At 33.3% G+C, this 65,743-nt stretch overlaps 3 protein-coding genes across 8 annotated transcripts; 1 reads left to right on the top strand and 2 right to left on the bottom strand.

Annotated features, from left to right (window-relative positions):
• Positions 1-5,961: 5,961 nt before the first annotated feature.
• Positions 5,962-24,364, top strand: LOC120162948 (two-component response regulator-like APRR5). 4 transcript variants are annotated; one of them, XM_039172982.1, is made up of 9 exons: positions 5,962-5,967; positions 20,150-20,291; positions 21,462-21,623; positions 21,747-21,877; positions 21,983-22,138; positions 22,368-22,536; positions 22,622-22,925; positions 23,074-23,848; positions 24,064-24,364. In XM_039172982.1, exons 2-9 carry the CDS (start codon positions 20,204-20,206, stop codon positions 24,193-24,195), a joined length of 1,917 nt encoding a protein of 638 aa, XP_039028913.1. In that variant the 5' UTR covers positions 5,962-5,967; positions 20,150-20,203; the 3' UTR covers positions 24,196-24,364. The 4 variants fall into 4 exon arrangements, with proteins under 4 accessions (XP_039028913.1, XP_039028912.1, XP_039028911.1 ...); XM_039172981.1 differs by having other exon boundaries at positions 20,138-20,291; XM_039172980.1 differs by lacking the exon at positions 5,962-5,967 and having other exon boundaries at positions 20,014-20,291.
• Positions 24,365-25,046: 682 nt separating this feature from the next.
• Positions 25,047-27,560, bottom strand: LOC120163175 (protein TRANSPARENT TESTA GLABRA 1-like). 2 transcript variants are annotated; one of them, XM_039173173.1, is made up of 2 exons: positions 26,467-27,560; positions 25,047-25,258 (listed from the first exon to the last, which is right to left on the bottom strand). In XM_039173173.1, the coding sequence occupies exon 1, from the start codon at positions 27,494-27,496 to the stop codon at positions 26,468-26,470; it is 1,029 nt and encodes a 342-aa protein (XP_039029104.1). In that variant the 5' UTR covers positions 27,497-27,560; the 3' UTR covers positions 25,047-25,258; position 26,467. The 2 variants fall into 2 exon arrangements, with proteins under 2 accessions (XP_039029104.1, XP_039029105.1); XM_039173174.1 differs by lacking the exon at positions 25,047-25,258 and adding an exon at positions 25,414-25,432.
• A 6,681-nt stretch (positions 27,561-34,241) lies between these two features.
• Positions 34,242-38,813, bottom strand: LOC120163000. Of its 2 annotated transcripts, none has more exons than XM_039173034.1 (6): positions 38,638-38,813; positions 38,032-38,554; positions 35,984-37,569; positions 35,735-35,896; positions 35,418-35,595; positions 34,242-35,303 (listed from the first exon to the last, which is right to left on the bottom strand). In XM_039173034.1, exons 2-6 carry the CDS (start codon positions 38,501-38,503, stop codon positions 34,420-34,422), a joined length of 3,282 nt encoding a protein of 1,093 aa, XP_039028965.1. In that variant the 5' UTR covers positions 38,504-38,554; positions 38,638-38,813; the 3' UTR covers positions 34,242-34,419. The 2 variants fall into 2 exon arrangements, with proteins under 2 accessions (XP_039028965.1, XP_039028966.1); XM_039173035.1 differs by having other exon boundaries at positions 38,032-38,520.
• Between the last annotated feature and the right edge of the window lie 26,930 nt (positions 38,814-65,743).

The raw sequence follows: 65,743 nt of genomic DNA, 5'->3' as shown, positions 1-65,743 counted from the left end.
GGTATCTAAAGATTCTCTTAACAACTAGTAAATGTGATTCCTTGGGACATGATAGAAATCTAGCACATAAACAAACACTAAACATAATGTCCGGTCTACTTGCGGTTAGATAGAGCAAAGAGCCAATCATTGACCTATATAGTTTAATATCCACACATTTACCTCTTTCATCTTTGTCAAGCTTTGTTGATGAGCTCATTGGAGTGTCATGAGGTTTCCCATTTTCCAGTCCAAACTTCTTGACCATATCCTTGACATACTTAGCTTGATTGATCAAGATGCCATCTTTTCTTTGCTTGATTTGGAGTCCCAAGAAAAATGAGAGCTCTCCCATCATGCTCATCTCGAATTCACTTTGTATTAGCTTAGAAAATTCCTGGCAAAGAACATCATTAGTAGAACCAAATATTATATCATCAACATAAATTTGAAGTACTAATAAATCTTTACCTTTATGCTTTAAAAACAATGTAGTGTCAACCTTCCCTTTTGAAAAACGTTTTTCAATTAAAAAGTTTGACAGTCTTTCATACAAAGCTCTAGGAGCTTGTTTTAAACCATAAAGCACTTTTGTCAATTTAAGAACATGATTTGGAAATTTTGAATCTTCAAAACTAGGAGGTTGTTCCACATACACTTCTTCTTTTTATAAAACCATTTAAAAATGCACTTTTAACATCCATTTGACATAATTTAAATTCATTGAAGCATGCAAATGCTAATAACATTCTAATTGCTTCCATCCTAGCTACGGGAGCGTATGTTTCATCATAGTCTATGCCCTCTTCTTGAGTATACCCTTGAGCAACAAGTCTAGCCTTATTTCTCACTATATTACCACTTTCATCAAGCTTATTCCTAAATACACATCTAATACCTATAGTAGATTTATTACTAGGCCTTTCAACTAATGTCCATACTCTACTTCTTTCAAATTGATTTAACTCTTCTTGCATAGCCATAATCCAATGTTCATAATTTAATGCTTCTTTGATATTCTTAGGCTCTATGCATGAAATAAATGCAACATAATTACATATATTTCTAAGATAAGATCGAGTTGTTACCCCTTTGGATGGATCACCTATTATTTCACCATCGTTGACATAGTTGTGTTCCCTTGGGTAAGAGACTTCCCTTTCTTCAATGGTTGGATTCTCGAGAGGATCTTGAGTTTCATCATCTTTCGTTTCTTCATTTGATGTTGGTTCTCCAACATCATGTCCAACATCATTTATGTTTATAATACCTACATCATCATTCACACAAGAATCCTTCCTCGGAAGGGGATTATCATTGAAAACAAAATGTATAGACTCTTCTACAACTAAAGTTCTTTTATTAAATACTCGATAAGCTTTATAATTTAAGGAATAACCCAGAAAAATTCGTTTAACACTTTTAGCATCAAATTTGCCAAAATTTTCTTTACCGTTGTTTAAAACAAAACATTTACATCCAAAAGGATGAAAATAGTTTTTTTTTTAAAAAAAAGTTCATATGGAGTTTTCTTCAAAATAGGCCTAATCATTACTCGATTAATAACATAACAAACGGTATTTGTGGCTTTCGCCCAAAAATATTTTGCCAAATTATTTTCACAAAGCATGGTTCTAGCCATTTCTTCTAAAGTTCAATTTTTCCTATCAACAACTCCATTTTGTTGAGGGGTTCTAGGTGCTGAAAAATTATGGCTAATACCACTAGAATTAAAAAATTCAGTAAATCCAAGATTTTCAATTTCAGTTCCATGATCACTCCTAACACTAGTTATAGAGTAACCTTTTTCGTTTTGGATTACTTTTGAAAACGTGATGAATTTTTCTAATGCTTCATCTTTAGTACTTAAGAATAGAACCCAAGTATATCTAGAATAGTCATCTACCAATACAAATACATATTGTTTTCCACCCAAGCTAGTAGTTATAGATGGCCCAAAAAGATCTAAATGGATCAATTGTAATACTTTACTAGTGGATACGTCATTAATGGATTTAAAAGAAACTCGCTTTTGTTTTCCTTTAGCACAAGCATCACAGATTTTATCATTATCAAATTTTAGTTTAGGCAACCCTCGAACTAAATCTCCTTGAATCAATCATTGCAAAACACTCATACTAGCATGTCCTAGTCTCCTATGCCATAACCAATTATCATGCTCATCCTTGGCAACTAGGCATAAATTAGTCATATCAATATAATCTAAATGCACCATGTATATATCCCTATTTTATGACCAACAAGCATAATCAAAATGGATGCAATGTCAATCAATTTTGCAAACATTAATTAAAATAAGACATTGTATTTTTTATTAAATTCATTTTTCAAAAGATTATGCTTTTAACCCATTCACAAATAAAACATTATGCAATGTCGATAATCGAGATTAAGAATTTATGCATAAAGTTTTTAAAAATGTTATGCATTAAAACTTTATAATATTAAAAAAAAGATCTATGCATAAACATTAAGAAAAATTTAAGGTCAAAATTTTGCAAAACCAAAGTTCTTGAAAAATTGATATCAATTGTTAAAGAGATATCAAATACATTTTAAAAAAATTAACCAAAAATTAATATGATGAACTAGAGTTTATAAAACATTACCAAAAGTTACTATATTCATCATACAATATTTTTCAACATACATGAGATAAAACATAATCATTTAGAATTATTCAACATTCTCATGCATGCATAAACTAAATGAGCAACTAAATAAAATAATAACATTAAGTTTAGAGGTTACCCATTCCTTTTTCATATGTGGCTAGAGCATCTTGAATATCATCATCTTCATCACCATTGCTCCCACACACCTACAATAGACATTTAAGTAGATTTTGGTATCCAAATTGCTTTCGATCCTTGAACATTAGTTTCAATGCCTCTTGTTCCTTTTGGAACCCATACTTGTCTAATTTTAAATCGTTTTCCTTTCTTTAAAGGACAAGTATGTTCCTTATGACCATGATAATGACAATATGAACATATTGTCATTATTGAACTAGATGAATTATTTAAAATGATCTCTTTTTCTTTTGTTAAACATTCAAGCTTAACTTTCAAATCGAAATTTTCTTTTTCAATACATTCAAATTTCATTTTTGAAAGCTCTAAATCCTTCTTCAAGATTTCATTTTGATTTTCAAAATCTATTTTCGTTTCTAGAAGAAGTTTGTTTAATTTGAAAATTTCTTTTTCAAAGTTTTCATATTTTATTTTTGAAAGCTCTAACTCCTTTCTCAACATTTCATTTTGATTTTTCAAGTCTGTTTTAGCTTTCAAAAGAAGATCATTTTTAGCAATAAATTTAGAAATCAGATTTTTATATTTGGAGTTCATGGTCTCAAACTCCGAAAATAATTCATCATAGGAATTTTGTAACTCATTAAAAGAACGTAAATTTACCTTATTTGAGTTTGAAGATACCTTTGGCTCTATTAGAGCTAATAGAGACATCACCGAAATTTGCTTTTCTTTCTTGTCTCTATAGATTTCCTCAAGCTTATCTCAAAGCTCCTTGGCGTTTGAACAAGAAGAAATTCTTTTATATATTTATGGATCAATTGCACAATAGAACATGTGCATAGCCTTTGTGTTTTGTTGAGCTTTCTTCCGTTCTTTTTCACTCCACTTCTTTTCCTTCTTCGTAGGAGAGGAATATCCTTTCTCGATTATCATCCAAGCTTCCATATCATGTGCTTGGATAAATATCATCATGAACCTCTTCCAACTATGATAATTTGTTCCATTGAAGTAAGGAGGCACGTCAATTGGTATGGATTCTTCCATGGAGAATGAACCGGAAATGGATGTCATCTTTATCGATTTAACTCTTCCCGAATTGACTCAAGAGGTGGTTAAACCTTTAAATGAGTGAGGCTCTGATGCCAATTGTTGAGTTAATCGATAGATGGAATTGGCCAAGTGGGGGTGAATTGTCAATAAAAATTTTGGTGGAAGCTTTTGCAGAAAATTGAAAATATTTGCACAACGATTTAGAGTAGTTCGACTTTCTCAACCAAAGTCTATGTCCACTACCTTAGCTATCCACACTAAGGATTTTCCAAAAAATCCACTAATTTGTTCTTTCTTTTGAGGACAAAGAGTAACCTTACGACTCCCTCAAGAATTATCCCCAAATTCTTGAGCACATTCTTTTTCAAAGAGAAATACACAAATTTGCAAACTTACAAGGAAAACCTCACAAGGTAGATTGTTTGCACAATTCTAGAACAAAGAAAGAACACTCAAGGATAAATACAATAGAGCACAAATGGTGTTCTTGAAAGCACAATGAATATTGAATCAAAAAAAGGCTTGAAGTGCTCAAACAATGAGTTTGATGCTTTCTCTTTGATTCTCTCTCAATTCTTGTTAATTGTTGTTGATCAATGGCTTCTAAGCTTGTTTAAATACACCTTGAGATGATTCTATCCGTTGTGAACCATTTGTGATGTTAGAGTCTTTGAAGTGTGAAAATCAATTAATAAAATAGCTTGGAGCGTGGGGGGAATCGGTACCCCCTCATAGGGAATCGGTTGCCCCTCATAGGGAATCGGTTCATGCAGTGTAAAATTCAAATATTTTGATCGTTAAACAGGGGAAATCGGTACCCCCTGGGGGGAATATGTACCCTCTGGACATTCTGTTTTCTCTTAGAGCCAAAACATGCATGACCCCCTGGGGGGGAATCGGTACCCTCTGGACATTCTGGTTTTTCTTGAAACCCTTTTAGAAAGAAAATATTTTTGGCTCGATTAAGGCTCAAAATACTTTGTAAAATTTGTTTAAAAAATAGTTTTAGTATAAAACACAATTTTACACTTTAGTAAGGATTAAAATGAACTTTGAAAAACTTTGAGTAATATTTTGATATTCGAATAATTATATCGTATATACTTAGAAAATCTTTTGTAAAATCTTAAAATTCATTTAACTTAATTTGTTATATCGAAACATCAAAATGTTTTCAACAATTTTCTATCATGTCAACCATCATAAGAGTGAATGTTCATAAAACCAGGAGTCCATCATTTTTTGGGCAACTACAACCGAAGAAATAATAACCCCTACTCGAATACATACAATCCTGGATGGCGACAACATCTGAATTTTTTATGGAGTAATCAAGGGACCAACAACAACAAATCAGGCATGAAATTACAATAGGCAACAGCGGAGTAATTAGGAATATCAACATTTTCAGAATCAACATCAGCAGATGCCCTGCCAATACACTAAAGGTACAGGTTATTCCTCTAATACACACTCTAATTCTAACTCCTTGGAAGCTTCACAGCAGGAATTTATGGCCTTGACAAAATATTTCAAGGCTTCAACAAAGACTTTGATACATAAACACCTATCAACGATCAAAAACCAAGGTAATTTGTTGCAAAGTCAAGAAGCTCTTTTGCAAAGCCATAGTTCATTATTGAGAGCATTGGAAAACCAAGTAGGTCAAATCACCACGGTATTACATTCTCACCCACAAAGAAGTCTCCCTATTGATACTAAAGTCATTAAACATCATGGAAATGAACAGTGAAATGTACTTACACTGAGGAGTGGTACAAAGATTAACTAGAATGACAAGTTTGGGGGAAAATAGTTGGAAGATTCTAGCCAAGGCATTATACAACCTGAGGATCGAGCTAAAATAGTGGAAAATGAAGGACTGCTTGAGGGAAAGGACAATGATAAAGATTCAGAAACTCGTCAAACAGATAATGGGAAACTTATAGCCAATGCCAGAGTTTCCTCACCACCTATAGCAGATGACGTGAGACCTCCACCACCATTTCCTCAACGATTGAAGAAACACAATGACGAAATCTAGTTTAAGAAATTCATTGATGTTCTGGATCAGTTGTATATCAATGTATCTCTACTTGAAGTCATCGAGCATATGCCTTCCTATGCTAAGTTTCTAATAGACATTGTCACAAAAAAGAAGAAGGTAGAAAATAATGTCACGACAAGAGAAATCTGCTCTACAGTAAGCAAACTCCCACCAAGGAAAAAAGATCCTAGCAGTTTTGTGATACCATGCTCAATAGTTGACAACTTTGTAGGACGAGCTCTTGTTGACTAAGGGTCAAGCGTAAATTTGATACCAACGTCCATATTTTTAAAACTAGAAATGTGTAACGCTTGCCCAACCACAGTTATCTTATAGTTAGCTGATCGGTCTTATGTTCGTCCTAAGGGAAGAATTGAAGATGTCATTATAAAGGTGGACAAATTTGTATTCCTAGTTGATTTCCTAATATTAGACTGCGAAGCCGATGAAAATGCACCCATCATTCTTGGACGACCCTTTTTGACCACTGGAAAATCTTAATAGATTGCGAGAAGGGAGAGTTCATGATGCGGGTAGGAGATCAAAGCGTCACAATCAATATCTTCAAATCCATGAGATATGTAGACAATTCAAAATAATGCCAATTCATTAGAGACATGGAATCAGTGGAGGAAGAGGAAACAAAAAATCTTGGCCAAGACAAATTTTTACAAATCCAATGTGAAAGGAATACACAGTTTCCTTGGACATGCAGGCTTTTATAAGCGGTTCATAAAGGATTTTTGTTAAATCTCAAAACCTTTGTGTCTTTTGCTTCAACAAAATCAACCATTTGTATTTAATAATAACTATTTAAATTCTTTTACAGATTTGAAGAAAAAACTTTCATCAGCACCAATCGTTGTTCCACCAGACTGGAACGCACCTTTCGAGCTCATGTGCGATGCTAGTGATTATACAGTTGGAGCAGTGCTAGGATAATGATAAAGTAACCTCTTTCTTGTTATCTACTATGCTAGTCGTACTTTTAATTATGCACAAATAAACTATACCATAACTGAAAAAGAACTTCTTGCAATAGTATTTGCATTTGATAAGTTTATGCCATATCTCATAGGAACTAAAGTTATTATGCATACAGATCACTCTGCCATTAAATATTTAATCAATAAAAAAGAGCAAAGCCTAGGCTCATCAGATGGTTATTATTACTACAAGAATTCAATTTAGAGGTAAAGGATAGAAAGGGTACTAAAACCAAGTAGCAGATCATCTGTCTAGATTGGAAAACAAAAATATTTGTCATGACATAAAGGACATCCAGGAGGATTTCCCTGAAGAGAAAATATTATATGTCACGGTTGTGCCGTGGTATGCTGACATAGTCAACTTTCTTGTTAGTGGTATTATACCTCGAGATTTATCTAGTCAAAGTCGAAAAAAATTCAAACATGATGTGTGACATTATTACTGGGATGAACAATTCCTCAAACAATGCAGCGACCAAATAATCAGGAGATGTGTCCCAGAAGAAGAACACAAAGAAATTCTACTTTATTTCCACTCATCACCGTACGGAGGACATTTCGGTGGAATAAGGATAGCAGCGAAGGTTCTTCAATCCGGTTTCTATTGACCCATCTTGTTCAAAGATGAACACGAATTCTACAAGTCGTGTGATAGATGCCAGCGCATAGGGAACATATCAAAGAGATATGAGATGCCATAGCAAAACATTCTGGAGGTTGAATTTTTCGACGTGTGGGGGATAGATTTTGTGGAACCCTTTCCCACATCTTTTGAACCTAAGTATGATTCCAAGACCGTACTGAAATTCTTGCACAATAACATATTCACGCGTTTTGGAACACTGCGAGCTAATATCAGTGATGAAGGCACACACTTTGACAACAAATTAATTACCAAGGCGCTTAAAAGATACGGAGTGCGACATCGAATAGCCATGGCATATCACATCTAGACCAATGGGAAGGTCGAAGTCTCTAATCAGGAAATCAAATAAATCCTTGAGAAAGTGGTCAACCCAAGTCGAAAGGGCTGGTCGCCAAAGCTAGATGAAGTACTATAGGCCTATCGCACAACATTCAAGACACCGCTAGGAATGTCCCCATTCAAACTAGTCTACGGTAAGGAGTGTCATCTGCATGTGGAACTTGAACATAAAGCATATTGGGCCATCAAGAAATTGAACATGGATGCTCAGCTTACTGGAGAAAGAAGACTCTTGGAACTGAACGAAATGGATGAATTCAGAGCTCACACTTAGGAAAATGTCCGCCTATACAAAGAAAAAACAAAACGATGGCATGATAGAAAATTTTTTCCAAGGCAATTTCATTCTGGACAAACAAGTGTTGCTCTTCTATAATTCATGACTCAAATTGTTTCCAGGCAAGCTAAAATCCAGATGGTCAGGACCGTTCATCGTACACCAAGCCCATAGCAATAGAGCAATAGAAATCAAGAATTGCAATGATGGATCCATCTTCAAGGTGAATGGTCAGAGACTAAAGGAATACAAAGGAGCACCAGTCATGCGCGATAAACCGGCGTCAACAAAACACGATGCCCAAGAGTTTGCTTTACTTAAACAATTTTCATTGCCTAGGCAACCAAAATCTGAATTTTGTACATGAATAAATTAAGTTATTTTATGCACTAGTTATTTGTTTTATTTTATTTATATTTTTGTTTCTTTTTGGCATGCAAGGTACATGTGGCAACATGGGGTGAGAACTCACACATGAGAGGAAGAAAAACCCTAATATAAAAGGTTTTGGTGATAATTATGAAGAGGGAAATATATATTTTCCCCATTTTATGTCAAATCAAATATTGTGTCATTAATACCATATTTTCCCCCATCATTTTGACCAATTTGCCCCAAATAAACCACCCATTATCTTCCCTAAAAAACCAACTTACACTCAATCTTCCTCATCGTGTACACAATTTTTTTTCCTTCAAAATTTTCCCTTAAATATTTTCCCCTCAAACGCTGTCGTGAAACACTCTGTACCAGCAAAAATCATGACCAGATCAAAGAAAAATCCACCCCCAGCATCAGGACTTGATCATTTTCAAACTACTGAAGCTGAAGCTCGGTTCAAAAACCTCTAAAAAAGGAAAGTATATTTGGATGATGGTTTTCTTTTTCCAGCATAAAGTGATGAGCCATTTGGACCAGAAGTAATGGGCATGGTTAGCAAGTATAAATGATAGAAGTTTTCTCGGTATCCTAAGGTTGTGGCACCGGCGATGGTTTGTTAATTTTATACCTATCTTGAAGACCCATCTCAACATACTATCTATATGAGAGGGAAACTCATTCGATTTTCCCCATCAACCCTCAACCGCTATTTTAAGTTGGAAAAGGTAGAAGACCAACACAAGAAGTTTATGGCTGAGGCAAACCAAGAAACCTACAGTGGAGTCCTCGAAGACCTCTACTTCGGATGTGCCAAATTTGAAGGTAACGCACTAACGCGTAAACGGGTAGATTACTGAGCTCTTAAACCAATGGTAAAGTTGTGGAATCACTTCCCTCTAAAGGGCAAGCTAATGGAGACCTCCCACAACACGACCGTTTTAATGAAAAGGTTGATGCTGCGGAATTCGATTATTTATGGGCAAGCAATCAATGTGGGAGAAATCTTCTTCAAGAAAATACATGACTGTGCAAAGAAAAACTGAGGTAATCTTTTTTTTCCTAACCTGATAACGACTTTGTACAAGAAGAAAAAAGTCCCTGATAAACTATTCAAGGACTTTATCAAGTCAAATGAAGGAATAACCAAGAAGAAAGTGCCAGAACTCATGAGCTTCGACGATAATGCCCCACATGAGGGCCTGTAAATAGGAGCCAAATCTGTTGCAGCGGCCAGAATGGCAGTCGTGGTTACATATACGCGAGAGACCCGTGAGAGGATCGAGCACCTGGAAAATCACATGGAGATTTTATTTAGCTATGTGAAGGCAAGGGATGTACAACTCAATGCCTTTTTCAAGGAGCTGCTTCCAATCACCAATGAAGATTAACTGCCCTTTCCTATTAAAATTTTAAAATACACTGCAGGCGGCAGTACATTCAATGCCTCGGCACAAAATACTCCCCCAGATTTCCCTGTAGACATCCCTTCACTTGCCACTCATGTCTCGCCAGTACCTAAAGAAGACCACGGAGAAACTGATGAATATCTGGGCTCCTCCTTCTCTTCCTCTGAAAGCACTCAAGAAATTCCACCCGAATTCTTTTCTGAAGATGACTTCATTCAGTCCCCGATTAACCCGTAACCGAGCAAGCAACTAAAAAGTCCCCCGTTCGTCACACAATGCCAGTTCCCAAACCAAATCAAAGCCAGACTCCAGCAACTCTTGGACATCCCACCCACACTGAAGAATAACAAACACCAACACACACCCCGAGAACTAAGCGACGCATTAAGCAAACAACAGGACATGTCCTTCATCCCTCTCCCTCGCAGATTGTATCTGAAGATACGGGATCCAAGAGTACCCCTCCTCCAAAATGACGCAGAACATGCGTCCAGTCAAGCTGCCCCACCACAGTAAGTTTATTTTTATATTTTTCTGTATTTGCATTTGCATTTAGTTACATGCATTGAAGACAATGCATCCCTTAAGTTTGAGGGGAGGTATTGCTTGTTAAAAGCAATTGATGATAATTGGTTAAAAATTTTGGTTGTCATGATATAATATGTTAAGTCTATTGTGTAGAATAGATTGAGGATGCCCGATGATGAAAGCGTAATCTAATTACTTAGGCTAGAATTATTATACAAGACTGTCGAAAGGAGAGAACCGACCTTAGGCTTGATCCTTAGCAAACTGATAAACACAATTGTATGATGTCTCTATTTAAGGTGATTAGTAATTTTTTAGGAAATAACTCTCTGCATGCCGAGACATCAAAGAATTGTAAGGCTAAAGTTGAACTCCTTAGTACTTAAACTTTATAGAATAAAAGGGACACTCCTCTATGTGATGGCATAACCGGAAAACTCCATAAAAATTAAGGGTTGCCTAGGCATATGAGTGAATGAAAGTAGTAACAGGATAACTCTACCCGACTAGCTTGGGGGTGGAAGGTATGCTCCCTTTCACCTAGAGTGTGGAATGGTATGTGTGATGAGCTAACTCCCTATAAAAAATGATGAATAAATAGGAGTGGAAATTGCACTTGACAAATAATTTGATCCCTTGACAAAACAAAAGTACTTACTTGAAGTTTTCTAATTATGTTCATGCATAGACTGATTATAATCAATCACACACGCTAGTAAGGAATCCTGACTCATGAATGTACTTGAATTATATGACAGTCAAGCATGTTGAGGCCAAACTTTTTATTGAGGGCTGAAATTTTAAAACCACATGATTTTCTTAATATTACTTTTCCATGAAAATTTTAATTTTTTCTAACTATTGTCCATTGCTTTAGGACAAGCAATAGTTTAAGTTTGGGGGTGTGATAACTCCATAAAAAAGACTTTATTATAGTCTTTTTACTTAAGTTATTGCTCATCTAAACAAAGTGTTCATAGTATATTATCGCATTTAGTTGCATTTAGGTTATAATTGCATGTGGTGGATAAGTTTTTCCTAGGTAAGATTTATTTTCTTTGACTAATGTTGCTGAGGAGAAAGAGCTTGTGTGGATTGTGTGTGTGCAGGAAATTAACTAAGGAGGAACATTTCAGTCGTGACAATGTATTTCGCAAGGGCCAGTGGAACATAGAAGACAAAGACATTGAGGAGCTGATTTATCTCACCAAGGCAAGGTTTAACTTGTAAGTCTGAAGCGGATATGATGAATTGCTTATGTCACATGCCAATTGTACGACTACCCTCACGTGCAATGAAGCTCTCAAGATTCTGACAACAACCAGTCGCCTTTCCTTTTTTATCTTGGACAAGAAAACACGGGTATTTAGGGAATCTTTAATTATGTGAAACCCTAGGAGATTTCCCTTAATAAATACTCAGTCACAGCCGTCAAAAAAAAGAGAGAGGCAAGGAAGTAAGAAGAGCTTTAACTGAAGTGTGGAGTGAGCAACTGCAGTGCTTTTCCACCGTTCTCCAACCCCACCGTCCTTGGTGTCCTCCATAGCCATGCTTATAGCAGAGCGACGGTCAGGCCTCGAGAGAGGCTGGCCTCCAGGGCAGGCGAGGAACTGGTCAGAAATGTCACGACAGAGCCCCCTGTTTAGGAGTCGTTCTTCCTTTGTTCTTAATTTCTTTACTTTTCTTGGGGTTGTATTAAACGATGATACTTTGGATTATTTTTTGACAACACCATGAACTGCTTTAAATGGTGTTAGTTTTGGTTTTGCCAAGACAATTATTTTATGTTTTATGAATGATGCATTATGATTTTGCTCATGTTTGTTTTATTCATTGTTTAAATATTTTTCCTTGACAGTGTAAGAGCTTTGAGGGATTACTTGGGTCTAGGTGAAACACGTCTTGACATTGCAAGAGCTTCGAGAGATTGTCGTTTGTCTAGACATTGATTCTTAGATTTGAGAGAATTAAGATAGATCTACGTGAACAATGGAATGGATCCGGGATGGTGATGTTCTAACCTGCCTAACTTAGAGATAAGGAGAGGGTTTTAATTACTAAAAGGGATAGACACTAAAGTAGGATAGACAACGATTATAGTTCATGCTGAGTGGTATTGCTACAACAACAGTCTGACAAACCAAAGGTTATAGTTAATGCTGAGTAGTATTGCCATAACAACCGTCTAAGAATACTCAGTAATCCTATCGAGCAACTTAAGCATATCATAACAATTCATTTCAGACTTAGAATAATTTCTTGTCATAGAAAAATACTAACATGAGTGCTCTGTGAAAAGTCTGAATATGTGAGGTTGTTTAGAATATATTTGAATCAACGCTTGTTTTTTATTTCCTTATTTTAATTCGATAGTTTTGCATATTTACTTTGCCTCAACCAAACTTTTCTATAACCATACTTTATAATATTTTCTTGCTTTATCTTGTTTAATCTATTACTAATAGTTTTCTAGTTTGACAGGACTTCAGGAACTAGCTCGTGACAACTAGTTCTAGTTGTAGTGAAACTTAAAAAGGTCTATCAATCCCTGACGAGACGATAACTCATTTATCTTTTATTACTTGATTCGACTCTGTATACTTGCACATATTTACTTTCCTTAGCATATACATATCCAAGCGATCAATAATCTTTACATGAGGTGCTGCCAAGTCAATTGGTTTGTTGTTGTCGACTCAATTTGTTGCCTTCAAACTATTTTCCATTTGCCACGTTGAGCTCCTTCATTTTAACTTTTGCTGCTGCCTTTGTTTTTGGTTTAAGATGTTGCCACTTAATTCTTAACAATTAAGAATTTTATATGCTGCTGTCACATTGTTTATTTCATGAAATTAGCCATGTGATTGTTATGGTCTTTTGCCATCTCAATCCTTTCAAGAAATTTTTTGCTGACATGTAATAATCTAGTTTGATTCTAACAATGTTATTAATTTTTAATGAAAAAAATTAACGTAGAAATTTAAAAAATTAATATAATTATATATTTATTTTTTATTATTTATATATTCTACCAATTTGATTTAATTGTGATTGATTTCATTAACTTCCCGAGCACTTGTTGGAATTGTTAGGAGTAGTTATCTTTTAATTTTTCTATAAATATTAATATCTGTTCAAAGATTTAATTATTTAATATTGAGTATTTATACTCCAACATACATAGTGTTCGAACTCATGACCTCAAAGAATAATAATAATTCCTTAATCGCTCCTGATTATCTTTTAATCTATGAAGTCAAGGGTGATTATTGAAAGGGTAAACTTCACAAATGGTTACTAATGTTTGAGTGAGTTTTCATTTTCCCCATTAAAGTTTCAAAAGTATCAAATTGGTTACTAACATTATCAATTTATAACAAAATTGTTATTCCACCGCCGTCCTATTAAATTGATGATGTGACAACTTTAACAAAAAGTTTAATATTTAGTTTTACTCTTAAACTACCGTTGAAACATCAAATAAGTCATTAAACAATAATTTTATATCTAATGCACCCGACAAATTTCTATTCTTCAGTTTTTTCAAATACCCACCATCACTGTATTCCTCCCCTCCCCGCCTCATCATCTCCCAAACCCAAACGCAGCCCTCTACCACTCTGACAACAACATCGTTCAAGGATAACAAAATAATACTCAATACATATTTTATTGCTGATAAAACACAATAATTACTAGTCGATTTTTGCTAAGAAATGCTCTTATAGGGCTCAAGAGCGCAGATTACTGCAATCATTTGATAATTGGAACGCTGCAAAGAATGCATGCCTTTGGTGTTGAAAATAGGACAGAGCTGTTTATACATTTTTTTGGAAGAAAATTTGAAATTATCTGACATAGAATTTGTTTACAGTGTTTTGAATTTATATGTGCAGTCAGTGTTTAATTGTTGATGGTTTTTCTATGGCAGATCTTCAACATTCTTCAACTTCACATAACCATCAACATCCTGTGCAATTTCAATCACGTAAGAATGTTCACTTTCCTGGTTCATCTTCATCAAACCACCCGTTCTGCAACTGTCGAAGAAGAAGCAACTCACGACAATATCAAGAACAAGAATCATAAAGTACAAATATAAAATTAGATGTTTAAGGACCTATTTGATATTTTAACAATAGTTTAGGGATAAAGCTAAATATTAACATTTTTGTTGACGTTGTCACGTCATCAATTCAACGGAAATGATGTTAAAGCGATCATTTTGTTATAAATCGATAACGCTAGGAATTAATTTATTATTTTTGAAATTTCAGTGAAAAAATAAAAATTTATTCAAACATTAGTGATTATTTGTGTCGTTTACACTTATTGAAATTGAGTGTAATTATCTTTCAACACGTGTTTGGAATTGAAAATATTCATATTGTTTAGTTCATCCGTTGGATCCATGTCCGTCCTAATTGTATTATCGAACATTTGTTATTTGAATTTGATCTTTGATCTTTGATTAGAGTCGAATATATAAGGGAACATTAAACTATTATGTTGTGATCTATTTAGCCAATTCTATAGGTGGTAAACGTGTTGTTCGGATCAGATTATTTAGTTCATGTCTATGGTAAGTCGAGTTGGATTGAGTATCGGGTTAGGTTAATATCATATTGATTGAGCGAGTTAATATCATATTGATTGAGCGAGTCAATATCAGATCGGTTAATTTTAAAGTCAATTCAATATCAGGTCGATTAATTTTAGGTCAAGTCAGATCAGTCATTTTCAGTACGGGTCAACCTTAAATCATTGGGTTAATTCAGGTTGAGTTGAGTATGAGTCGAATCAAATATATACAGAATTATTGATATATCATCGTAAAAGAATGTATATTTTTTTTTGCCAATCTTATCATTTATGTTTACTTTTATTCCAATTCAATCATCATTCAGAGACGATAATTTAACCTGAACTTGACTTATAAGACATGTTAGAGTTTATAACATTTTTCTTATTGATCTATCCCGAAAAATTTATGATGCGACCTAATGAGAGATAAAATTTTAAATTTTGTTATTAATTAAAATTTTAAATTAGATGTTTAATGCTTAATGATAAATATAAAAGTTTGTTTCAATTTTAGAAAATTATATTATCATAAATATATATGTTTTGAAATTATTATAAATATATTTGAATGAATATTATTTTAAATAGTTTTATCATTGATATATTTTAATTATAAATAAAAATAAACATTTTTATATTATAAAAATAAGTTGAATTTAAGTAATTATATATCCGGAGAAATTAAAATGATTTGAAAATTAATTTAATAGTTTTGAAAAATTATTTAATTGGTTCTAAATTAAAATATTAAACTAATAAATCATGATTTAGTTTAGATGGTTTGTAAACCAATTTCATAATTTATATCATTATTTAATAGAATATAAAATGAAATATTAAATTAATAGTTATTATTTAAATGACTTAGAGATTAATTTAATATTTTTTATCATTAATAAACGAAATTTAAAATTGATATTAAATTAATAAAAATGAAAAATTAAATAGAAAATTAAATAAAGTTGTACATAAATTCTAAGACGATAAAGTTATTATGATTTTACGGAATTAGAATATATTATACTAAAATTATTTAATGAAAAAAATAATTTTATCATAATTAATTATTTATTAAAATTAATTTAGATTTATTTGATTTGTACATATTTAATTAGGTATTGAATTTAAAATTTAGATATTTCATGAATAAAAATACTTAAACAAAGTCCAAACTAAATAAATAATTACTATATATATATATATATATATATATATATTAGATTTTATCTTATTATTTTATTATTTATCCATTATTGAAAGATAAATAACAATAAAAATAAATTTTTCATTCACTTTAACTCAATTATCATATTAAAATTGGGTCGTTATTTGGTTCAGATCATATTTGGATAAATTAAATTTTGATTGTTTTTGGTTTAGTTTATTTACGGTTTGGGTTACTTTCATTTCTAGTTACTTTCAATTCATATTCATATCGACCCAACTAAAATTTGAGCCATTTTCGATTCAGTTCAATTTATTCTGATTTTGTATCAAATTTAGGTTATTATATTTGGATCTATATTAAATTTTATATAAAATAAATTGATTCGAATAATTGAGTTTACATCAAATTTATAAGATGTATTGGTTTGTGCTCGCTTGGAAATTCAAATGGATCGGCGAAAGCTAAATCTTGTCCTCATATTATTTATTATTTGAAGTTTGCCCTCATCTCTACTAATCAATGAATAATGTATGTGTATTGTAATAAAATTGTTTTCGTCTTGTCTTGGCTGCTAAGTTAAATTATTTCAGTTAGAGTGGAGATGGAGATATGATCTACTCTACTCTCTAATTACACCAGCTACTAATTCATATGAATTTATTAATATATCAAATTCTTTAATTCAATTAATAAATACACTTTAGGTAAGGATGGACATAGGTCGGATTGGGTCGAGTTTCTGATTGATCCGAAAATTTTATATCCTCCACCTGAAACCCAACCCACCCCAAGTTTAGGGTAACTTCACCCAATCCGAGTTTGACTCAACTCGACTTGAAATAATATAAAATTATTAATTTTATTCAATAAAATAGAGACTTAATTAAAAATAATAATATAAAGAGGAGTATTATTGCAATTATCTCTAAATATATAAGATATAATTATATTATTTTTTGGGTTGAGTCGGGATGGGTCGGATATTTTATACTCTAAACCTAAATTCGAGCCGACTCAAACTTAATTTAAAAAAAACGATCCTATTTGAACCTTTCGAATTCGGTCTCGTGTCCATCCCATTTTTTTAAAATAAAGTAAAAATATACCAAAATTAAATAAGAAATTGTATTGTTTTGTTGGTCTGATAATTATGATTGAAGTAAGATTGATATTTATATATCTTATAAAATTGTTTAATTAAAATAAGAAAACGAGTCGTTCAAAAAAAATAAATAAAATTAGTCGCTGATTCTAATCATGAATCAAATAAATTTTTATTTGATAAATTACGGTCGTATAAATCTTTAAATATTAAAAAAATTAACAAATTTTAATTATATTATTTTAAAATGATGACTCGTTTTATCTATAATTTTTTAAATAAAAATGCATTTAATAAAGATTCATTTAATCATATTTTTGTATAAAAAAATTTATTTTATCTATAATATTTTAATTATATTATGCATGGATTAATTCTCGTTACAGACGCACATATGATTTTAATGACTGCATATGAATACTGTTTAACTATATATTTATGTATTTATTTATATATGCATTGAATTTTATCTATATTTTTAATTTTCTGACTGCCGGAGGTCTTCCACGGAAGCTACTCTCAACCTGGCGTTGGGGGCAACCTACTACCCTACCTCCCCTTACCTCATACATATGGGAATTGGGTTTTGTTGTTGTTGTATATTCAAATAAAAATTTTTAGGTACAATTAGAGGGATCAATTTATATATATCTAATAAAAAATTTAATTTTATGGAAAAGTTTTAAAACTTTAGGAGATAATTAATATGGTTAGTTCAAGTGGTAAGTAGTTTGATATCGTTTAAACAAGTTTCGAGTTTGAATCCTTTATATACAGAAAATTCCCATTAAGAAACTCATTCACCAAAACTAAGTATGTAAAAGGGGTCGGGTCCGAATTAGTTAGGACAAAGTCTTGAAGACCGGAAGGAAAAAACTTTAGGAGATAAGTTATGGGCATTAAGCAAAAATAGATGGAAATGGAATATGCTTCATCACATTCAATGGTGAAGATCTTCTCTTATTTCCTGAAATTTCTCATCCTCCAGAAAATACCGACAATAATTTAAAATATATCTAAAACCAATAAAAATAAGGGAATGTGAATAAACGTGATTTTATTCCAACTAACAATGACAGCCACTTGAGCAAAACGGTAATTACATCTGTAGGTCACTTAATTATAAGTTTAGTAATAAATACGTAATTTCTTTTCTAAAATTGTAAAATAGATCACTCGGTTATAATATTATTATAAAAAAATCATTTAGTTAAAATATTATTACAAACATATCAATTTGTTATTAAAAATGAAACTAACGCCTAATGCGACCCAATATATTAATATTTTTAGTCCCTAAACTTACATGTTCTATTGATTTTATCTTAATTCAAAAAAGTTTAATAAATTTAACAATTCATATATAAAAATTTCATCAATTCAAGATTTTTTACAATACTGTCAAAGCAAACAAGGCCATTGAATCAAAATAATAGTTGGATAATTGTGTTCTGCCATAAAGCAACAATAAATCGTTTTATATTAGGAAAGTAATATAACATTTTTGGGAGAAGAACAGAGAACAAAATGATAAACAAGTTTAAATATGAATGATTGAATGGGTAAATTTATTGAATTGTTTCAAATTAAAATCAAATTGATAAATATGAGTTTGGAGGACTAAATCTATTATAATACCAGGCCACACCACTATTCTTGTCTAATTTTTATTGACCTGTGATTTTTTTTATTAAGTAATGGTAATTACTTGCTTGTAATAATAATATTTTAATAAAATGAACAGTTTGTAACTTTTAGAAGAAAATGGACCTATTTGTTAACAATTCCATAATTAAGTGACCCGGATTGTTGTTTACCCAAAAATATTAGGCTTACCACACTCGCAGGACTAGTATTGGAAAGCCAAACGTATTACAAACGAAGCCCACGTGGCCAATGGGTATAAAGCAGAGCCACTCGCCATTCCCATTCATTGAATAGAAAAAGAGAGTACGAACCACTTGTCCAGTAGCGGAACACAAGAGAAATTAGTAACAGCCATGAAACCTCTAAAATTTTAAAAAATATAATTTAGATCCTTTAATTTTTTAAATAATTTAACATCCTCAATAATTTTAAAATTTCAGATTAAATTTAAAAAAATTAATGTTCTTAATTAAACATCTCTCACAATTTTTAGAAAATTTAATTAAATTTATTAAAATTTTAATTAGACCCTAAATTTATAATTTCAAAAGTATAAATTAAACTCTTCAAAGATTCTAAAAGTTTTAATTTAAACCTCTTAAATTTTTTAAAGTTAGGACCAAGCACGTCGCTGCACATGCCTCAGAAGAGGATTGCTGCCTATACACTAACTTACAGAAAAAACAAGAACCAAAAGCGATCAGTTTGGAATGCCCCACGTGTCGGGTTTCTGTCCAGTAACATAAATCCACAGTTAGAGCATAAAAAATATCTTGATTTTGCAGCTAATAGATTTTTTAGTCATTGGGTCCCACACACAAAAATATCCAAATGCCTTGGCCTTTGAATAATATTTGTTCGGGCGTAGCGTAGAATTAAACGACAGCCCCAAAATCCAACAGATCGGTAAACCTGCTGACATGGCTTCCGTAGGCCACGCTTCTAGATATTTTCTTTGATTTGCAAGGTCAGATATTTTTCGCCCTTTTGATTAAGAGCTCAGCCACTTGCCTTTTAATTGCCGTCCGATCAAAGGGTCTGGTTTTAGATATTTTCTTTTCCTATATAGATTTTTAGCATAAGATGTTCATAGATTTTGCATTTCTAAATTGCTAGCGAAGGTAAATATGGGTGACGTTGTGGTGAGTAGCGAGGAAGTTAGAATTGGGAGTGAGACGGAGAAGGAAAATGAGGAGTTGGATGGGAATTTGGAGTCGGAGAAGGAGGGAGAGAAGCGTGGGAGTTCTGCTTCTGGGGCAGTGGTAAATTGGGGAAGGTTTTTACCCATGCCGGCTTTGAGGGTTTTGTTGGTCGAAGCTGATGATTCAACCAGGCAGATTATCTTTGCTCTTCTCAGAAAATGCAGTTATAGAGGTTAGTTTCCTTTTTTGTTGATTCCCCCAATTACAACTGTTTTCTGGAATTCTCTTTTAAACTCCTGAGATCGTTCGGTTTGAATCAATTTTATGCTTCGAGTTGCTTCAGCTTTGATGGTTACTTTGCAGAAGTTTTGATTTTGTTTGATTCATCAGGGCTGCTGCTTTTAGATTTCAATATACGGAATTCCAGCTAAATCTTCCCCCCCCCCCCATGTTTTCAGTTGCTTCAGCTTACCTTCTCTCGTCTTAATTACATGTTTCTAAGAGCTGAGACTTCCTTAGCTCAAGTAACTTAAATTAAATAACATGCCCTTGTCTCTGTGTGTGTGTTCATGAGAAAAATCTTGTAGATTTTGTTAATTGTTAGTAAAATTTCCTTTGGAGACAGGATCCACCTGCTTAAATTGCTTTCCAAGATTGGGTAAATATAATTATCGCCAAATAATGAAAGCAGGCAAATCAGAACAATGCTCTAGGGTGCTTACATGATGCTTGGATTCTTCAAAGCCTGCCATGTGGGTCTAGATAACTAAAACTATCATAGTTTTGTAAATATTTAGATATGCCAAGAGGCAATTCGCTGGTTCAGAGTCTGTAAACAGGGGATTGAAGGCTCATGGAGCTTGGTAGATTGAGTGTGTTAAAGTGGTATTATCCCACATCAATTGAATCTTAAAATGGGTTTTAGATTGGATGCTGTACAGAGTGGCTGCTTTAGTTAATTAACCCCCAAGTAATTAGGGCCAAGGATAGGGAGAGATCTTATATAGTTGATAGTTCATTAGGGGTATTATGCCTCAATGTAATATGTTTTGCTTATCTAGTAAATCTGTGAGTGTGGAAATCAATTTGCGTTACTTTTATCCTTTTTGGGTTATTTCAAGGCTTTCAGCACACATGCGAAGGTGTCCGCCCAAACTTGTTTTGTATGAAGATTGAATTTATTCCATTTGATGATATCTACAACATATACAAGATCGAAATTATTCCAAACTTTATAACAGTTTATGATTAACATAGTTGTAGATTGTGGTTCAAGTTTTTTTTTTCCTTGGGCCGCAAAATTGCATGTTGGTTCTTGCTTTAAATAAGTAGTTGTTTACAATTTTAACATGCGACAGTTAGGGCTGAAAATAGTTTTCTTTTTCACCTTTCTTTTGATCAGTTGCTGCTGTTTCTGATGGCTTGAAAGCATGGGAGATGCTGAAAGGAAGGCCTCATAGTGTAGATCTCATTTTGACAGAAGTGGATTTACCATCTATATCAGGATTCGCTCTTCTTACACTAATCATGGAGCATGATGTTTGTAAAAACATCCCTGTTATAAGTATGATATGAAAGATTCTATAATATTTTCGATACATTTCTACAGTTGCAATGATTTTCTACTTGGCGTCTACAAAAAAGCAATTTAAATAACTGCTCTTTTTCTTTGGGCATGATTGTGCAGTGATGTCCTCACAAGATTCAGTTAGCACAGTATACAAATGCATGTTGAGAGGGGCTGCTGACTACCTTGTTAAACCGATAAGGAGAAATGAGCTGAGAAATTTATGGCAGCATGTATGGAGAAGACGATCAGTATGCTAACTTCTTTCACTTCATTTCGATCTCTATTTTACAGTTCTTTTGAAAATATGGTTTACATTTTTCCAAATCCTGATATATATCTGTTTTTCAAATCAGTCAGTAGTTGGTGGGAATCCCTCCCTGGATGAGAGTGTTGGACAGAAAAAGGTTGAAGCTAGCTCTGAAAATGATGCTGCATGTAATCATTCCATTGGTTGCTTGGCTGGTGTCCAAACAAATAAGGAACAAACTGAGAAAGGGAGTGATGCCCAGGTCAGTACTCTTCGTCTGTCATATTTGTTTTGTGATTGATCTATGCATTTACTATATAGAAGATTTGCTTGCCCTACACTCGCATACTTTTTATGGATTGGCGACCATTTCTTTGTGTCGACTGGTTATGTTTATTGGGAATTACTAATGCTCATGATCAAAATGAGTTCTCTTCCTGTTTTAAGTTGACTACATGAAGTTTAATATAGACTGCATGTTTGCTGTCTAGCAGAGCTCTTGTACGAAGCCAGATATGGAGGCTGAGAGTACCCACAAGGAAAATATGCAAGAATTCTCACACTTGATGAAGGGAAAATCACCACCAATTGAATTGCAGGAGCATGAAGCTCATGCCAGTTTCAATCAGAACCTGCTCATGCATCAGATGGAAAATGCAGGTAAGACTAAATTTTGAATTTTTGCATTCTGTTCAATATGAAAGCATCTAACGTTCTTTCAATGTGCCATTGAATTTATGAGAAGATGCTGATTCCTGCAAGGATGCCTACACAACAACTGTGCACAAGGATGTTGAACTGGAAAATCAAAGAAGGGATACTAATATCTTGGCTGAGGCTGGTGATGTGCTTGTTGGTTCACCAAGAGAAGCCATTGACTTCATGGGAACATTTAATAAAAATTGGAATTCTTCAATAAATAGCGCTAGAAATTTTGATTCTTCTCCATACTTGGATCTTTCCTTGAGAAGAAGTAATCCTCATGTATCTGAGAATGTTACTCAAGAAAGGCCTACCTTCTGGCATCCTAATGCATCAGCCTTCATGAGGTTGGTTTATGTTATATTTGTTATCATCACCTTCAGAATTTTGCACAAAAAACGTTTTAGAAGAAATGGATTGAATCAGGTTTTGCTTTTTTGTTATATTTGATACTTGCATTTTTATTGCTGATCATACCAATTATCTTTAATGCAGGTACGCTAGCAGAGTATCACAGCCCCTGCATTCAACATTGATGAGTTTCGGTGATCAGAAGAAAGACTCTGAAACTAATTCTGAGAAGATGTTGACCAACGTTATTTCCGAATACAACTCTGATACTCCTAGTCCTACGCTAACTTCTCAAAGAAGTATGATTCCTTTTACTACTGGAGCTACTGCTGAATTGAAGCAAACTGAAGCAGCAGCAGCAGCATGCACACAACAGAGAGTATTCCCTGTCCCAGTACCAGTGAAGGGTATAAGATTGAATAATCCGTGCAATGGTTATAACTCAATTACTCCTCCAATCTATTGTGCACGATCAAGTTCATCCATGCAAAGTCCAAGCTCAGCCAACCAGCAGGAACCTGCATTTTGTGTGAATCTGTTTCGTCATTCCAGTTTTGAAGCCAACTCCTCTGGACAGTTGTATGACCGACTTGCTTCCAATACAAATCAGTCAACCAACCAACCCTTGCACAAGCTGGATTCAATTGAGGATAGAGGGCATATGTCTCCCAACACTGATCAGAGTGCAACTAGCAGTTTCTGTAATGGCTCTTTAAGTCAACTTAATGGTATTGCATATGGAAGCACTGGTGCAAGTAATGGCAATGTTGATCAGGTTGCAATCGGCCGAGCTTCTACAGAGAGCAAGAACGATGAAAGTTTTCCTAGCCCTAGTGGAAATTCATGCCGTTCTATCCAAAGAGAAGCAGCTCTCATGAAGTTCCGCTTGAAGCGAAAGGATAGATGCTATGAGAAAAAGGTAAAATGATTCAGTTGCCATCATTATGTGCTTACATTTTTCCTGTTCAATACTTTGCATAGAAGAAAAAAATATTCTGAGATCCATTAACAAGATACTGATGTTACATTCTAGTGCTAGTTTCCAGTTGCGATGTAACATGTAGAACCATGTGCGGATTACACTTGCATGGTTTGAGCAACCAGCTAACGTTTCATGCTCAATTCTTTTGGCAGGTCCGATATGAGAGCAGAAAGAAACTTGCGGAGCAGCGTCCACGAGTAAAAGGTCAGTTTGTCCGTCAAGTGCAGGCTAATCCTACGCATACAGAAGCTGAGCGTCATCATGGCAATTCATCTGATAGATAGGAATAGTTACAACCCTGTAAACCGAGGAGAGCACGGACTCAAATTATATAGATGGTTTAGCACATAAGCAATGCTTTTTGTATGATAGTAGTTAATGACACAGGTTAGTATGTACTTAAAGGAAACTAATGTTTTGATATTTTATAGTAGAACCCCGAATCCTTCTTTATTGGTTGGTTTGTTCTTTCAACAGACTTGGTGTAAATACTAATATGTGTAATCTCATAGCTCCTCTGAACAACACATTACTGTTTAAGGAGAGTTTGTTTTTGTTAGAGGGTCTCTATCACACCATTAATGGCCTTTGAATTTTATTATTCTTTTCAAAAGTCTGCCTCCGCATGCCAGTGTTTGCCTCGACAAATCAACGGATCATGTAAAAGTCTACATTGTAAAAGAGGAAAATGAATATGTTATTACTTTGATTGTTCGTTGCAGACACGAGAAATACTAACACCGCTTTGACTGCAATAAGGCCAGGCCCCATACTCATATCATACATTATTTTTTTAATGACATTTTTTGTCCTCATTTTCTTTTAAATTAGTCATTTTAATTCTTATACCATTTTTCGTTTTATTATTATTTTTCTTCTTCATATTTAGTAATGAATAATGAATTGACAATAAATTCACTTGATAATTTTTAGCCATCCGCTTGAATTAATTTGATCAAATAGAAGGAATATATATTGATTGTTTTGGATAGGTATTATTTCTCAAGTTTTTACTCGTTTTCTAGTTTGATGTATAGGTTTGTACTAATTCTTTTATGTTATAAGAAACTATTTCAACACTCATGAGTAATATAATAAATAAGCTTTTCTTTGCGTAAATACTTTATGGAACCACGCCTAAGATCAGAGCTTTCTATTAATACAACTTTGTTTTGAACATGCATTGATCATCCAATATGAACCTTCAAGTACTCATTCATGCTATTACAACAAATACCACAGAATACTACTGTTCAATCAGCAACTGATGCGAACCTAAGCTACTCGAGAGTTCCATTTTTATATATAGGATCTGTAGCAGGTCTTCATGATACTTCATTCAAGTGACTTCCATGGAGATATACAACCAAAGAGTGCTTCAATAAACAAATATCAAAGCATATAACTCACGGTCAACCAAGCTAAATGCATCGGACAGAATGAGTAAACCAACCTCAGAAGGGATCTTCACATTGAATCAAAGTGCATCAATCAGAAACAGTAAACCATCCTCACCTAGACCTGAAGGGAGCTTCACATTGAATCAAATTTGCTGTCCAATAAAGTAGAAAATACAAAAACATGTCCCTTTTGCATGTCTTCATTATTCCATAAGCATTTAAACAATGCATGCTCACATTCTACACAAACCATCTAATAAATAATTTTAACACAAGGCATTCTGTTGGTCAATTACCTAGCTCATTAAAGCAATTAAAAATAACTCAAATTGCTGACATACATAACCAAAGGTAAAAGCAGCAAACCATACATATTGACCGTTAGAACTCAACCCTTGGAGTGTTCCTCTCTCAAAGCACATCATTGATTTAGATTTTAGAAGCATGGGCCACCACAATGTTTCTTATCAACATTCCAGAGGAAAGCTTTCTGCTTTGAAGCAGCAATTAGCCAATTACCTAGAAAACTTAAGATTTTCCCTTTTGATCTGGATTAAGAAAACTATTATTTCATCCTCAAAGTAATTGTTACATGATTGGCTTAGTTAATGGCTATCATGTAACAACAAAGACAGTCCTAAGATGCAAAGTGAGATGACCTGCCTTTCAAACCAGATAAAATTGTTTGATTCTGATTAACTTATAAGTTTCAACAAGATGGATTTCACACTTACCATCGATTCTTTCTCGGCCACAAAATATTAAGTTGAATTCCTTAACATGAAATTAAACACAATTTGATGACCTTGACGCTTAGTAAAATTCTTTTCTCAAACTAAATCAAATTCAAGTTATCTAAAAGGGGAAGTTTTTTTCCAGCTGTATTGAATAAAGCATATCAAGCATCAAATATACCAAACTTAAAATTTTTTGCAGGTATTATTCACTATTTGATGAAGAACTAACTAAAGGAATTTCACCAAAGATTGTTGGAGGAACTTTTACTTCATTAAAGGAGCAAAGTAATAACAGAAATGACAGGCTTAAATATAACAAATTCCACAAATTAACTCAAAGAGGAATACAAGCTTTAGCATTCTATGAAGCGAACTATCAGACTTTAATACTTTCAAGCAGGAAAATATGGTCCCAAACCTCAAACTTTGAGAAGCTGCATTTTGTTAGAAAAAGCAATGGCAATCCAATCCGGTTGAGCAGCAGACCACTGCAACTGATTGATTTCTGAGCCAGCAGAGTACACACACAAAGGGTCGATACCATTAGGTCCAGCCACCGTAGGCAACTCCCAAATAAAAGCCTGTGTATCATCCCCAGCAGAACAAATATGCTTAGAACTCTGAGGAGCCCAGGTGATCGCATTGACACTGGCTTGATGGCGCTCCAACTCAGCCACCGGCATCGTGGGTGACCTTATATCCAAAATCACAACTTTGTTGCTATCCATTTGAATAGTAGCCATATACTTCAAATCTTGCTTGTTCCAAGCCAACCTTAATAAAGGGGTGTCGGGTTGAGGACTTTCATAAATAATCGTGGAATGTTCTTTGTCCCTCAAATCGAAAATCCTGACAGACCCATCAGCGGAAACGGACGCAAAAACTCTAGCTTCACCCCATGCAATGTCGTAAACCTCTTTATCATGAGCGATCAATTGGGTCTCGACGACGCCCTTCTCGATGTCCCAAATCGTGCATGTAGTGTCGATGCTGGAGGTCCCGATTCTCTTGGGTTCAACATCGTTCCAATCGAAGGAAGTTAACGGGGCACAAAACTCGCTGGTCTTGCTGTTGTTGAGAACAGAGAGAGGTTCAATGGAAGATTCACGAACTTCCCAGAGACGAAGGTATTCGCCGGAGGAAGCGAGGAGATCGGAAGAAGAGGAGGAGGATTTACGATTGGGTTGGAACATGAGCTTTGTGGGTGGATAAGGGTGGTAGAAGGAAAGGGTCGGGTGGGTTTTGACGGAAAGCGTGTCTGGATCAAAGGCGATTATGTCAACTCTGTTATTGTAGTCTTCGAGGAAACTGCCGAGAGCGATGGATTGATGGTTGAGATTCGTCGGGGAGGGGGTTGAAGATACGGCCATGGCGTAAACCGTGTAGGGTGATTCGTAGGTTACGGAGTTATCGGATCTCAGGTGGGATTCTTGAGTCGAATTCTCCATTTTTCTTCACCTTTGACAAGCTCAAGGAAAATTAGGGAAAGATTTTAGAATTTGCAGGGGAAGCTATTTAACGTGCAGATTGTTTGAGACTTTAAGTGGAATTAACTAAAGTTAAAATTATGTAGCTTTAGAACCGACAGTAACATAATCGGTTAATTACTTGATTTGGTAGTAAATTTTATCAATATATTATTTTATACATTATTTATTTATATTTTCATAATACCGATTAACTTTAATCATTTTCATTGTTAATTAACCTATTACTTTTAAGTAATAGGTTTTAAAATTATAATATATATATATATATATATTTTGTGTGCAGATTGTTTGAGATTTCATGTGGAATTAAAGTATTGAGACCGATATAATAAAGTATTGATACATATATAAAAGTTTATGATATTATCATTATACTGGTATAATTTTACCGTGTAGCTTATAAATTTAACTATTACTTATACAAAGCTATTTATATGTACACTTGAAAAATGCAAAGCAAATGAAATTGTCAAATGGGGTGTCAATGCACTAATTGCTTACTTTTAACCGATACTTGGATCTTTCCATATGTTCCCTTGTATTATGTACTTGAACCTTGCCAAATAGGGATGGCAAACGGGCGGGTCAGGTGCGGATACCCCCTCCCCCATCCCCATACCCACTTAATATTTTTCAATCAACCACCCATGATGGGTAAAAATTTTCAAATCCACACCCGTCCACACGGGTACATTCTCAAATCCATCCTCACACCTACTACCCACTGGAGACGTACCCGGCTAGACCCACCTAATAGCATACTTAAGTTATACATAAGCAACACACATAAAACAAACACGTCCATTAAGAAACATAATAAAATAAACGAAGGATTATCTGAGTTAAGTGTTAATATAGATATTAAAATACATAACACACCATAATAAAAGACATAATTAAAGTCTAGAAACATAAATGACAAACACATAATGTTTTTGTTCTTTGGCACAACATTCTAAAATTTCAGGCAATACTTGTGACATCTGATACTCCAGTATTACAATCATCATTCTAATAAAACACCATAATAAAATACTAGAAACATAAATGGCAAACACTATGTTTTTTAGTAAAACATGAAAGGGCAATTGAATTATACGCATATGATTCAAGGACATTATAAATTTATATTTCCCTATAATATGAGAAAATATCATCGAATTTAACCAAAACAAAAGCTGAGAACAGTTAAGTTTTGTCGAAGCAAACTAAGATGATTTAAGACCTCCTAAAATAGCAGCTCTCCAGAAAGGAGAACATAAATTTAATTTCGGGGACAAGAACAGAAGAAAATTATAAAGCACAAGGAAGACATTAAATCTCTGAACATATGAAAAATTGTTAAGTACAAAAGAAGATTAGTTTCCAAACTTTATGTTTTAGGAAAATGTAAGATGTAACCTTAGCTTCATAAATTTGAAAATTTTAGAAATAAATAAAATAAAATTCATCAAACGTAAAGACCAGGAAACTCAGTAATTAAAGAACGGAAGTTACGAGCAATTTTTAATTTAAAATACTTTTAGCACTTCGAAAAATTAGAAAATTGTAAAATACTCGGTTGATATTTGAATTTGAAAAAGTCAGTTTCAAAGTTAGCATATTTAACCTCCGCAACTTTCCCCCGTAGCCAAACAGAGTACTAGAGAAAGCACGAGTGAAACACTTAATTCTATTCAGTGGCGTTAAAAATGGAGGTTTGAGAAGCAACAAACTGACTTTGTTGGCCTAAAACGTGGGTGCTTAGTGTGACAAGATACTGATTTCCATAACATTAAGAAATTAAGCTTAAAATAAACATTGAGATGAATCTAAAAAATAATTAAAAATCAATACGAGCAAATAAAAATTAAATTCTTAAAATGAAATGCAGAGGAGCTTAAAATTAAATGACTATGGAAATGACTCTTACAAAAATTAAATTTCAAGTAAAAAGGGAAGAAATGTACCTGAATAAGCTCGAGAGTAGAGACCAGAAGTTTGAAAGATCGGCGCAGTAACGAGAGGTTTGAAAGAAAAAAATTTATTCATAAACTTATCCCTAATATTTGGTTAAATTACAAGTTATATGGTATACAATATTAGGATTTATAAATTAGTCTCTAAGATTACACCTAAATTCATAATGGTCCAAAATTTAATGGATATTTAACTGGGCGGGTAGATGTGGGGCGGGCGGATACGGGGCGGGCGGATGCGGGGCGGATAAGGTCTCAAGCCCATTACCTGCCCACTACCCGCGACGGGTACCACTTTCTAAATCCATACCCGCCCACTACCCACTAAAATAATACCCATCCCCGCCCCAAGTGGAGCGGGTGCTGTGCGAAATCCACGAAATTATACCTGTTTGCCATCCCTATTGCCAAACAATCTGTAAAATAGAGTTTCTCGCAAATCGTGGCAGGAATCAATTCTGTAGTTGGGATTATCCAGGTTAACCATGTTGACTGCATAGCCAATAAAGCCCCTTCAGGGTCCATATGTTCAACATCGAATTGCTCTACTAAGGATCGACATAATTCCCTCCGAATTGATCGATCCCTTACTCTGATCAAAGATCCAAACCCCAATTCTTCCAGCACATTAACTTTATTCTTCTCCTTAAGGTGTTCAATTAATGAGTTCACTCTTTTTATGCTGCACTTTGTCGACACCTCCTACATTTTTAAAAATATATAATGTTACTGTTCTTATATATCTTTTATCAAAGTATTTACAAGTTTAATGAATATTTTATTTTTCATGTGCTTTCCTCAAAGCTTTGTATTCTTGTCTATCCATCTTTGACCGTGTCACGTAAGGTTCCTTATCAGTATCAGTCATCGACTTCCATTTCTCCAACACATTATTTTTCACCTAAAATCAAACATAAACGTTTTTAATCAATACATTAACGCTAAATAATACTCAATGTCAATTTCATTTTACGTATCGAACCGATGTGATTACCAGCTTCGTTCATCCTTTGGCATTCGGTCATACTGTCAACATTTAAAATTTGAAATCAATTTAAAGTTTTTAAATACTTTAATCCAATTACCATTTCAACAATAATAACAAAAATATATTGATACTTATTAGAAGTACATATATCCACCCTTTGGTTTCTTTCGATTTACTTCATTGTTCATACTCTCGGACTCAATTTCAAAGTCATATTCGTCAAGAACAATTTGCAAGATCCGTTGACTTCATTTTTTCTTCATATATCAGTTTACGCAAATCAAAATCAAAATCAAATACTGATTACATACACTTTATTAAATATACAAATATTGATAACTAATCTTGTAGTAAAACGGTTTCCTTCAAAAGAATTTAAATGACCACTACTACAAGTATTGATACATTTATACAACCTACAATATAATTTTCTACCTATAATATTATATACATGTATCGGTATTTATTTTCTACCTATAATATTATATAATCGGTCTCAAATCCTTCTTGGCTTCGAAATCCTCAAACTAAACCCAAAAACCTAATCCCTATTTCTTTCAAACGAATAAGAATACTCTATACTACAAGTATCAGTACATTTGTATAACCTACAATATCATTTTCTATCTATAATATTTTATAAAAATATCGATATTTATCATATGCCTAGAATATTACTTTCTACCTGTAATCGGTCTCAAATACTTTTTTACTTCAAAAACCCCAAACACATAAAACCCATATTTCTAATTACTATAACAATAAAAAACTAGGGTTTCAACAACGTACTTTTCGATTCGACTACAACAGCAAACAAACAAACTTCGCTTTAAAAACGTATTCTGAAATGCAACAGCAATTACGCTTTGATTTCGAAAACTACGGTCGTGTTCTATCTATTTTCAGAGGAAATTTAACTATGCCTTTGATATTTTAACCAGATATATTATTTAAATTTAATCGATACAATTACCCAAGTCTCGATACTTTTATGTTCAGTAGCTTCAACATATCCGGTAGCGCTTTACCGGTTTTGTCATAATGAAACCGGTTTTGTCATATTTTTACTTAATATATTGTTATATATCGATACATGTTTATAAAGTATCGATACATGTTTATAAAGTATTGATATTTTATAGGCGCTATTACTGCTTTTCTTTTAAATTCCAAAAGTATCCGTACTTATTTGAATGGTATCGATACCTTCAACATATCCAGTAGTGCTTTACCAGTTTTGTCATATTTTACATGTTATATTGTTATGTATCGATACATTTTTATAATGTATCAATACTTTATAGGCGCTATTATTGCTTTTCTTTTAAATTCTAAATGTATCGATACTTATTTGAATGGTATCAATACCTTCAACATATCTAGTAGCTCTTTACTGGTTTTGTCATATTTTAATCTGATATAATGTTATGTATCGATACATGTTTATAAAGTATCGATACTTTATAGGCGCTATTATTGCTTTCCTTTTAAATTTCAAAAGTATCGATACTTATTTTAATGGTATCGATACATTCAACATATTCGGCAGCGCCTTACCGGTTATGTCATATTTTTACCTGATATATTGTTATGTATCGATACATATTTGAATGGTATCGATACGTACCGACAAGCTAAATTTGTCGGTTGTCAACTTTTTTAATATTTTTTCATGATTTCCACCTACAACATTATTATTACTCAATATTTCCGATAACGCTAAACTGATTTTATTAAGTATCTTATTATGTTTTCGGTAACGCCGTATATTAATCTGACTTTCCTGAATCAACCCGCATGGACTTTGTCTGGTCAAAAAGAAAACATAAGACTTTGTACATTTCTTCTAATTTGGTCAACGTTAGAATTAAAATTTAGTACATTATTCAAACTTAGTTTTAACCAAATTAATAGATCGATTTAAATTGTTTTTTTGGTTCATTGATTAGTCAATTTTTAAACTTTGATTACCGGTTAATGATTTTTTCTAACTTAATGATTTTTTCCAACTTTGATTATCGATTAATTCGATTCAAAATTGTTTAATTAATTGAAAATATCAAATATATTATATATTATTTATATACCACTTAGCATTATGGATGTTCAAACTTCTATTTTAACCAAATTAATAAAATTAATTAATCAACCGAATTAACCAAGAATATTAAATATAATAATATATACTATTTATAAACTTTGGTTAATTCAAAAATCGATCGAATTAATTGAATTTTATTTGATTTGGATAAATTTTTTTGAAAAGTTTTTAATTCGATTAATAAATTTTGGATAATTTGATTTGGTTGTTTCAGTTTGAACACCACTAGGTATACGTTAATGTATCGATTCAATTCCATAAAAAATTGATTGAATTATGAAATTTAGAGTTGTCATAGAGGAAATAATTGTTACGATTAAATTTAGAATTAATTGTGTAAGAGTTCATAAATTATGATTTTTATTCTAAATTAGTCCCTTAATTTTAAAATATTCTATATCACTCCTCAAGCTATAGTTTTATTCTAAATTTGAATATAAAATTCAATATATTCTATATCAATTCTTAAACTATCAGTATCATTATGTTTGGATCATTCTATTAACGCGCCATTAACTCTACTGATTTTTTATGGTTATGAGAATTGAACTTGTGACCTATAAACTCTAATTTATTTTTTAAGGTCTAGAGAATTGAACATGCGACCTTCTATAAAAAGTAATCTATTTTTGAAGGTCCTAGAAAGGTTTTTTAGGTCACAAGGTTAATTCTCAAGACCTTCAAAATTAAATTACTTTTTTAATCGGTACAGTTACGACATATTAATAAAAGGATTAAAATAAAATAATAATAATAATAGTTTAAGGATTGATATAAATTTTTTTAAAGTTTAGGTATAAATTTAAAATAAGGTCATAATTTAAGAATCAATATAAAATATTTTAGAGTTTAAGGGTAATTGAAAATTAGATTCATTTTTTTTGTGATCTTCTATAAAATTATCTCTCAAATTTAAAGGTTATATTTTTGCCTAATGGCATTTTTTTGTCATCTATTTTTCTAAAAAAAGTCATTTTAATTCTTAATTCTTTTCGTTTTTTCCACGAACTTTTATTTTCTATCATATTGAACTAACTTAAGAAAAATCAATGGACCTAGAAGCTAATATTAACTATTTTATTTTATTTTATCAATGTAGAATCATTTTATCTTTTTATATAAAAATATAAAATAAAATATTTAAAACATATAAAATTACAAATTTTTAAAAATATAAAAATTATTTAAATGATTAAAAATGTAAATTATAAAAATAAGAGAAAATCTGAAAATAGTTTTAAAGTTATATTAAAATATTAAAACCATTACTTTTTCTATTAATTTGTTAAATTTAATAAAAAAATATGTTCAATGATAACTCTCAACCATTTGATATTGAATGCTCGTTGTCATTGTTAGTGCTCAAACCCAATATCTCAAGGAATAAAAAAAATTCCTTTACCATCTAGATCACTAGGGTTCGTGCTATAGAGTCACTCTTAAAGAAGTGACATTCAACAAGATTGAGCTTCACATAGTTTAATGAAACAAAAGGAACTATGCTCAAGTTCATGCAGGTCACTGTGCCGCCAAGAAATATGCAGCTTAAGATGTAGAACAACCAGAGACCACACAATAACTCAAAAATAGATTGGCCAGATAGAGAAAACAAGAAACAAAAGTAGAGTTGAAAAGCTTCAAGGAGAGGGTCACACAGATCAAACAAGAGAGACAAACGGTTTATTCGAAATAAGTTTTTAACAGCTTTTAACATGGTTCAGAGCAGTCATGCCTGAGCAACTCACAGTTGGTCTTCCACACACTATATAATTGTTTTACGGGTAAACTAAGATAACATTCACCATAAGATAACAAGCAGGGACCAAATATAAATTCAATTATTCTGACCTGATAGTTCCTCCTTCAATACATGTTCCCAGTCAGAAGAACAGTTGTCAGAGACTTGAGCTCCAAGCCTGGTGCTCCCAGGAGATTGTACCGAGCAATCATACTGGACACATGGATGAAAATCCTTTGTGACTACCTGTTCAGCGTCATGGTTGGCTCCTTGGTTTTGTGAAACTGGTTTTGGATTAACACCTGAAACTCCATCCACTGCTGTGTCTTCATCAATTGATATTTGCCTTCGCTTACCTGCAAATCCAAGATCAACAACCTTCGGCAGAAGTTTTCTTTTCATCTCATTAGAATCCAAGTCATCAATGTCACTACTTTTCAGAATATGGAACCTAGCCATTACAGAGGCTTCAACATCATTTGTGTGGCAGGCCGTTACAGGTACAAGGGAGTCCGGAGATTGCATGCCTGAGGTTAAGCTATATTTTACTTCAGGTGCTAATTCATCAACCTTGTCCAAATCCAAAGAAAGCTTGGAGCTAGTGAGTTCATCCACATCTCTGGTATGAACAGAATTTGAATTGTTAAGCCGCTGTCTTAGTACTTGAAATCTGGCTGCTAAATCATCAACGCTGTTTCCATTGCTGGAGTTTCTGATATGAGAATTTTGATTAGAAGTAGCAAGGATCGGTCCACTCTCAGCTACTGCTGTTAATTTCGCATCAGCGTTCACTTCAACAGAAAATTTGGCAGTTACAGCATCAGCATGGTAGCTTGAGTTTCTGATGGGAGAATCTTGATTAGAAGAAACAGCAGAGATTGATCCACTCTCAGCTACTGCAGTTAATTTATTTGTGTTTATGTCAACCGGAACTTTAGATCCTGATATTTTGTCATCATCTGGCGACTCTTTTGACACATCTAAAGCAAAACAACAGGTATAAACTATGTATCAGATAGATATAATGAAAGGGTTAAGGAATCTTAGCGGAAATTTCTAAAGCTTTTATTGTGAACAGGACGTAGTCCATGAACCTTCTCCAGAATCCAGTTTACATTTTCCTAATTCAACCTTCATGTTATAAAAACGAGCCATGTAATTGACGGAACACAAAGCAGCTTCTGCCTCTAGCCAAAGATTCTTATACAAGTTAACTTGTGGATTTGCCTCTTCCTTTTCATGAAAATTGTCTATAAGAATCTTCTTTATAGCCTGCAAATCATCAACCAAGGGAGATAGAGTGTCATTTTTCTTTGAATTTTCATCTCCTTTTCCTTCTTACCAAAGAAAGAAGTTACGAATGAAGTATTATCTATCACAGTACAGGCACTGAATCAAAATAAGCAAATACCTGGGCCATCTTATCATTTTTTGCTTTTCCGTGTGCGCCAGTCTCAACAGAAACAAATTCAGGAAATTTCACATCTCCATTACCAGAAAGCTTCTCTTTCTCTTGTACATGCTGACTCAGAACATCAATAGCTGCCATCTGGGGCCTTCCCTTACTTGTGCCCTGCGAGAAACACATCCTAGCAGTTCAAATTTCTAACAATTAATCACAAATCAATAGGCAAGACAACATAAAAACAGGTAAGCAAACCTCATCAAGGTCACTAAAAAATGACTTCTTTTCAGTATTTTTTGGCATGCATGTATCAAGATTCTTGATTATTTTTTCAAGGGACTTGATATCTTTGTCCTGTAATTCGCATGTCTCGTTCAAGTACTGATAAAGAAGCAGTTCAGATAGGTTTTGCATAGTAGATAATAGAACACTGATGCTGCTATTTGAAACTGGTTCTTGGCCCAAGCATTTAGAATGATTGGTAGAAATATCTTCTACAGAAGATGGGAAACACGAGAGATCTTTCACAGCATGGCAAGACATATGAGATGAGCCACAGCCTGAGACATCACTTGTCCTCTCATGATAAGCAACACCAGTCTCAGATGTGGGCACATTTTTAGAAGCCAATCTACCTTCTGCAAGACTTTGTTGAATGTTGCAAGATGCTCTCTCAATCATATCCACTGGCTTGTTGAATAACACAAAATCTTTCTTCTGTTCCCTTGCATCTTGAGAGAATTTGATCCCACAGGCAGAACCTGTTTTTTTCTGATTGGATCCCGTTTTCCCGACATCATCAGAATGTTCTTTAAACAACGGGATAGAGAAAGAGGGAAATGTTAGAGAAGAGACTAAATCATGTTCCATATTCCCATGTTCAACAGTGGTTGCAATTTTATTTTGTTTCCCAGAAGGAAGTTTAACCGTGTTAGCAGCATTCGTAGGGATAAAATTAAGTGCTTGACCAGTTGAACCATCCCATACTTCAAGTTTATTTACAGGCTGCACAGAAACAGGCTCAGAAGATTCAAATGGAGAAATATGAGAATACGGAGCTCCTTTCCAACAAGGTGAGTCAACATGAGGGTTGAAATGATCGGAACTTTCCAAAGAATTCTCCATAGCAGTGACTGGTTCAGTATCATTAAGTGCCAAACTGAAATTATTTGGAGTAACACGAGAAGAAGCATCTCCAGATTTTTCTCTGAACAAAAGATCAGAAGCATCCTTAGAGGCCATATTTGAGGTTGAAAGCTTTTCAGACCTTGATGCTGATGATTCCCCAGACAAATAACTATTTCCATCAAGGTGAGAGCTGGGTTGACTGGGGTCAGAGTCATTTTTGCTACCAAAATTTAACAAATAATGATATTCATTCACACTGGAGAGATTGTTTCCAGTCAAAATTGTATCATTTCTATTGATGCCAGAGTCAAAATTTTTGAATGGAACAGCATGGGACACTAAAGGGCAGGCATCAGCAGCTGCTGGTCTAATAACGACCCCAGGGGAAGATTTCAGGACAGGTATATCACTAGGAGCATTACTGAGCTGTCTCACTGGTTTCTCATACGAAGTGCTTAGTGGCACTTGATTGTTCTTGACATTTACAGGATTCAAGGGAGGTACCTGCAAATTGGATTCAGGAGGTGCAGAACTGGGCCCGATAACCGATGTCTTCAAGTAATCCACTGGCATGTACGAGAAATTTTGCCCCAGAACAGGACTATAGTCTAGTGTTTCTATATCAGGAGGTCCGACTTTGCTTTCCCTAACTAGAGAATAGTTATTATGTGTAGTTACTTCACATGTCTTTAGGCTACTGGAAGGATGAGGTCCTGCAATTGGAGACCAGAAAAACAAAGGTTATATATCATACACCTAAAATTCCTTTACGATTATACTCTAGTTCCCCTACCAAATGCAACTCTTCCCATAAAACGAGTTTGACAATCCAAAAGCATGTAAGGATACAAAGATTGATGATGTATTTTCCTACAATAATTGAGATCATAACAAAATTTTAACAGGAATCGAATTTGCAACTCAGTCAAGTGATTGGTACTCTTTTTTCTTCATTTTTGTGTAAGAGAATAAAATGCATCACAGAAATTTGCACGTATGAATCCAGGTGGAGATAAATTGCATGAGTCAGCCACCGAAGATATGATAAGTGATCAAGAGGCTTAAATGATAGACAGTGTCATTTGATCATTGAAATTCTGCACAACACACAGACAAAGACAAACGGAAAACGATGGAAATGAAAGAACCATGTAAACGCAAAGGATAAAACTTACCAAGGCTGATATGATCCGTGTAAATAGTGGGAGGGGCTACACTAGCCTCCTTTGGATAAAAACTCCCACCAAGCTGAGCCGGATTCCTTTTTTCCCAATCCCACCACCCACCACCCCATTGAGCCGTAAGTTCCAGGCCAGACAAGTTGTGTTCATTGAAAGTGGGCGGATGAAGGGTTTGTGAGACATAGGGAGAATAATAGGTTTTGGGTTCAAAAAGATCCGAATTTTTGTTATAGGAAGGTGTGGGAATCGGCTCCAAATCCAACATAGGCAGTTGACCGGGTTGGGGTGAATTAAAACTGAAAGGATTACTGTCAAGCCAATTCAAGGGTTCAGCCACATCAACAAGTGGAGTCACCATAGGCTTAATGATAGATCGATCGACGGTGAAAGGTGGAGCTAAAGCTGATAAATTTGAAGATCCCCCACTTCCATGCGCGTTCCCACCATAAGGCCCAAATCCCATCATCGTTTTTGCCTCGAAACCTCAAAATTTAGACCCAAAAGAAACGATCAACTTCTGCGGGAACAGATAAACAGAGAATAAGAAAAATTAAATAGAACCAAAAGCATCATAACTATGGTCGATTCTATTCATCATACCGAAGGATACAAGAGGCGAAGGAGATGTAAAAACCCAAACTTTTTAGAAGAGAGAATTAAGGGGCATCAGGGATCACCATCATCAACCCTCATCACCGTCACTGTGTTTGGAGAGCTGAGAATTAGGTGCTGCATTCTTGTTTTTGACTATCGACTCTTATCCTTCAATTTCACTTTAATTTTCATCAAGGTCCCTAAGGTTTTCTAAATTGATTGATGGATTTTTTGCCTAATATTATTTATAATCTCTTAATTAAGTTTGGTAAAGTCTAATCAAGTAGCATCAAGTAAATGAAAATTAATACAAAATATTTATAAAAAATTAATACAAAATATTTATAAAAAATTAATACATGTCAATTCACTTAAAAATAAGAGAAAATAACTTCAGTGACCGAAAATGCCTTATAATATACGATTTTAACCAACTTTTTTTAGATTTGCGAAAATGACTAACAAATTCGCAACGCGATCTCGAATTTGCAACGCGAACTCTAATTTCACAATGCGAATCTGTAAATCGCAACGCGAATCTGTAAATCGCAACGTGAATCTGTAAATCGCAACGCGAATCTGTAAATCGCAACACAGAAGTCAAATTCGCAACACAGAAGTCAAATTCGCAATGCAATTTCCAAATTCGCAACACTGAATTTCAAATTCGCAACTCGATTTCTGAATTCGCAACGCTAATTTGGAAAATCGCAACTCAATTTTTGAATTTGCAACACGAATTTTAATTTCGCAACAAGTTTTATTTTCGCAACACAACTGTTTTGGGTATATAACTACGCAGCAACACCTCATAACCTAAATCTCTAAATCGCAACTCATTCCATCTCCACTATCACTCTCTCCTGCGACATCCGTTTCTATATCCAACGACATCCTTCTCCATCTCTAATTTTGTTTTTTTACATAATTTTATTTCTATATAATTTTTCAATGATTTCTCTCCAAATTATCAACTATCAACTTAATAAATGTATGTTCTTCTCTAAGTTAGTGATGATATGTAGTTTATAGCTCATTTGTTTAGTAAATTAATTTACAATTTGTAGAATGAAATCATCTAATGTTGATCATGTTTGGATAGATTTGTGTTTTGGAGGGTCATGGGAGAATGTTCATGGTGTTTTACAATATATGCCTTTACCCATGAATCTTCAACAAAAATTGTCATTAAAAAAGTTAACTTATGAAACTCTAATGTTATGTGTTGCAAAGAAATTGAATTTAGAGCCTCTAAGTGGATTTAGGCAATCTTATCAAAGAAAAGGTAAAGTTTATTTGTTAATCGACAATGAAGATGTTGAACGATTCATTGCTTACATTAGTGTTTCGCAAGAAGATGATGTTACATTGTATGTTGTTAAACCTAGAAGTAGTGAAGTTGGGTCAATAGCGGGTGGTAATCAACTAAGTTCTTCAACCCCAGTTTATGGTGCTCACAATGTACAACGTTGTTATCAACCTCAAAATTTAATGGTTCCGCCATAATTTCATCACCAAGAAAATTTTGTTTCACCACATTTCCAATACCAAACACAATATCAAACATAATCTCAAAACCCACAACTTTTTCCTAATCCAAATCTCAATCCCAATCAACTTTCAACACCAAATTTCGGTTTTCGTATTGACCAGTTAGACGATTATGAGCCAACAGAAAAAATTATGAGTACTAGTTAGTATTCGAAATTTGATCTTGGTCAATACCCGAACCTTGATCTTGGTCAATACTCGAATTTTGATGATGTTTCAGAAGAAGAAATAGACCATGCGTGTAATGATTTTGATATTGGTCAATACCCGGATTTTGATGATGAAACAGCCTCTGCCGAGGAAGATGTTGTTGATAATAATGAGGAGGAAGTTACGACTGTGAATGAACATGTTGAACATCCATTCTATAATTCATATAACCCTGAAGAAGAAAAAGAAGAAGAAGAAGTCCCTGAAGAAAAGAAAAAGAAGAAAATGCCACGGGAGTATAACTGGAATATGCCAGAATTACTTTAGATACTGGAAGAAGAGTTGGTAAAGATAACAGTTGATTGTTACACAAAAGTTATTCGTATCAAGAAAGATGATTGTTTTGATACAAATGAAGACTTGAAGATAGCTTTGTATACGAAATGTGTGAAATATGGTTATCAACTAAAAGTTAACAAATCAAGAAAAGATCGTTTCGAAACAAAGTGTATGATTGACAAAAATTGTACGTGGCGTATGATTGAAAAGAGGATAAAAGATTGCGAAATGTTTCAAGTTAGGACTTTTATTGATAAACATACATGTTCAAGAATCCAAGTTTTTCCTCACCATAGACAGGCAAACAAAAAGGTGTTGGGTGGTTTTCTGGCTGTGTTAATGTTTTTGAATGGCAGGGTATATTGGGGACATGAAATTATGACTGACATGAATGCTCGGTTCAAGATTAGTATCTCATATTCTCAATCTTGGAGAGCTAAATTTTATGCCTTGGAATTGTTGAGGGGGTCTCCAGAAGCATCGTTTGCCCAACTGCTGGCTTATTGTCACAATTTAAAGCTGAAAAATCGTGGCTCGGTAACTCATATCAAAACAGATAGAGATAGATGCTTTGAGTTGCTGTTTATCGCCATTGGTGCTGCGGTTAGTAAATCAATATAATTTTGTTGACTCATTTTTGTTAGTTACATGCATTTCACATTTAAATGATTATATTTCTTGTGTATATTATTTTGTAGATTCGTTCGTTTATTACTTGCATGCGGCCAATTATTATAGTTGATGGAGCACATTTAAAAGGTCGATACCTTGGAGTAAACTTATTAGCAGTAGACATGGTTTATGGGGCATCTTAGGGATTACATAGGTCCTATTAGCAATCTGACAATCATATCCGATAGGGAAAACTCAATTGAAAACACTGTTAGAAGGTGTTTCCCAGATGCTTTCATGGACTTTGTGGTGTTCATTTGTACAGAAATCTAAAATCAAGGTCTGCTGGTATAAAAAATCACAAATGGACATACTGGAAGGCTGTAAAAGCTTATCGGGAAGTGGATTTTAATAAGAATATAAATTGTTTAAGACTTGTTTTGCCTCAATGTGCTCAAACACTAGAAGATGTCGGGTTTGAAAGATGGTCAAAAGTACATCAACTTGGAGCAAGATATGGTTTCATGACGTCTAATAGTGCAGAATCAATCAACGCTCTAAGTCGTCATTCTCGAAAATTACCCATTACTGTGTTAATGGTTCGAGCCTCTATTCAACAATGGTACTACAAGAAAAGAAACCATGCAGGTATTATTTCTTTAAATTCGTAAATTATCATATTTATATATTTTACTAAGTATTATTTATTTAAATTTACAAGAACATTGGAACGTCGTGTTACACCATGGACTGAAAAAAAGATAACGAAACGTGTTGTGAAGTCAACGTCATGGAGAGTTGAACCATGTTCAAACACTTTGTTTGAAGTATTGGATAATAACTTAAATGGGCTTGTTGATCTAAATGCAAAGACGTGTAGTTGTATGAAATGGCAAACATCTGGTTATCCGTGTGGCCATGTTATAAAAGTTGCTCTTCATCTAAACCAAGATGATTCAAGCGCATACGTTATGGATTGCTACACTATAGAAGTATATCGACAGACTTATGCCGAGATTGTCTACCTTATTCCACATCCTTCTGAGTGGGACATACCAGATTACTTACAAACAGTTTTGCCACCAGTCATGGACATCAGACTACCTGGTCGACCAAAAAATCATGATCGTATACCGTCTAAGGGTGAAGAGAAGAGGATATCGACATGTAGTCGGTGTAAGGAAAGTGGTCATACAAGGTTGACCTGTGGATCACCAGTTCCATCACAATCATCTTTTCCTCTACCAAAATATGGATCCTCATCAAAATCTAAAGCTCATATGATGCCAAGCAAAAGGAAATCAAAATCGCAATCAAAATTAAAATATCAATCACAACCAACTTCACATTTTGGGACTTATTAACTTAGGTGATTTTTAAATGCAAATGTTGTATTATGTGTATTTTATGTGTGAATGCATACATTTTCAGTTAGATATTCATTAGTAACTTGAGTTTGAACATTGCTATGATATGTTAAGTTGTTATCACTTATCAGATTGTTGTCTGTTATCTTTTTAAAGCTGTTTTCCTTGAATTCGCAACGCGAAAGTTAAATTCACGTTGCGATTATTGCGAAAGTCAAATTCGCGTTGCGATTGTTGTGAAAAATCAAATTCGAAATGTGAAAGTAAAATTCACAACGCAAAAATCGCAACGCGAAAATCACAACGCGCATTTGACTTTCGAGTTGCGAATTTGACTTTCACGTTGCGAATTTGACTTTCACGTTGTGAAAGTGTACCTTCAACATGTCTTTTTTTAAATTTTCTTTAACAACAAATCAACTTTTACAAATCAATTAAACAAGCAAAAAACAATTCTTATTTACACATCTAAAAAAACAAATTAACAGCTGGTTGTTTATGCACAAATACATCAATTTCACGCAGCTCACTTCAGGATTAACCTGCAGAAACCAAACATTTGCTCAAACAACACTTTCTACACATCTAAAACCAACAAACAACAAATTATCTAGGTACTTAACCAAACATTTTCAAACCAACAATGAGTATATATGTTAACAACACTTGGTCAAACTTACCAATTTGTGTTGTTTATGCACACTTTCTGCACGCGAATGCAGGTAGGCAACGTCTCGCATATATCGCTCTAGCCATAAAATACCGAAACCACAACCATACTGCACCTCTGTCTCTATCTATGGGAGGTAGAAACTGTTTACTTCCTATCGGAAAACGTTCCAAGCACATGCATACGAGAGGACCACAATCCCCTCTGGCTCCCTCCATTTGTTGTGGCGCTGTCTCGTTTCTGATCATTGTAACTTTGAACTTTTTTGGCTTCTTGTTTCCAGAATTAGTCTAATAATCAATCGCATCCAAGTATTTAGCCAAATGAGCTCTCCATCCCTTACAAATAATATCTCTTAGATCAGACAATGATATATAATTCAACATGCTGTCATATACTATCGTCTTCAGGGATGGGAGCTAAAGCTCGACGAGAAGCCAATGACGATGTTCCATAACAGGGATAAACATCTGCGATCATAAATAATAATTCAATTGCGCACATCAAATAAAATTTATGATCACCTTTAAAATATTCAAAAATAAATACTAACCTTATCGACCTCCCACCACATAGGATAAAGTTTAGCTTTTTCATTACCCAACACATATGAAGCGTCTCTCTGATCCTTCAAGTGAGCTACGTGAAAAGACGAAGGCATAATAGTCCATCGTGTATTTTTTATTATTTTCTTCAATTTCCTTATTATCAGAAGACGTGACACCCATGCATCAATATGTTGTTTTATAAAAAAATACATATATTAGTGAATTTAATAAATTTTTTAAAAAAAATAATCAAAATGCAATATAAAAAGAATATAAGACTTACCCCCATTCGAAATAGCCATTGTCTTCAACCCCTAATAACACACCCCACCAAGACTGATTAAGAAACAAATGCATATCATCGTCGAGTTTGTATATGTCAGCGTAACACCCTTGGCTCCGCTCATGTAGATAAAAATCAACTGCGGTCTTAGCCCAAAGGGTATTATCTTTAATTGTGTCCGGTAATGTTCTTCTCTCCACTTCAGATACTGGAATGGTACTGATCAGTAACTGATACAAAAGCCAACTCGAATCCATCATATCGGGCACGTGAGGGGGTTTATCAATATGTCGACATAATATGCCATGTGAATCGGGCTCTTGAACGGTGGGGGCCTCTTGAACGATGAGAGGGGCCTCTTGAACGGTGGGAGGGGCCTCTTAAAAGATAGGGGAGGCCTCTTGAATGATGACAGGTGAATCGGGCTTCTTCTCACTGAGTCTTGGAAGTATTGGGGGTGAAAGGAGACATAATGACACGTGCACGACGTTTGATGCGTGAACCCCGTTGTGCAAGAAAAACCCGACGTAAAGTATCTACCTTATCGGGCCATTAAAAATAAATTAATACATAAATAAGTAAATAAACAAATAAATAATGCCAAAAAAGGTTATTTGCATTTTTAGTATAATATTAAACAAACTTACCTCATTGCGTAAAGTATGAACCTTATTCTACAACGATGCAATAATCTCACGTAGAGCGGCTAAACTCATCACGTAAAGTATATACCTCACCACGTAAAGCACCATTGTCATCGCGTAAAACCTCTACCTCACCACGTAAAGACCGTACCTCATCATACCATGCACCATTTTCGTCACGTAAAGTACCGACCTCCTTACTTAAAGCACTGACCTCATCACGTAACTCCCATAACTCATCATGTGGAGGTGGAGAACAGAGAGATAAATGTCGTGGCTTCTTTTTCGGTCGCCTATCATGAGATGATGGTGGAGAAGAGACTTGATGAAGTGATGGAATAGGTGATGGCTCTCGTTATGGAGGTGTATAATCAGGTGATGGCTCTGGGTGTGGAGCTGTAGAATCGGCTCGATTAGGTGATGGATCTCGAAGTGGGGGGTGCTCATCATCCGTGCCATCAAAAAAATGCTTACTAGCTTGCCACCAATCAGTAGCAAGCTCAGTCTCTGTGGGTGTCAGCCTCTGTAATGGATAGTTGGCCTCCTAACAATATAAAAGCTCAAACAAAGTTAAACGTCTACTAGTAATAACTTGTTTATATATGGTAGTATTTGTGTTAACTTACATCATTCATCATCGTATATGGTAGTAACTCTTCCCAATTCAACAGCCGGATCTTTCTCCAGGAAATAGCCCTAGGAATATCATTTGAATTTTTGATTGCATATGTTCGTATGCTGGGAAAAGCCTCAAATATCCAAATCTACAAACAATATAATACACAAACATTAGTAATTGTTAAATAATTAATTATAATTTTGGAAACATTATATAGAAATTCTTACCTTAAAGGCCCAAATAAAGCCTGCCAAAGTGTATTTGGAACCATGGCCACGCAAACTTTTTTAGTCCTCAAAGGCAGACGACAACTTTTTCCAGGTAGCTTTCCATAGATATGAACCCCACGGAAACATGTTCCATGCATTTAGGTCCTCTACCAATAATATTAGGTACTCAGAAATAGGTTGTCTGGCCTCTTTGCCTAAAAATCCGACATGCAAAAGTAATAAAAGGCATACTCAGACAACATCGATGTCATCCATCCGAGTAAAACAATCTTTAACAAGTAATCTTTTCAAGTCGTCGACGTGTAAACTGGGCTTCGCCTTTGCCAGCTTAGGAAAAACACAAGATAACCATGATGGGTGGGCGATATGACTAGTGTACTGACCTACTTCATCATGTCTGAAGCGTAGACCAGTGATTAAGCAAAACTCCTCCCGCCCAAAACAAGTATACGCCGGTGGAAAATGAAACCATATCTCTTCATCACCACGTTGTATCCTCTCGGGTAGATCGTTAGTCATGGTCTGAAGAAACAAATGGGTCAACATAGCATCTCCACCTGGATGTTATACTTTCAGCCATGGCCCGGAGCAAGTATCCTCAAACAATTTTCTTTGTACAGGTGTAAGTGTCGACACAATTGTAGTGGTTAGGCTTAATTTATTCCTTAGAGTCAATGAAGCTGAAAAATATTTATAACAAAAACAATAAACATACCAAGTTAGATATACCAAAAACTACAAATTATACACTATAAACAGACATGATATTAAGCAGTGAAAACAAAGCCAAATATGTTTCAAACTAGCACGGTATTCACCCAAGTCATTATTCTATCATAGTTCACAAAATGCATCAGATAACATTCCAGAAGTAAGCACTTATATAAACATTTAAAAGGACAACATATAGGTTTAGTGCAGGTTCAAGGACAACATAAATAGTAGTAGTTTATTCTTGAAACTTAAATTCGCAACACTGTGAAGATAGTATTTGTCTTTGTTTTTTGGTTGAAGTAATGCAATTCATTCAAGTTTCAATTTGCAGAAGAAGAGTAGTTTCTGAAAATGAAAATCGCAACGCGAAAATGAAAATCGCAACGTGAAAATGAAAATCGCAACGCAAAACTAAAATCGCGTTGCCATTTTCATTTTCGTGTTGCGAATTTTAAGTTTAAAAAACTATTCTTCTGCAAATTGAAACTTGAATGAATTGCATTACTTCAACCAAAAGAAAAAACAAAGACAAATACTAACTTCACAGGGTTAAAGACTAAACAGTTTAGCAGTATTGACAGCAACCAAATGAATTTACTAAGCAATCTAAGTGAAATGGTTAATCTATTATTGAAATTACCAGTAAATTTATCATCAATTTAAATATGAAAAATCTAATAATAATACAAAAATTTCAAAATAAAAATAATTTAAAAAACTATGGTTGATTTTCCATTTGTGACCGTGAATGGTTGTGAGGGTGGCTCTGAGAGATGGAGATAGATGGATTTCACCGGAGATGTGGACGAATTTCGTCAGAGATAAGGACGGATGTCGTCGTAGAGAGTGAGAGATGGAGATGGGATTGAGTTTTGATTTAGGGTTTTTATTGAGTTAATCGATTGATGGAATCGGCCAAAGGGAGTGAATTGGCAATTAAAATTTTGTGGAAGCTTTTGCAGAAAATTGAAAGTAATTGCACAATGATTTAGAGTGATTGACTTTATCAACCAAAGTCTACGTCTACTACCTTAGCTATCCACACTAAGGATTTTCCAACAAATTCACTAATTTGTTATTTCTTTTGAGGCCAAAGAGATAACCTTACAACTCCCTCAAGAATATACCCCAATTCTTGAGAACATTATTTTCTCAAAGAGAAGATTACAAATTTGCAAACTCACAAGAAAAACCTCACAAGAAAAATATATTTGCACAATTCTAGAACAAAGAAAGAACACTCAAGAATAAATATAATTGAGCACAATAAGTGTTCTTGAAAGCAAAATGAATATTGAATGAAAAATAGGCTTGAAATGCTCAAACTTGAGGTTTGATGCTTTCTCTTTGATTCTCTCTTGATTATAGTTGCTTGATGTTTCTTGTTATTGATCAGTGGCTTCTAAGCTTGTTTAAATACACCTTGAATCACTTCTGAACGTTCAGGATGATTAGTGGAGTCAATAGAGCTGTTTAAGTGTGAAAACAATTAATTAAAGCAGTTGGGAGCGTCAGTGCATCGATGCATACCCATGGCACATCGGTACATCAGTGTAAAATTCAAATATTTTGACCGTTGGACCCTTAGTGCATCGGTGCACTAAGAGTGCATCGATGCATCAAGTGCATTCGATGTTTCAAAATAGCCAGAGTGCATCGATGCATGGCTGGTGCATCGATGCATCAAATGCATTCGATGTTTTCATAACATCCTTAGTGCATCGGTGCATGGTATGTGCATCGATGCATGAAATGCATTCGATGTTCAATTTAATTCATGGTGCATCGATGCATGAATTGGTGCATCGGTGCATCACTCTGAAAAATTGATTTTAGGCTTGATTTTGGTTCAAAATACTTTGTGAAAATTGTTTAAAAAATATATTAAGTATAAAACACAATTTTACACATTTAGTAAGGTTTGAAATTGATCTTAAAAGACTTGATGTAATAATTTGATATTCGAGTAATTAAATCGAATATACTTTTAGAAAATCATTTGTAAAATCTTAAAATTCATTTAACTTAATTTGTTATATCGAAACATCAAAATGTTTTCAACAATCTCCCCATTTTTGATATAACAAAACTCTTGAGTAATTTTAAGATTTTCTTTGAAAATAAGTTTTGAAATCAATTTTGAAAATTACTCCAAATTACTCCCCCTTACTATAACACTTCTCCTCTTTAAAACTTTTAACACTTAACACTTCTCCCCCTTTTTGTTAAATCAAAAAGACTTAAAATCGATTTAAACAAGGTTTTGAAAAACATAGCCAATTTATTAAATATCTATATATATATAGCTTAAGCTGCTAAGATCACAATCAAAAGAGAGATTAGCCATTAGTTTCATAATCAATATTCATAATAAAATGTGAAATGGTAAATTGGTCATATTTCAACTAAAAAGTAAATGATGCATATATTGTAACAAAACAAAAATATATATGAAATAAAATTTCAAATATCCATCAAACAGTCATCCAACAATCAAAGAAAGACAATCCAAAATGTTTTAACAATTTAAATTCAAGTTCAACTCAAAAACAATCAAAGAAAGATAAGTCTATTCATCCATTGAATGATCGAGAGGAGGAGGAGGGTAACGATCTCTCATCTCAAGCAAGAGTGCATCCAAACGATCATTCATATCTTGTTGTCGAGCTCTCAAGGTAGAGAGCTGGGATTCAATGAATGTGAAGCGCGAATCCATGGACGCATACCGTAAATCAAATTTCTCAAAAAACGAACGAAAATACGGAGGTATTTGATCTTCTTGTGGAGTTGGTTCCGGTGCAGGCTCGTCATCAGGTATGTGATCATCGATGTCTTGCATAAGTTGTTGAAATTCAGGATCATCGTCATCAGCCGGAGCCGGAGGAGCACAAGAGGAGCTAGGAGCAGTTCGTGAGGAACTAGCTCCCAGAGTTTGCTTGTCGGGTCTAAAAACCCATTGACCGGTTACCTCATCTTGTTTCCAATCCACTTTCTTCAAGGATGTGAGATTGATTTGATTTTGGAGTGGGATAAGATTGTCGAGAGAGATTTCTAGACCAAGTTTGATAAAGAGGTTACTAAGAAGACATCCATAAATCAATGTTTCAACATGTTTTGAAGGAACAATGTTTACGATGTCCACTAGTTGATTGAATATAATGTGGGGAAGATTTATTTTGATTTTATTTTTAATACAATACATCCACCATAAATCCCTAGCACGAAGTGTGGAGTACCTACCTCCGGATGGTCTAAACCACCAAGAGATCATCAAATGTAGAAAACGATCGTGATGAGATTGTAGAGTACTAACACTGGAGTTTGGAACATAGGGATATTCCACATTTTTATTCTCATTATATACACCACTATCATCTAACCCAAATCGGAAAGCTATAGTCTCGGGGTCAATATTAATATATTGGCCTAAAAGATAGGATCTAATGGCTATAGTTTTACATTGAGTTTCATTTTGAATACACACCGCATTGGAATAGAAAATGCAGACCAATTGTTGATAGACGATAGGTTTAAGCTGAAACAATTTATCAAACTTCCAAGCTTTAAGAGTCGGAAGGTATTCGAAGTCAATGTCAACCATGGTTTGAAGTGAAGGAATACGCTCTTCGCGAATTCTATAAGTTTGGAAAGAATTTCTGTACCTAGAGTACAATTCGTCTCTACGATGCTCAGGCATGTTAAAACAAGATCCTAATAGAGATGAAGGTGGAGGAGGAATGGGATTAGGAGGTTGGTTTGAACGAGAACGACTCAATGAAGTTTTAGGGCGTTTAGGATTTGACATTGTTTAAAGAAAATCAGAATAAGGAATATTGCTTGCAATTTGAAACACATGTATGCACAATCAATCCCAAAACTCATATGAGTCCTCAATAATTCAAGGTTCTCTAAACCATATCCTTATGGGCATGTTTTGAAAAACCATTTGAAAACAATATTTGATTATAATATAGTTTTTAAGACAAAAAACAATTAAATAAAAAATATTTCTGATTTTCAAATTTTTATTTTTTTTTAATTTCGAAATTCAAATCAATTTTGAAAAATTGTGCGTTTTTGATGAAATTGGTTGTTAAAACTTGTTTAGAATCAACAATCAATTAATGCCCGATATAATGTACATTTTAGAACTAATTAAAACTAGTTCTAAAATCAAAAATTTGTAAAATAGAGGTTTTTAGAAAAATATCTTGAAAATTTAGATTGAGAGGGATGAGGAGTTGTTTTGCACGATTTAATGATTGAAGCAGGTTTGAAAGTTGAAAAGCTTGAAGATTCCGACGAAAAATCGTTGATTTTGAGCAAGAATGAATATTTTTAGAGTGAGAGGGACGAACGGTTAGAGAGAATAGTTTTTAGGGTTTGAGATAAATGAGAAAAATAAGCCTTAAAAAACCTAAAACCTTACGGATGCATCGATGCATGACCCTGTGCATCGATGCACATTCAAGGCGTGCATCGGTGTAACAACATGATGAATCGATGCACATTCAAAGGGATGCATCGATGCATTGTTAATTACATCGGTGCATGAAACACAAAAAGTCAAAAATCCGTTTTAAATACTCAAAATGCTAAATTAATTAGCTCTTGTGGTATTGGCAACTCATATATTAAAAATTAATCATGTTCAATCAATCAAATTAATATTTATTTGAACATAAAATTAATTTTCATCAAGAATCATAAACTCCCCTAACTAATAGCAAGAATGCAATAAAAAATATTATTTTAAGCATTTTTCATTTATTCTTAAAAGTGTTAAAATTTATTTTTAAACACTAAGTGAAGATAGGTCAGTTAAACCTAGTTCTCTCCTAAGTGTCCAAAAATGTTCCTTGTCTAAAGGTTTTGTAAAGATATCCGCTAATTGATGCAAAGTATCAACAAATTCTAGAACTACATATTCCTTAGCGACATGGTCTCTAATGAAGTGATGTCTTATTTCAATGTTCTTAGTTCTAGAGTGTTGGATGGGATTTTTAGTGAGACAAATAGCACTAGTATTGTCACACTTGATAGGAATGGTACCTACTTCAATTCCATAATCAAAATGTTATTGTTTCATCCATAAAACTTGTGCACAACAACTACCAGCTGAAATGTATTTGGCTTCAGTGGTAGATAATGCAACACAATTTTGTTTATTTGAAAACCAAGAAATCAACATATTTCCAAGGAATTGGCAAGTACTGGAGGTGCTTTTCCTATCTAATTTGTATCCTCGATAATCCACATCAGAAAAAGCATGCAAGCTAAAGCTAGAGTCTCTAGGATACCAAAGTCCTAAACTAGGAGTGTCCTTAAGGTATCTAAAGATTATCTTGACAGCTAGTAAATGTGATTCCTTAGGGCATGATTGAAATCTAGCACATAAGCAAACACTAAACATAATGTCTGGTCTACTTGCAGTTAGATAAAGCAAAGAACCAATCATTGACCTATATAATTTAAAATCCACACATTTACCTTCTTCATCCAAGTCAAGCTTTGTAGAAGAGCTCATTGGAGTGTCATGAGGTTTCCCATTTTCCAGTCTGAACTTCTTGAGCATATCTTTGACATACTTATCTTGATTGATGAAGAAGCCATCTTTCCTTTGCTTGATTTGGAGTCCCAAGAAAAATGAGAGCTCCCCCATCATGCTCATTTCAAATTCGCTTTGCATTAGCTTAGAAAATTCTTGGCAAAGAACATCATTAGTAGAACCAAATATTATATCATCAACATAAATTTGAACTACTAATAAATTTTTACCTTTATGCTTTAAAAACAATGTAGTGTCAACCTTCCCTTTTGAAAAACCTTTTTCAATTAAAAAATTTGACAATATTTCATACCAAGCTCTAGGAGCTTGTTTTAAACCATAAAGTGCTTTTGTCAATTTAAGAACATGATCCAGAAATTTTGAATCTTCAAAACCTGGAGGTTGTTCCACATACACTTATTCTTTTATAAAACCATTTAAAAATGCACTTTTAACATCCATTTGATATAGTTTAAATTCATGAAAACAGACAAATGCTAATAACATTCTAATTGCTTCCATCCTAGCTACGGGAGCGTATGTTTCATCATAGTATATGCCCTCTTCTTGAGTATACCCTTGAGCAACAAGTCTAGCATTATTTATCACTATATTACCACTCTCATCAAGCTTATTCCTAAATACCCATCTATTACCTATAGTAGATTTATTACTAGGCCTTTCAACTAATGTCCATACTTTACTTCTCTCAAATTGATTTAATTCTTCTTGCATAGCCATAATCCAATGTTCATCATTTAATGCTTCTTTAATATTCTTAGGCTCTATGCATGAAATAAATGCAACATAATTACAAATATTTCTAAGAGAAGATCGAGTTGTTACCCCTTTGGATGGATCACCTATAATCTCACCATCCGTGACATAGTTGTACTCTCTTGGATAAGATACTTCCCTTTCTTCAATGGTTGGATTTCTCAAGAGGATCATGAGTTTCCTCATCTTTCGTTTCTACCTTTGATGATGATTCTCCAACGTCATGTCTAACGTCATTTGTATTAATAATACCTACATCATCATTCAAACAAGAATCCTTCCTCGGAAGGAGATTATCATCGAAAATAACATGTATAGATTCTTCTACAACCAAAGTTCTTTTATTAAATACTCGATAAGCTTTAGAATTTAAGGAATAACCCATAAAAATTCCTTCATCACTTTTAGCATCAAATTTGCTAAGGTTTTCTTTACCGTTGTTTAAAACAAAACATTTACATCCAAAAGGATGAAAATAGCTAATGTTAGGCTTTTTATTTTTGAAAATTTCATATGGAGTTTTCTTTAAAATTGGCCTAATCATTACTCGATTTACAACATAACAAGCGGTATTTGTGGCTTCCGCCCAAAAATATTTTGGCAAATTATTTTCACAAAGCATGGTTCTAGCCATTTCTTCTAAAGTTCGATTTTTCCTCTCAACAACTCCATTTTGTTGAGGGGTTCTAGGTGCTGAAAAATTATAGCTAATACCATTAGAATTACAAAACTCATTAAATCCAAGATTTTCAAATTCAGTACCATGATCACTTCTAACACTAGTGATAGAGTAACCTTTTTTGTTTTGTATTACTTTTTGAAAATGTGATGAAATTTTCTAATGCTTCATCTTTAGTACTTAAGAATAGAACCCAAGTATATCTAGAATATTCATTTACCAAGACAAATGCATATTGTTTTCCACCCAAGCTAGTAGTCCTAGTTGGCCCAAAAAGATCTATATGTATCAATTGTAATACTCTACTATTTGACACATCATTAATGGATTTAAAAGAAACTAGATTTTGTTTTCCTTTAGCACAAGCATCACAAATTTTATCATTATCAAATTTAAGCTTAGGCAACCCTCGAACTAAATCACCTTGAATTAGCCGTTGCAAAACACTCATACTAGCATATACTAGTCTCCTATGTCATAACCAACTATCATGTTCATACTTAGCAACTAGGCACAAATTAGTCATATCGATAGAATCTAAATGCACCATGTATATGTTTCCTATTCTATGACCAACAAGCATAACCCGATTAGATGCAATGTCAACGACTTTACAACCATTAATTTCAAACATGACATTGAATCCCTTATCGCATAGTTGACTAATACTCAATAGATTATGCTTTAATTCATTCACATGTAACAAATTTTTAATTTCTATGGAAGAGATATTACCTATAGTACCAATACCTTCAATGTGACCTTTTGAATTATCACCAAAAGTCACTTCTCCTCCATTTTTGGCGTTAAGCTCTATGAATCGGCTTTTGTCTCCGGTCATGTGTCTCGAGCATCCACTATCAAGGTACCATGAATTTGGATTTGTTTCCCGTGCCTTGTAGCAATGCTCCTTTTCCTACAAACATAGATTAATTTCTAATTTTTGGTACCCAAATTCTTTTGGGTCCATATTCATTAGTTTCTAAAATCCTTGTCCCCTTTGGTATCCATTTATAAAGGACATCCTTATCTTTAGTAGTAATGAATTTTTTAGGAACCCATATACTCTTAACAATTTTACCATTCAAGGTTCGTCGAGGACTTCTATGATTGTAGTTTCTAAAACTTTTCTTAACAAAGTTGGATTTTGAATTCTCACCTTTTTCAAAACTTTTTGTTCCAACCTTATTAAAAGAAGTTTTAAGATCATCAATCTTCTTTTGATGATCATCATGAACTTTTGAAAGTAAGTTATGCAAATCAGTATTTTTCTTTTCAAAATCATTAATTTTGATTTGCAATTCTTTGATCTTACTTTCAAGCTCATTGTTGGTCTTGGATATAAGACTATTTTCGTTTTTCAATTTTGAAATATCATTTTTGTATTTTGAAAATAGAGTCTTATAATCCAAAGCCAACCCAATATAATCTTCTAATAGCTCATCATAAGATAATTCATCCAAATCGAATGAGTTAGAGGTTACATTAGAATCTTCCCCGATAGCCATCAATCATAAGTTTGCAACTTCTTGTTCCTCTTCATCGGAACCTTCTTCATCGCTCCATATAGCTATATGAGCCTTGTGCTTCTTTTTTTGGATTTACCCTTTTTCTTCAATTGTGGGCAATCATATTTGACATGCCCATGCTTTTTGCATTCATAGCAAATGATTAAGTCTTTATCATTCGATTCAGTTTTGATGCCTTCATGACGTTTGAATTTTCTTCCTCGGTTGGGCATCATCAACTTTCTGAATCGTTTGGCAAATAATGCCATTTCCTCGTCATCATCATCACCATTTGAATCACTCTTATCTTTTATGGATTTGAGAGCAACTCCAATGTTTTTCTTCTTCTCCTTCTCCTTTGGTGTCTTGTCAATCTTATCGAGGTCCACTTCATCTTCAAGCGTCATTTCATGAGTGAGAAGGGAACCGATTAGTTCTTCAAGAGTTAAGGACGTTAGATCCTTAGACTCGATGATTGCCGTCTTCTTTGATTGCCACGATTTTGGAAGGGAGTAAACTAACTTCCTCACAAGCTTTTCATTTGAAATGATTTCTCCATATGATTTGAGACCATTGACAATCGTTTAAAATCTATCCGTCATAGCTTTGATATCTTTACTTGGTTTCATCCTGAAATTTTCATAGCTATGGGTTAGAATACTAATTTTAGATTTCTTTACCTCATCGGTACCTTCATGAGTGACTTGAAGTTTATCTCATATTTCTTTGGCGGTTGTACAAGATGAAACTCTTCCGTATTCATCTGGTCCAAGAGCACAAAATATGATATGGATGGCTTTGGAGTTGAGCTGGAACATTCTTGTCTCTCATTCACTCCACAATCTTGGATGAGTGAGAGGCTTGATGTATCCTTCTTCTACGGCATTCCATGCTCCCATGTCACTTCCTTGAATGAAGTACATCATCCTATTTTTCCAATAGGCATAGTTATCCCCATTGAAGAAAGGAGGCTTGTTGACGGGCATCGAATCGAGACCGAAGTCGTAATTTGAAGTGGAGGCCATTGATGACTTGATAACCGTTGTAACTGTTTCTGAATCGACTCAAGAGGCAATTAAACCTTCAAATGAGTGAGGCTCTGATATCAATTATTGAGTTAATCGATTGACGGAATCATCCAAGAGGGGGGTGAATTGGCAATTAAAATTTTGTGGAAGCTTTTGCAGAAAATTGAAAGTAATTGCACAACGATTTAGAGTGGTTCGACTTTATCAACCAAAGTCTACGTCCACTACCTTAGCTATCCACACTAATGATTTTCCAACAAATTCACTAATTTGTTCTTTCTTTTGAGGCCAAAGAGATAACCTTACAACTCCCTCAAGAATATACCCCAATTCTTGAGAACACTCTTTTCTCAAAGAGAAGATTACAAATTTGCAAACTCACAAGAAAAACCTCACAAGGCAAATATGTTTGCACAATTCTAGAATAAAGAAAGAACACTCAAGAATAAATACAATTGAGCACAATAAGTGTTCTTGAAAGCAAAATGAATATTGAATGAAAAATAGGCTTGAAATGCTCAAACTTGAGGTTTGATGCTTTCTCTTTGATTCTCTCTTGATTATAGTTGCTTGATGTTTCTTGTTATTGATCAGTGGCTTCTAAACTTGTTTAAATACACATTGAATCACTTCTGAACGTTGGGGATGATTAGTGGAGTCAATAGAGCCGTTTAAGTGTGAAAACAATTAATTAAAGCAGTTGGGAGCGTCAGTGCATCGATGCATACCCATGGTGCATTCGGTGCATCAGTGTAAAATTCAAATATTTTGACCGTTGGACCCTTAGTGCATCGGTGCACTAAGAGTGCATCGATGCATCAAGTGCATTCGATGTTTCAAAATATCCAGAGTGCATCGATGCATGACTGGTGCATCGATGCATCAAATGCATTCGATGTTTTCATAACATCCTTAGTGCAACGGTGCATGGTATGTGCATCGATGCATGAAATGCATTCGATGTTTAATTTAATTCATGGTGCATCGATGCATGGATTGGTGCATCGGTGCATCACTCTGAAAAATTGATTTTAGGCTTGATTTTGGTTCAAAATACTTTGTGAAAATTGTTTCAAAAATATATTAAGTATAAAACACAATTTTACACATTTAGTAAGGTTTGAAATTGATCTTAAAAAACTTCGAGTAATAATTTGATATTCGAGTAATTAAATTGAATATACTTTTAGAAAATCATTTGTAAAATCTTAAAATTCATTTAACTTAATTTGTTATATCGAAACATCAAAATGTTTTCAACAGTTTTAGGTTATGATTTGCGATTATATTGTTTATATTTGTGTTGCGAAATTAATATTGTGTTTCGAATTCGAAAATAAAATTCGCGTTGCGAAAATAAATGTGCTTTGCGAATTTGACTTATGTGTTGCGAATTTGACTTATGTGTTGTGAATTACAAATTCGCGTTGCGATTTACAGATTCGCGTTGCGATTTACAGTTTCGCGTTGCAATTTACATATTCGCGTTGCGAATTTGAAAATCGCGTTGCGAATTTGAAAATCACGTTGCGAATTTGAAAATCGCAACGAGAATTCGGAAAATCGCAATGCGATTTACATATTCGCGTTGCGAATTTGGAAACTGAGTTGCGAAATTGGAGTTCGTGTTGTGAATTCGAGATCGCGTTGCGAATTTGTTGGTCATTTTCGCAAATCCAAAAAAAGTTGGTTAAAATCGTATATTATAAGACATTTTCTTTCACTGAAGTTATTTTCTCTGTATGTTTGAATTTATATTATTTAATAAATAGAAATAAACTATTAAAATGATCACTTTCATTTTACAAATGTTCATTTTTATTCATTAATGTTTTTTAAAAAAATAATATTTTAATCATTTATGTTATTTATTTATAATTTTTATCACTTGTATATTCAAATTATAATATTTGGAACATTAAATGTTGTTCATGATGCGGTACATTAGTAAAAATAGGTTAAAATTTTATTTATTTAATTTTAGATAAAAAACTAAATTAACTCTTAAATTTTAGATAAGATATCAATTTGACTCTTAGAATTATCAAAGTCACATATTGTCGACTATTGTTCACTACCATTGTTAGTAACTATTGGCCGCCATCGATCGCAGTCGCCGCCGACCGTTGGACATCAAAATTATTGAATCAATTTTGGCCTCTTGAATACAAATATAATATTTATTTTAAAACATGTCTTGAATTATACAAATATAACATATAAACCTTGACTTCCTTTAATTTTTTTTTGAATTGTTTGGAGTTTTTACAAGATGGTATATGTTTATAATTTCTATTAACTATTTACAACGCATAGAAACCCTATAGACAAAATTGCTCGAACTAATGACCTTAAGGGAGAATGACATTCTTTTTTAACTAATGAGGTCACTCAATGGGTTTGACTTCCTTTAAAATTAAATCTTCGTTAATATTCTTTTAAAAATAAAGATACTAAAAATCTAAATACATATTAACGATATTAAAACAATATTAATGATATTTTTATTATTTTTATTTAATTTTAAAGGAAGTCAAGGATTCTATTTTGGATTTGTGGAGTTCGTAACATTTTCAATGAAATATATATTAAATTTGTGTTTAAGAGGAAAAAAAAAGAGTGAATTAGAAACTTTGGAGTGCAATAGTCCTCAGTGACCGACTAATACTATGGTGGTGAGTGATGACCGACGACGGAAGACTTATATCAGTTTCATGGGTTGAATTGATATTTTATCTAAATTTCAAGGGTCAAATTGATATTTTATAAAAAAGAGTAAGAGCCAAATTAAAATTAACTCTATTCACTAACGTGCCAAATCATCGAACTAATGAAATTTAACGTTTCAGTGATCAAAATATTATAAATCGATCACAAAAGTATGATCAAAATTGAACACATATGAAACAAAAGTGACCATTTTAATAGTTTACCCATAAACTATTTTAACAATAAACTGTTGGATAAGATAATTAAATAAATAGTTCCTTAAAGTTAACTAAATTAAGTTTATTTTAATTTCAAAAAATAGCTTAAATAAATTATTTTTTAAAAATACAATCAATAGTTTTAGAATTAAGAAATTAATCATTTTTATGAAAACAAGATTTATTTTTCATCAAACAAAATAATTACATTCAATACTATTTTACTAATTTACAAAACATCTTTTTCATATAAATTCATCAGTTTATCAAATAATATTTTATCATAAAAAAATTATAAATGTTTTTAATAAGTTTGCTATAGTCTATACTATTTAGTTATAAGATTAGTATGAGTTTATGTTCTCATATGTTATTAGTTTATTTGGTATCAAATTATCATATTAAAAAGCAGGAGGATATTACCATTCAAACTCATATTCTTTCAAAATCTGTAATAATATTAATGAGAATTGAATTAGTGATTGAAAATAGAAAATAACGGGATTAATTCAAGTGGTAAGTAATAATATCATTTAAGTAGATCTTAAATCGTCGTGTATGTAGAAAATCTTCGCTGAGAAACTCACCCACCAAAACTAAGCGTACGACTCAGATAAGTTCGGATTAGTTAAGACAAAACCTTAGAAACTGGAAGTAAAAAAATAGAAGAAATTAAAAAAATTATTTCAAATACTCAACTGCATCAAGATAATGATCAAACACACGTTACATTGACTTAATCCAATCTTATCCTATATTTTATATATATAAAAAAACTAATATCTTCATTGAATTATTTTCATACTCGGTATGATCTTCAAATTTAGAAGAAAAAAATATAATATGATTTTTTAACCAACGACTTTTGTCGTTGACTGTTACGATGTTAACATGATAGTTTATGATGTTGACTCATTACTTATTATTAACATTATATATATATAAAATATATATATATATATATATATATATTAGTCTAGGGTGATTACAAAAGAATATTTATTCGAAAAACTCTCATTATTTGATAATAAATGCTCAAATACCCTACGCATGTCATGTTCGAACCTAAAACTTTAGAAATAATAATAATTCTTTTAATTAATGAGGTGACTTGATTCGTGCATTATTAACATTATATTGAATCATATAATAATTGATAAATGATATAAATATTACGAATGATAGTATTAAAAAAATTGACATATAATAATTGACAAAAATACAATAGCCGATTTTACAAATGAAGCTAAGTATGTAGCCAATGAGACAACAAAAGTAGTTTGAATAAAAAAAATCACTATTGATTAGGGGAAGTGTATGTCGAAAAATAGATTACCGTAAAACAAAATATTAGTATTAACTGAGAAAAATAATTAAAATAAAATAGATTAAATCATAATTATGTTGTGAATGATCACTATCTTAAAAATAAATTCGTTTTATTGGTGTAATCATTGAAATAAATGCTATCTTATGAGATTAACACAACTATTCAATATTTGTACACCAAGATATCAAAATGGAAATCAATCAATACTGCTCTTCTCGAAAAGCTGAGAATTAAGATTGGAAAGATTTTCATACGATTATAATTCGCCAATCAGAAAATAAAATTTCAAAAAATAAAATGAATAAATTTTATAAAGGATAAGAAGAAGAGAGAAATTTATCTTAATTGTATATATTGAAATAGAAAATCAACCTCTATTTATAAACTCAAAGTGGGGTAAATGTAAGCATACATCGAGCACAAACATAGTGGAAATGATTAGTTATAAATATCTCTAGCTATTGTCTACACTGTATATCAAAATTAAGAATTTAGTTGCTCTACTGTTAAATACGTCAAAACACTCTGAATCACTGTCTAATACTCTAAATTCAATTACACAAAAACTAGAACTATTAAGGATTTTCAAAGCACTCGAAATCTTACTAAATGGAATAAGTTCCGAGCTATCTGAATGTGAAGATGTTTTGAATTGTTTTTAAACTTAGGAACCTTGGTTAAATGGGTATTTATAAAGTTTTTTATTATTATTATAAAAAACCATCCAAAAATAATTTATTGACGAGATTGAAGACACTAGTTTTTTATTTCATTTGTTTTATTTATTATTATTTTGTTTTAATATTATTATTATATTATAATATTTTTATTTTTATTTTTTATTATTATTATTAATTTTATTATATTATAGGCCCAAATTACAAACCATACCGGAGGCCCAATTACAACCCATACTGGCCCAGACCCAACAGACCCAACTTGGTCCAGGCCCAGTTACAAATAGAAACCCTAAACTGATTAGGGTTTCATCTTTTTCAGCTGCCAGCATCAATTTCAGCCGTTGAATCTGTTTTGATCCAACGGTCCACAACTTTCCAGATAAAACCCTAGGGTATCATAACCCTAGGGCCACGTCCCAGCCGCCGCCATTGCTTCTAGAGAGCCACGTCCCAGCCGCCGCCAGATGGTCCAATATCTGCTGCCGACGCTTGCTGCCTCACCGAACTTTCCAGAAGTGCCAGTCGCCCCACACGTCGCAACTATTGGGGTGAGTCACCACATAGCTCGGTGACTCACCGAAAGCCTCCTAAGGGACCGGTCCGACGAAAGCCTCGGTGGTGGCTATAAAAGCCACCACACCTGCAAAATAAAAACAAAAACAAAAGGACCGGAGGGAGATAACCAAAAACAGAGGCAAACAACAGCCACAAAGCAACCAAACGGAGAGCAAAAAAAAAAAAAAAACAGAGACCAACTCACAACAACCAGCAATCAAATCGAGAAGAGAGAATGAATAGTTTTACTTACTGGAGAACCCCAAACGGCGCCTGAGAACCAAAAATACCGAAGGTATTTTCCTTAGATCTAGGAAAATCCATAACTTTTTAGGATAAAAGAAAGGTGAAATCGGGTTTAGGGTACTCAGATTTAGAGTTTGGGAAATTTTGGTATTCTTCGGCCACCAGTGACGGTGGCTGGCGGTGAGGTTGGCGGTGGTACAGGGCTGCCGCTCGGTGACTGGCTTCCCTCCGGTGAGGGAAGCTAGAGAGAAGCGAGAGAGAGTTTAAACTCTCTCCGTTTAGGGTTTTAAATACCCCTCCCCGAACGACGCCGTTTTGGGAGGGGTCTGTTTGTAATTAATTAAAAGTTAAACCCCGTACGCAGTCCAGTAACTTTGTAATTTTTCATTATAGTCACTGAAATCAAATTATGAACTTTTTAATTTGATCTCTTAATGTTATTTCTTTATAATTTAGTCACTGACATAAATATTTTAGACAAATAACCGATTTTGTCCTTTAATTCTAATTAATGTTATTTTAATCCCGAGCATGTTTTAATTTATTTTAATTTGACATTCGAATTTAATATAATTTTATTTTAGTCCATAAATTAATAAATGAGTAAAATAACATGTTTAATCCCTGTAATTTTAAATAATTAATTATGAATTAGGTATTTAATGCTATTAGTTTACAATTTAATCACTAATTTAATTTTTTATTTACAAGTTATATATATAGTTTTAATTTTATTGTTAGTTATATGTTAATATGTTTACTTTTAATTATTATTATTTAATCATAAATATATATATTTATATAATAAATAATATGTATTTTATTTATTAAAATCTTAGTTAATTATTTTTAACTTATTTTAATCCTATTTTAATATTTATTTTCCAATATTAAGAAAGGGCAATCTTAAAATAACTGGATGTCAATTTTCTGATATTTTTAAATAAATAAATATCTTATTTTATAAATTATATATTAATTGTTTTAATTATTTATTTATTTTTTAATATCAAAGGAAAGAGCTGTCTTAAGGCACCTAGAAGTTCTTTTCTGATATTTCTAAATAAATAAATATTTTTATTTATAAATATATATAAATTAATATATATTTTTCATAATTATAATTTTAAAATAATAGGATTATAAATTAAATATATTTTGAATTTTTAATTTCTAATAATAGAGACAATTTATAATTAAAAAAGTACTAATTTTGGGCGTTGTAGGGGTGCTAATCCTTCCCTAAATGTAACCGACCACGAATCCCTTTTTATTATTAAAAAGAACACATTTTTGGTTATAAACGCAGATCAGTTCATCTTTTAACTGATGTTTTCTTAAAACTCTTTTAAAAGATAATTTTTAGGTATTCGACCTACCTAACCCAAAAGGCCGATGGAGACTCCCAAATTATTTTAAAAACCATTTATTCACATCACTTTTTCCCGCCGAGTAAAAATTTCGTACCCGGACGAAAACCGGTTACGACAGCTTGGCGACTCCGTTGGGGATCCAGTCAAACTTTAAAATTAATTATAAATTGTCTCTATCAATTAGAAATTAAAAATTCATATTTATTTAATTTTTAATTCTTTTATTTCAAAATTTTTATTACTTATTATTTTCATAATATTTATTATATTTTTTATTTATTATTTTATTTTAAAATATTAAATTTCATTATTTATTTATCAGAGGTTTGAACCTTTCTTCTCACACACAACACTTGCATTGCATAACATAAGCTTTTTAATCAAGGTTGTCCCTTTTAAGTGGGAGTGAAAGCGATGTCTTCGTGAGAATTTATTCTCCGTGTTAGACCTAGCAAGTAGCTTTCGGGGTTCATATGCTCTATGTCTTCGTGAGAATTTATTCTCCGTGTTAGGCATAAAGAAATGATCTCCTCGAATTGAACTCGGTCCATTTTAGTCTGTGATGGACTAAGATTAAGGGTTAGCAGCCGAAGGGGGCACTAACAAGGACAATTCGGGTACCTTTATTCTTAGATCTAAAACCCTACATATAATGAACCCTAGAAATTCTCCTGATTTAAGACAGTACTAAACCTCTGTCTGTAAGTGTACACAAAGGAGAAATAAGCTTTAACTTTTAATTTATTATTTTCCTCTCTGAATAAATGCATGCGAACTAGAAATCATGCAGTTAGGTTAATTTTTCCAAACAAAGCATGAAACTAGAAAGCATGAGGTTAAGATTTATACCTTGATAGATAGATTTTTTTCCATTAGTTGGTACTAACTATTCTTTTTTTTTTTTCTTTTTTTTTCATGTATGTTTATTGCTCTAATCTATCCATATTGATTTCTTTGTTTGCATTGCATGATCATGGCATAATCAAAAGGTGTTTACTGGAAAGACTGTTCATCAAATTGGAAAGAAATCGTAAATGGACAAAAAGTTTTATGATCAAACAAAATATGATGCGGTCAATGAAAGACATTCTGAAGAAACTACGAGGATCGAGGGAAGTTTTTTACATAGAGAACCGGTTACATTAATACCAAAAGTGTTACACAAAGATCCTACCAGATTGTTACCAAAAGCAGTCTATGGTAAGAACAACAGTCAGGGAATTCATAGTAGTGGAGGTTTTTATGAGGCTCAGGCATGTTATTTGAAGGACTTGAACGACCAAAACAAGAAATTAAGCATAGAAATGAAAACCATGCATGAAGATTTTCAGAAGATCAGTCAAGCCTTTCAAAATGCTGGCCTAGGAAGCACCCCAGAAGAGTGGATCACAGGGGTCACCAAGCTGAAAAAGAACTACAACATATATGAAGATCTTGTTCAAGAACTTCTTGGACAGAAAGGTTCTCTTACAAGGGAAAATGAGCAACTCCGAGAAATGACATAGAAGATGAAAGAGAATGTCATGGAAGAAGTTGCAGTCCAGACAAATAATATGGTTTTTAAGTGATAGATTTAGCTGATTTTACAAGGAGATGAAGCAGACTGAAGACTCAACTTTTTTGAGCATGAATGGAAACTAACTGGGCTTTGGAGAAGTTAGGAGTGAAAGATATCCTTATATGTACAATTTTGTTTGATGTACCGAAACTTTTGTGTTCAATGAAATCTGTTCTAAGATGATCACTCTTGAGTAACACCTTTTCATACATGCATTTGTGTTTTGCATTTGTACATTTTTACGTTTGTATTTACATTTACATTTTTAAACGTACATCATGCATTAAAACATATTTAATTAAATAATAATGTTTATTTATTTTCAATATCAAAGAAAAGGCAGTCTTAATATAATTGGATGTCCTATTCTGGTATTTTAAATAATTTACATTTACATTTTTACATTTGCATATTTATATTTGGCATCTTTGCATTTGTATTTTTATGTTTGCTTTTGTATTGCACAATTTGTATTCTTATTATTACATTCACATATTTACATTTGCCTTTGGCATCTTTGCATTTTTTATGTCATAATACATTAAAACATTCATTCATTAAAATAAGGATTTCAAACGAAGTGATCTTGGTTTTTCCTTGAAGCAAGAACGCTCAGCACGACACAAGAAAAATGTCTAAAGAAACTGAGGATAGGATAGCCAAATTTGAGATAGAGCAGAAAGAAATACAAGAGGAATTGAGGAGCAAGTTGACACAAATTGAAGCTAATATCACAAATTCTCATATCGATCTACTGAACAATATGAAAGAAATGATTGAGAAGCACCAGACAGCTGGAAAGAGTCTTGTTGAAAACCCCACAAATTCTTTGGGTGTTACACCTGTTCATATTCTTGAGTTCACCTCTGTGCCCCAGGAAATTCAATCACCGATTTACTTCGCTGTTAAGAACTCACCATATCAAGCTGGAGCATCATTCCCCACTGATTGTCCTACTACTTCTGAGTTGAAGCCTAATGAATTTTGTATTAGTAATGAGGTTCTTGACTTAAACAAATCAGTTGAGAAGGAAAAATTTACTCAACGACTGGAAAATATAGAAGATGTGATAAAATCTATAGAGATAGTTGAGTCATTTTATGGGTTTGATGCCAAAGAACTAAGTTTGGTCCCTGGCCTGGTTATTCCACCAAAGTTCAAGGTTCCAGATTTTAA

This window comes from Hibiscus syriacus, unplaced genomic scaffold (genome assembly GCF_006381635.1).
Source record: "Hibiscus syriacus cultivar Baekdansim isolate YM2019G1 unplaced genomic scaffold, ASM638163v2 tig00111427_pilon, whole genome shotgun sequence".
Classification (NCBI taxonomy): domain Eukaryota; kingdom Viridiplantae; phylum Streptophyta; class Magnoliopsida; order Malvales; family Malvaceae; genus Hibiscus; species Hibiscus syriacus.
Note: the sequence above shows the minus strand (reverse complement) of the source record. Positions and strands in the feature narration are given on the sequence as shown.

Excerpts from the sequence above, each read along its gene's own strand:
- LOC120163175 (XM_039173173.1), bottom strand. The coding sequence starts at position 27,496 with ATGGAGAATTCGACTCAAGAATCCCACCTGAGATCCGATAACTCCGTA.
- LOC120162948 (XM_039172980.1), top strand. The coding sequence starts at position 20,045 with ATGGGTGACGTTGTGGTGAGTAGCGAGGAAGTTAGAATTGGGAGTGAG. Across the intron at positions 21,878-21,982 it reads ATGTATGGAGAAGACGATCA|TCAGTAGTTGGTGGGAATCC; the intron begins GTATGCTAACTT and ends TTTTCAAATCAG. Across the intron at positions 23,849-24,063 it reads ATAGATGCTATGAGAAAAAG|GTCCGATATGAGAGCAGAAA; the intron begins GTAAAATGATTC and ends TTCTTTTGGCAG.
- LOC120163000 (XM_039173034.1), bottom strand. The coding sequence starts at position 38,503 with ATGATGGGATTTGGGCCTTATGGTGGGAACGCGCATGGAAGTGGGGGA. Across the intron at positions 35,596-35,734 it reads AAAATGATAAGATGGCCCAG|GCTATAAAGAAGATTCTTAT; the intron begins GTATTTGCTTAT and ends GATGATTTGCAG. Across the intron at positions 35,304-35,417 it reads TAAACTGGATTCTGGAGAAG|ATGTGTCAAAAGAGTCGCCA; the intron begins GTTCATGGACTA and ends GTTTTGCTTTAG.